Raw genomic sequence first — 72,089 nt, 5'->3', positions numbered from 1 at the left:
TTTACTCTTAAGAATTTTTTTTTAAATTTTCTTCCCTGATTTCTCCTCCTATCCATTCAATGCTCAAAAGTGTATTATTTAATCTTCAGGTATTGGAGTGGTTTCTTTTTTTTTTATCTTTCATTGATTTCTAATTTCATTTTGTATGATCTGATAAGATTTCTCTGTTTCTTTGAATTAGCCAATATTTGCTTTGTGAACTAAAATATGGTCACATGTACTGCTGAGAAAAAAACTGAATTCAGAAATTGATGGATAAGGGATTCCACCTCTTGGGTCCCCTTCTTCCTCCGGGAGAAGTCTTTTCTGCTGTCCTTTAATAAACTTCTAATTTCTACTCTGACCTTGCCTCGGCGTGCTTCTTTGGTGTTATTCTTCAACATTGGGGAAGCAAGGACTCGTCACCGGTCAACAGCGGTAACATATTGGAGGTCCCAGACCGAGATTCTACACCGAGGTAAGTGCACGCACCCCATGTCTGTTTGAGGTGCATCTTTCTCTCTCGTTCTTTCTGGAGGGTAAGGTGGGCACCCGACGGCTACTTAAACGCAATTAGTGCAGCCGCCACTCTTCAAGACTCAGGTGAGAGGTTTCCCGGCCTAGGCAGCTCTCAATCACCTGTTCAATACAGAGCAGGCATGTTGGGTTCTGCCAAAGCCGCTTCCAACTTTTCTGTCTGGGCCTGGAGAGCAATTGGCGTGAGTACACAGTGTCCCGAATCCCGATCTGCCTCGGATGCGTGGAGGTGGAGGAAGGAGTTTGGAACAACTGCGGAATTCCGGTCTGGGCTACACTCAGACGATTCCTAAGGTTCCTTTCTCTTGAGCCCCCTCCCGACAGCCCTCAGGGGTATCTAGGGTGATCGATAGATGAATGGCACTGAGGGAAAGCCCCAATCACATTTGCCTCTGTATGGGCCATGCAACACTCCCAACCTCGCATCCATTCCTCCTGGATGCTCCCCTTCCTTTGCAGGTCAGAAATGTTAGTAATTCAGGTTGTAGGACTGAGAGAAAGGCATGGGATAATTAGTAAAATCTGCCCAGGTTCCCTAAGATGCATAGGTAACTTTCACTAGTCTGTTTTATTGCCCCAATGTTTAAAATGTGTTGTGTTCCCTAAGCTGCTAGAGAGGCATTTTTAGAATCAACTCCTGGTAATCTGCTACCTTACAACCAGTAGATATCCCTTAACACTTAGGCGGCTCCTTTAGTCTACAGAGCAAAGGCAACAAAGAGCGCATGTTTCTCTTTTGCAATGGGTTTTTAGTGGCCGGGAGGATAAGCAGTAATGCCCTTAAGTCTGAATCCTCCCAGGGTCTCTGGCACAGGGCAAACTGAGACCCTAGCACTTTGCTAAAGGGGACCAGAAACCCCTTGGCAAAGCAAGGTGAGAGACGGGTTTTCTGGACCGTTTAGGAAGCTCAAGCTTAGGGAGACGTCCCTAATGAGAACAGTTTTCTCTGGCGCGGCGTGGGCGCCTGAGTCCTGTTTTCTTCTCACTGAGACGGGAGCTTCTCTCTCTCCAATATGCCAGGTGCACCACTAGCCTGCGTATTGAAAAATTGGGATAAATTTGAACCTCAGACGCTCAAGAAAAAGCGCCTCATTTTCTTGGCCTGGCCTCAATACAAACTCTCTGATGGAGAAACCTGGCCACCAGAGGGAAATATCAATTTTAATACAATTTTACAGTTTGATAAAGTTTACAAAAAAGGAAATGGTGTGAGGTGCTGTATGTTCAGATTTTCTTTGCTCTAAGGGAAAATCCTAAATTATGCCAACAGTGTAAATTAGACTTAGCTATGATATCTGCCATGAAGAGAAAAAATCTTGGACTCACTGAGGAAAAAGAATCAAGAGAAAAATTTGGGCCGATCAAAGTACATACCCCCTTCCCCCTTCAAGACCTAAGGCAGATAAAAACTGACTCTACTGGAAAGTTAGGAGATATGCCAGATTGCCTGGGATTGGATCTATCCAAAGGAGCTAATCCTGTAAGTAAAAGGGAAACTGAGGTACTCCCAGCAGCTGCCAGAGCCATTTTTGCTTTGGGGAATTTCCTCATCCTTCCCTGCACTGTAAGGATTGCTCCATCTCTGTCCACTTAAAAAGAAGGGACACTGAATGCAGTAAAGTCAGTCACAGTGAGACCCTTGATTTTACACCTATAGTTGCCCCTCTGTGAAAACATCTGGTCCACTCATGGGAAATCTATGGTGCCACTGATAGGAGTCATAATTAAATGGAAGTTAAAAACCTGGAGAGATTTTTCTCTTGTCTGGTCTCTCTATTTTAAAGGTTATTATAGATTGTTTCTTGGGGATGATCTTGGCTAAATGTGTGTCTAAAAGATGATTTTTTTATTGTAACATCTGGTATCTAAATGAGTTTGAAGCATTGCATAATCTTGCAGTTAAAAGTTGGGGTTAGGTAATTGTTTAGTTTGTGATTTCAGATAATTCATGCAGGAGAACTTAAATACTTAGGATAGAAAATTAAAAGAATTCTACTTCCAAGTTGGCAAGTAACTCCCAATCATTTAGTTTTATTTTGAACTGGGTAGCCTGAGAAGATTTCACTAAGTGTACCAGTGCATTAACTTGGGCAAGGATAGTAAATTATGATATGGTATCTGTTCCCCTCAGTGTGTAAGATTTAGGAAAAAAATGTTGAATTGGAACATTGGTCTGGCTTATTGAAATAACATTGAATAGCAACAGTCTTAAATTTTTAAAGCTTAATTTTGGATATACATGGTAGTGTGTGGTTCTCTTAAGATTTTTTCAGGTGATTTAATGTAACTTAATACTACTTTAGAAACTTCAGAACAAAGGAAGTGACTTAATGATCCTAAAGAAATTTCTTCTGATGGTAGAGATCCTATTTTCAGTTTTGTGTGAGCAAGTTTTTCTAGTGTAGGAAAATGTAAAGGTATGAAATTTTATAAATTATATCTTAAACTTGTATCATAATTTTCAACATCCAAACCTGAAAATTGTGACTTATGGTTAAAATGCCTTAGGCATGAGGTTTCTGCTCAGAATTCCAGTTTTCCCAGTTCCTTCCAGACCTCAGCCAGGACTTAAGTTGATATGCAAATAGAAGAAGCCTGGAGCACTCAGTATGAGACAGATCTGAGGCGCCCCCCCCAAAAAAAGAGTAAAAGTGTCTTTTTATGGGAACTCAAACTAGATTAAACCAAAGAGTAAATTGTATGGCATTTACTAATTACTGGCCGGTCAATTTTTTCTAGGACTTTTGCTTTTTCTTAGATTCTGTATTTTTTTGAGTTCATGATTTTGATCCTACAGACAAGTTAATGTTTTTCTGATAAGTTCTATTTTTGATCAACTGGAGTTTTTTTTTAAACATCGCAATGAGATTTCACCTGAGAAAGCTACAAGGCCTTTACTATTGTGTTGTGTTACACTTGTGTTACGTGTTGTATGTCGGTATGTCTGTATGTGTGTATGTCCATATATCATGCAGTGATATGACAATTGATAGATGAGGAGCACTCATGGAAAATTTAAAAAAAAATGGATCCAAATATCTTTGATTCACGTGATTCAAATGGTTCAATTTAAATTGGGTAAACAGATGAAAGTAAAGATGTCTTTAAAATTAAGCTTATAAGTTTTTCTAGATGTTCAAAAAGGCCCTAATAAAATGTTAAATCTGCTTAAATTCAAAAATTTACAAGTATTGTTTCAAAATGTGAACAGAAGGAGGTTAACAGATAAAAAAAGAGAAACTAGAAGGTTCTAGATATGGATTTAATAGAGGGAAAATGTGTTTCTGGATAAGAGTCTATATGATTAAGAGGGTTTAAGTAAATGATATAAAAAAGGTCTGTGTAAGTTGCTTATAAGTGTAAGTTTTTGAGCAAGTAATCTTAAAGAAATTAAACAGCTGGTTAAACAAGTACTGTTTTTAGAGAATTGTGCCATGTTATTTCTTTAAAAAGCTAAACTTGATTAATATAAAAACATCAATGTAATTGTGGTGTTAATGTGTCCATATCTTCCAGGTATACAAGTTTGTAAGGTAGAAGTTTTAAAAGAGCATTATATCAAGCTGGTGTTCTAAAGTTGTATGGTAATTTTAGGCTTAAAAAGAAAAACATGTTGGAGATTTATTTATATCATTTGTGTTCTATAACTGGACTTGTTATCAATAAGATATGTAAAGTTCTATGTTACTTTTTACACTGAGATACAATTTAAATGTATTTTTAAGTTAATGAGAGCCTAATCTGTGTGAAGGTTTTATTGCAAAACACAAAAGTACATTACTACTTTTCTACAAAAGGTTAAAAGCTTTCAGCTTTTCTTTAATTCATGTTTTAGGTGTGATATTATATTGTGTTAGCTAATATTCATGTGAACTTGAGCAACAATTTATGTAGGCTTTGTAAAATGATGTTTGAAAAGCAAAGATCAGTTTCAGAACTACAGTACTTAAGATTTATGAAGAGCCCTGCCTTACTTGAGATAAGGCTCTGTCCCATCTCACTACATTTGAAAGTGACTATGGAAGAAGTAGGCCAGATTTCAGTACATTTAAAGTTGTGTCCAAAAGTAGTTTTTTGCCAAGATTACTAGGATCTCAAACAGGGAATTATGATGTATAACCCTGCCAGAATTCAAGGTAGCTATTACATGAACTAAATATGTTTTTACTCTTGATAATTTTATTTTGTAGTTTTCTTATAAATGATTTAAGATTGCCTGTTAATGTTTTGCAGAGGTACTGCTTTAAGAACACACAACCTGGGTTAATTTAAGATAAGGAGTTATCACCTACAGGATAGAGAGATAGACATTAAAGCCCAGTACTCTTAGTATAAGGCTGTTGAAACTTATTTGCTGGATGTTTAAGATTAAGTTTTTAAATTAGTTAAATTAAAAGGGCCAAGAAAACCAATATTTGGCTCTTGCCCTCTAAGTCAGTCTGAATCAGGGAATAGGGGACTTCTCCAAAGGGCTCTGCAACTCTAGGCCACATAATCTCCTGAGTAGGGAGATTAATGAGACCAATGGAGGACAGAAAGCCAATCAGTGCATTTGCTGTGAAGAGGAGGGTCATCAGAAAAGGGAGACATCCCTGATGCTTCCAAGGGAAGCCACATGGTCAAGCAAGGCCTGGACCCATCCTAGCGCAAATGGCACTAGCGGAACTGAGAAGCTGCTGTGAAGTTCCCCGAGGACTCCCAGGGAAGCTCAGCTGACTGTTAACAATAGATAAAAACAAAAGTCAGTTTGACTTGCTTCATCTTAAACACTTAGCAAAGACAGTCAAAGCCAAAGCACAGCTGTTCCTGGACATTTTAAATAATAATAATAGTTAAATGTAACTTCCAAAAATAAGTAAACTGGAGGCTACAAAAGAGATTCTCAGACAGGAATGCCTGATAACTATCAAAAGGAACTGCCAGAGTAGTTTTTAGTTTAAGGCCTTTATTTCTAACTTACACAGGTAGGCTTAGTGTTTGCAAGTATGGTTATCCAGCCCTAAGTAACAGAATTAAAGATTTCTCTATTAGACACAGAGGTCATACTAGTAAAAGGATTTTGCAAGATCAGATGACATTAGATTGTTAAACTATATCTTAAGGGAAAGGACATCTGTAACCCTAAAAGTTAAATGTTGTGTTTATATTCCTGACAATTCTGGCAATGTGACAAATATCCTTAAAGATTTACATGCTCAGATAGAAGCCATGTCCTCAGCAACTTTGTTATGGAAACAATATCTTAGCTCCTGGTTCTTGGTACTTCCTGGTGGAAAACATTGTTAGTCTTTGTCTTTGCCATCATACTCATTGGCATATTCCTGTGCTATGGCATTTATTGCTGCATCAATATGGTTCCAGTACTAATGAATTCTTGTTTCTCTTATAGACCATCCATCACTCAAATGGCCCTCCAGCCTATTACTTCTCAATCAGACTTCTATCATGGACCACTCAATAGACCCGATTTTTAAAGGGGGACTCCAAACTGCTTGCCCTACATCGTCCCTTTTCAGCCTGAAGAAGCCAGAAAGATCTTCTTCACCCCGCTTCCTTACAGCAGTAAGGAGTTCCCAACTTAGAGGGGGGAATGAAGCCAGATTTAAAGTTAGGTAGTCAGTGTAGTTAGATAAATACGGGTCTAATGCCAAGTGAAATCTAAAATGGAGACCATGCTGGCAATGATTCCGGGAAACAGGACAACTAATGGAATGTTAATGAAGTCCCGAAAAGGCCCTAGGCCAAAGTCCACCTCAAAGAAATGTTAATGAACAGCCCCCAGCAAAAAGGTGCTGACTCAGAAGTCCTTCCTGACCAGATTACTTCTTTGGCCCACCTGTGTCCCACCCCTCGGTCCTTCCCACCTACATTCCATCACTGAAAGAACTATAAAAAGGGGAGACAACATCCCTTCCACGGATTCCACCTCTTGGGTCCCCTTCTTCCTCCGGGAGAAGTCTTTTCTGCTGTCCTTTAATAAACTTCTAATTTCTACTCAAAAAAAAAAAAAAGAAATTGATGGATAAAAGATTCTATAGATGTCTGATAGGTTCATGTTACTAATTTATTGTTTAATTCTATGGAAACTTGGTTTTTATTTCTGGATGATCAATCCAGTTGTGGGAGATGTGTGTTAAAGTCAAACTAGTCTGTTTGATTCTTAATATTGAAAAGGATTTTTCTATGTATTTAAATACATGCACCATTGTTTGAGGCATAAATATTGATGATCTTTATGTCTTCATGATGGATGATCCCATAAGAACTATGAAGTGACTTTCTTTGTCTCTTCCACTTAATCTTGGCTTGAAGTCCATTTTGTGATATGAGAATAGCTATCTTTGCTTGTTTTTGAGTCCCATGTGTTGGTATATGTTTTTCCCATCTTTTTACCTTCAGTGTGGATGTCTTTGCCTGTGAGGTGAGTCTCTTGCAGAAAGTATATTATTGGGGCTTGTTTTTTTAATCCACTCAGAGAGCCTAAGTCTTCAGGGCTAGGGATATAGCTCAGTTGGTAGAGTGTGGGGAGCTGCTCTGAATGACCACACCTTCCAGTCCTGAAGCAGGAGGCTCTGGCCAATCACTACATTCATGGTGACTTGGGCGTTGATCCAGCTCAGACAGCAAGGCGGGTCTTCAGGTGTAGGCATACCCCTGGGGTATGGGTGTCCTCCACTCTATTGCACTTGTATTCATGCTTATTTTTGGTGCCAATATCATGCTGTTCTTCTAAATGGAGCTCTGTAGTATAATTTGAGGTGATATTGACATGTTTTACCTTTGCTTTTCTCATGAAAGGTGGCTTTGGCTATTCAGAATCTCTTATTGTTCTCAATGAATTTCATAATGGCTTTTTCTTGTTCTGTGAAAAATGTCATTGGACTTTTGATGGAAATTCCATTGAGTCTGTATAGCACTTTGTGCTATATGGACAGTCTGATAATATTTATTCTGCTTCCCAAGAACATGAGAAGCCTTTCCATGTTCAAACATCTGCTTCAATTTCTTTCTTTAGTGCACTGTTTTGTTTTTTCCATTGTTGAAGTCCTTAATTAGTTTTGAGAGAGTGATTCCCATTTATTTGGGGGGGGGGCACTGTGATTTGGGTATTTTGCTTTTTAGCAGATGGATCATTTGAGTATAGGAAAACATTTAATTTACAAGTGTTGATCTCATATGCTACTACATAGCTAATCTACAACGATCTCTAAAAGTCTTCTGGTGGAGTTCTTTGCTTCTTCTAAATAGAGGATCATATCTTCAATTGAGAGAATTTGAGCTCTTCCTCTCCTATTCATATTTCTTTAATTTCCTTCTATTGACTGATTACTTTGACTAGAGTTTCAAGAATGATGTAGAATGTAAATTGTGAAAGTGGACATCCTTGCCTTATTCCTGTTTTTATATAAAGTGCTTTTCATTTTTCTCTGTTTAGTGTGATGTTTGTCTTGGGCTTGCCATATAGAGTCTTGACAATGTTGAGGTAATTTCTTTCTAGCCTTAGTTATTTTTGTGTGTGTGTGTTTTAAACATGAGTGTGTGCTGTATTTTCTCCAATTATTTTTCTGCATATTTTGAGATAATTGTGTGATTCTCATTCTTAAGACCATTGTGTGGGGTTACATTTACTGATTCCCATATTTTGAACCAAACTAGTATCTCTGGGATGAAACCCACTTTACCATAGAACATTGTCTTTTAATATGTTTTTGGATGTCCACTAATGTTTTATTCTAGAAGCATCAAGGATATTGGCCCAAAGTGTTCTTTCCTTAGTGAATCTTTCTCTGATTGTTGCCCAGGGTGATAGTGGCTTCATGGAATGAGTTTGGCAGTGTTCCCTCCTTTTCTATTTCAGGGAATAGTATGATAAGGATTTGGATTAGTTCTTCTTAAAAAAGTGTGGTAGAAATTGCCAGAAGTTGGTGGAATTCTGGTAAAAATTCTGTTAAAAATTGTCCATTCCTGGGCTTTAATTGGAAGGGTTTGATTATTTTTTCGAATTCATTTCTTGAGTTAATCTATTTAAGTTTTAGATATCTTCATGGTTCAATTTGGGTAGATCATATGCTCCTAGGAATATGTCCATATCTTTAAAATTTTCTAGCAGATTGAAGTATCAATTTCCAAAAAAGTATTTGATGATCCTCTGGATTTCAATAGTGTCTGTGGTGATCTTTACTTTTTCATCTCAAATTTTGTGAATATGCTCATTTCTCTCTTTATTTTCAATTAGTTTCATTGGAGTTTATCAGTCTTGTTGAATCATTCCAAAACAACCTGCTTGCTTCATTGATGTTTTGCATTTAAAAAAAATTCAATTTCATCGATTTAGGCTCTAATTTGGTGTTGATTCGTTTTTTGTTTTTCTAGGGCTATGAGATATTAGATTATATATTTGATATCTCTCTTTGCTTTTGATACATAAACTCAATGCTATAAGATTCCTTTTAGAATTGGCTTCATACTGTCCCAGAGATATTCATATATTGTATTCTTATTCTCATTTACTTCTAAGAATTTTTAAAATTTGTCACCTGATTTCTGCTCCTATCTGTTCATCATTCACAAGTATATTATTTAATCTCCAGGTGTTAGAGTGATCTGTTTTTTACATCATCTTTGGTTCCTAATTTCATTTCATTATGATCTGATAGGAAGCTAGGTATTTTCAATAATACTTTGAATTGGCTAAGATTTGCTTTGTGACCTAGAACATGGTTTATTTTAGAAAATGGTCCATATGCCACTGAGAAAAAAGTGAAGTCAGACATTGATGGATGAAATATTCTAGAGATATCTATTAGGTCCAGGTTACTAATTATATTGTTTAGTTCTGTGGAATCTTTACTAAGTCTTTTTCTGGATGATATATCCAGTCTTGAGAGAGGTATGTAAAAGTCAATCAGTATTATTGTATCATCATCTCTGTGATTCTTAATACTGAGAAGGATTGGTTATGTATTTGGATGTTCCATTATTTTAGGCTTAGTATTAATGCTCATTATCTCTTGTTGGATGATACCTGAAAGCACTATGGAGAGTTCTTTATTGTGTCTTCCATTTAATCTTGGCTTGAAGTCCATTTTTTTTTCTGATATGAGAATAGCTACCATTGCTTGTTTATGGGGCCCACATGAATGGTGTATGTTTTCCCTGTTCTTTTACCTTCAGTCTGTGGATACTTTGCCTGTGAGGTGAGTCTATTGCAGACAACATATTGCTGGGTCTTGTGTTTGTACTTCAGGCTGCCACCCTCATGTCTTCAATTGAGGACTTCAGACCATTTGTATTCAGGGTTATTATAGAGAGATGATTTTATTTCCTGCCATATTCAATGATTTTTAATGTTTCAGTTGGTCTTGATTGTTCCTTACTCAAGTCTTTTTATAGTGTAATTCCTTCATATAATGATTTTGGTTTTTATTTTTCAATTCATCTTCATAAAATGTTTTATTTAGTATGCATTTGAATTACAGGCATTGTGGTTCTGAATTAATTTAGTGTCTGTTTATCATATAAGGTTTGCTTTCATCTTTGATTCTGAAGCTTAAGTTTGATGGCTGTAGCTTTCTTGGTTGGCATCTATTTTCTTTCAGAGGTAGGAATATACTATTCCAATCCCAGCAGTCTTTCAGGATCTTGGTTGAGAAATCAGGTGAAATCCTATTGTTTTAACTCTACCTTTGACTGGTAATTTTTCTCTTGCAGCTGAAATGTTTTCTGAAATATATGGAAATGAGTTTAGATAGTAATGTATAATGACATTGTAAGAACAGATACAAATACAATCTATGGCAATGACACATTTCTATCACTCTACATATTTCTCTGATTACCTATATTGCTTCAAATAAAAACTCACAATATTTATTATTATAATATATAATATTATATATATATTTCATTCCTCAATATTTAAATGAGCTATGAGTTTAACTGGGAAATAAATTGTTTGAATAGAAACTATGTAGAATTTCCTATCAATTAGACATGAGTATTTTGTCTCTATTTGGATGATATGTTATACTAAGACTTGTGAATTCAGATAATTCTAGTACATATTAACTATGGACACAATATGTTACAAATATTTACTTTAAAAAGATTGTGCAATAATGAAATGTGACACCTGAGAGGAAATGTGCCTTTTTCATGCCTTTGTTTCAAAGATATATTAATGCCATGAGTCCATGCTACTCACATACATAACCCAATTCCTGGAAAGTGTTAGTTGTGTCTACCATCATGTGTTCTTTATCGTACCATTCAATACAGGAAAGGAAAACCTACTGAGAACAAACATTCTACACTGTCTCTAAAACTCCAAATCATAAAAAAGGTGAGTTTGTAGACCTCAGATAATTCATCCATATGGACCAGAAGTGAATTCTCCATTCTATTTCCCTAGACCATGAGTAAAATTTAGGAAGGAGTGCATAGAGTTATGTCTCTTCTGTATTCAGTTTCCTCCATCAGAATCCAGTGTGTGGTTGACAGTGATATTCCATGATCTTCATGGTTCCTCCTCAACAATAGGATTCTTTGCTGTGGAAAAACGATTCTGCGAAACTCCCTAAATGTTTGTAGAAAACTTTCTGATAGTAATCAAAATTTTTGAATATGTTTCATTTTTCCTCTGCCATGCCTGCACACCAATCCAGTGAATTATCTCCCCACTCAAACATTGTAGTATTTAAACACGTCTTATTCTCCTGTCTCAGCAAACAAACCCTTAATATAAGAACACCTGAATCAGACGTTTCCTAAGCAAGATAATAGGATGGAAATATTAAAAGGGTTTATTCTTTAAAGAGCCTAACTAAAATTTGATAAAAACAATGAAGATTGCCACCACAGAGAAACCAAATACTCTCTTCCTTCCTGTTTGTTACATGCAGAAGACTACCTACTGGACTGGCAGCATCCCTCCTTTTGAGCAAAAGAAGTCAAAGGCTTTTAGCAGTGGAATTTGGTGACCTTAGAGCTTTGACTTCATCCTCACTATGGATATATGTCACTGATATGCATTGTCGAGATAACTGTTTTCAGTTTGCCTCTGATTTTCATTTGGTTGTTTGATTTGTTAGATTATAAAACCTAAATGGTGAAACCAGATCAATAACCACAACAAAGAAAAAAGAGAACGCTTGATATATCCAAAGCCTAGTCATCACGGCAGGTGGGAGTGAAATGAAAAAGGAGGAACCTCAGAGGTTGTCAAGAGAGTGCTGGACACAGAGGATGAGTCAATATGGCCTGTAAGGACCACAGAGTCAGGGAAGCCAAAACAGAGAAAAGCACTTCTCCACCAAGAAGAGGGTGGCAGGACCTCAAGGTCGTGGTGTAGCTGATCTCAACAGCCAACTTCCCTCAGGAGACCCTGAAGTTCCTTTTAGATATTGGTGCAGGGGAGAGAAAAACATGGAATATCATGACCTAGGTTCCCCCCTGACAAATGTTCTGTGTATTCCATTAAATGACTAAAATGCACAAGATTGAGAGTGGGAATGGGGAATATGTCCTAGTGTCCTCGCTGCTCTGGTGCATGGTCTGTGATGCACATTCCAAACTTCTTACCCCAGATGACCCTTAGGGAAAGAGCCATGAGATGACAAAGCCAATGCTTAATTTTGTGGCCCCGGGAAATAAGTATGGGATGCTAAAGTCAATCTTTCCCAAGACACACATGATGTACTCTGACATTGACACTGAAGCCCAGCAGAAAGAGGCAGAATGTCATGTGACACGTCTCTTTGAGGAAGGAGAACTAGAAAGACACTTGAGAGATGATCCAGGAAGAACTGACAAATGAATCCTAATACATCAGGGAAAGGAAATCCTGTTCTCCATTCCACCTGAAATTGGACCAAAAATGAGGGAGCCTAATTGAATAATAGCCTGTTTACTAATACAAACAATAACAAGGAAAGGATGTTGCATATGAAGACAGCAGCCCCTTAGCAGGGTATAAAAGGGGACGTGGATCAGAGAGACCTCCAAACCTTTGAAACCCACCTTCCTGGAAATACCCCCAGAACCTCCAGTCTCTGACACCATGTGCAACTCCTGTTGTGGCTCCTGCTTCTCTGGCCAGGGGTGTGGCTGCTGCCATCCCAGGTGCTGCCAGACCACCTGCTGCAGGACCACCTGCTGCCGCCCCAGCTGCTGTGTCTCCAGCTGCTGCAGCCCCTGCTGTGGAGGTTCCAGTGGCTGTGGCTCCTGCTGCTGCCAGCCCATCTGCTGTAGGACCACCTACTGCCGCCCCAGCTGCTGTGGCTCCAGCTGCTGCAGCTGTGGTGGGTCCAATGGCTGTGGAGGTTCCAGTGGCTGTGGCTCCTGCTGCTGCCAGCCCATCTGCTGTAAGACTACCTGCTGCAGGACCACTTGCTGCTGCCCCACCTGCTGTGGGTCCTGCTGTGGTGGCTCCAGTGGCTGTGGCTCCAGTGGCTGTGGCTCCTGCTGCTGCCGCCCCATCTGCTGTAGGACCACCTGCTGCCGCCCCAGCTGCTGTGGCTCCAGCTGCTGCAGCCCCTGCTGTGGTAGTTCCAGTGGCTGTGGAGGTTCCAGTGGCTGTGGCTCCTGCTGCTCTCGCCCCTGCTGCCTCCAGACCACCTGCTGCAGGACCACCTGCTGCCGACCCTGCTGCTGTGTGGCCAGCTGCTGTCGCCCAAGCTGCTGCTACTAGTCTCTGTGCCACCAGCCCAACTGCTGCTAGCTGCCCCACCAATTCATTCCTCTCCTCCTGCTCCACTGCTTCTTGTGCTCAGCACCCGCACCTGCCCCCCCCCCAGCCCCCCACCCCCACCCCACTGCTCTTCAACCAACAGATTGATGGAGTCCATCTCTGGGCACAGTCAGCACAGGCCACTTACAAACCTTCATTCCAGTGGGTGGTTTGATAGCGTTTGGCCTCCACATGGGTAGCCCCTCCTCCACCACGTTATCAGCTGTCTCCCAAATCAAAAGGAGTCTCTTTTCCCTGAATCTGTCTGCTCTCGTGTTACCCCATGGAACCAACTGCCCTGTGTTATATTTCCTTGTGTCAATAGAATCTTATATCTTCAATAAATGTAACTTAGACCTGCATACAAACATAAAGCTATGGTGTCTCTTTGTTTTTCCTTTTTGAATTTTTGTCCTTCTTTGTCACCCTTTTTGGTAGTTCATCACTAAACATTGAGAAATCATAGCATACAATTTGAGGTGAACATTTCACAACCTAATACAGGAAGATAGTTTGGAAAGCAAGCACCTGGTCCTCCCTGCCCGAGGACCTTCTCTGGATACAAACCAAGCTCTGTTCACAGGGTTCATTAAACAGGGATGAGAGGTGGGAGGGAAAGGGAGAGAGAAGGGAAATTGCATGGAAATGGAAGGAGACCCTCAGGGTTATACAAAATTACATACAAGAGGAAGTGAGGGGAAAGGGAAAAATAATACAAGGGGGAGAAATGAATTACAGTAGAGGGGGTAGAGAGAGAAGAGGGGAGAGGAGGGGAGGGGAGGGGGGATAGTAGAGGATAGGAAAGGCAGCAGAATACAACAGACACTAGTATGGCAATATGTAAATCAATGGAAGTGTAACTGATGTGATTCTGCAATCTGTATACGGGGTAAAAATGGGAGTTCATAACCCACTTGAATCAAAGTGTGAAATATGATATATCAAGAACTATGTAGTGTTTTGAACAACCAACAATAAAAATTAAAAAAAAAAAAAGAAAAAAAAGGAAAAAAAAAAAAAGCCCCCAGAACAGTGTTCAACCAGTGAATAGGGATAGGTGCACAGATTCCACCTGGGTGAGCCTTCTGGTCGACCAGAGATCTTCACTGAGGTTGGAGCTCAGATACCTTCAGGAATGATCTCTTCATTATGTCACTCTCTGCTATCTTCCCTCTCCACGTTGGAACATTTTCCATCATCCCTATAATGTTTCCTGGGATCAATTTGCAAATAAATTCTTGGATCCCAAACCCCAAATGAGGATCTGTCTGAACATTTATCCAGACGAGTTATCTTGTTTTCTTACTCTCAGTGTGCCTGCTCCTTAACAACGTTTCATGCAACGTGGATGGTTGCCTTATCATAAAGTCAATTCTTGGTTTGACGGTCCATTAAACTCGTAAGTCCTCTGAACAAGTGCTGTTTCTTACCAATTTTCAGTGTCTTTCAGAGTAGTCGTTGTGAATGCTTTCTTTCACTGCATCTGAGGTATATACAAAAGACCACTTTTCTGAAGAAGCTACCACCCTAGGCCTCACTAAAAACAACCTGAATTGGAGGTTTCCTTATTTTGTTTTCTTCTGTTTTGTTTTAGGAAAGGTGAATGAAGAAAAGCTTTCATGAGATATTTAAAAGAAACTGTGGGAGACAAGTCAGACTCCCTCATGGAACACATTCTGTGATTGCTACCCACTCTGATTTTCCAGGAAGTCCAGATACTGAGAGGTAGAATATCTCTGCTTCTTGTGAGGTGACGAGGCTGGACCTTAGCCCTTCTACTCAGTTGTCATAATCTGTGGATGATCCCATGGAAGGAGGTTTGGTTCAGATAGGGCAGAAATTTCCAGAAGAAGTGGCTTCTGGAGAACAGAGCCAGAAAGCAGCATGAGCCCAGTCTACTGTGTACACAACCAGCTTGAGGGTGGGAGCACATTAGGGTGAAAGCTCTATGGGTAGGAAAGCATATGGTCCATTCCATCCACCCATTGGTCTTCCAATGTCTTCCCAACTAATTAGATAACATTTCTAGAGAAAGTGATCTTATGAGTGTTACTTGGCAGGATTTCGGCTGATCTAGTGGACTTGCCTGAAAAAGGCACCGAGGACTCACCCTCTGTGTTCTGAGCCTTCATGGCCTGTATTCTTCTATTTGCCCATTTGCAGTTAAAACTGGAACAATATTTCCAGGGATAACACCTTCGCTCTCATATGTGCTAAATAGGTTTCTCTTCACCCCATCATGTAGCATTCCGGCTAATTTCTCCTGATTGTGAGGTCAGTTACGAGTGGGAATAGCTTCTTTTGTAGTCTGAGCGTCCATTGGCATGAAAGGCATCAAGTGATAAGGTGACATTACAATAAGTAACATGGACCCTAACAAACATCTCTAGAATATTTCATACATCAGTGTCTGATTTCACTTTTTTCTCAGCAGCATATGGAACATTTTCTAAAATAACCATGTTTGAGGTCACAAAGCAAATCTTAGTCTCTGCCATGCAACCAGCATGCTAGCTTCATACTAGAGGTTCGAAGCATAGAAGTTAACTAGTGAGATCAAAATAAACACACATAAACTCAATTTACCTTTTTCTTTGACCAGGTCTGAGATGGCTCTCCCCTCTGGCTCCTGCCTCGAGCCACCCGGTGGGGTAGCGAAGTTTAAACAAGAGACTAGCAGGAGAGAGAGAGGTAGGGCATGCCAGAGAGTGGCCTTTTATTGGGAAACAAGAAATTCAGGGGAAAATTCCATCCAATGAAGGTCGAGGGGGACAGCATTCCAAGGTCAGGGTCAGTGATTGGTCTCAGGGTCAATGGTCAGTCACACCCCTACACGGACAGGCTCTCGCACCTAAAAAGGGTGGGGATTAGTTCTGACACAGCTTGGCCAGAACACCTCACACCCAGTCAGGGAGATGCCCAATCACGTGCGAGAACGGCTTCCCACATTAGTCTATTAAAAAAAAAAAAAAAAAAACTATTGAAAATACCTTGCCTCCTATCAGATTCTAATGAAATGAAATTAGCCATCAATGATGAGATAAAAAACAGAAACCACTCTAATACCTGGAGATTAAATAATACACTTGTGAATGATGAATGGATAGGAGCAGAAATCAGGGGATAAGTTTAAAGAATGCCTAGAAGTAATTCACCTAGGGCCTGGAGAGGCCCAAAGTGATAAAGTGACTATCATAGCTTTCATTCCATTAGGGCTTTTAGTATAAGTCGTGTGCAGTGTCCCTGCCTCTGGAGCCAAGACATCTATTTCCACAGAAACTCAAGTTATGCAGGAAGGAAGCACAGATATCCTACAGAGGATCACTGGGAGTATAGGTTAGTCAGGCAGATTGAATTTCCATGTCTTGATTTTCTATATTAGTGTCTTCTCACAACCGGGATCACAACCCACATGTTGGTCATTGGTTTCATGTGCCTCCTGCTTCCTGAAGGTTAGTGCTCCATCCTCACAAGGGGTCATGACCACATGGCACCATGCCATGGCTTCAAGTGTCACATGACCATATCGGTTCAGTTACTTTGGGGTAAAGAATGAAGTTGTGACCTTGGATCCCGTGGTCATGTCTCCATTGTCCCACCTGCTTTGCTGCATATTGGTGTCTGTTGACATTATACTAGGATTCCATGGAACTGGATCAAATGCTTGGATCCCCCACATTGTGGTGCTCACTGAGGCAACCCAAGCTGAAAAGGCAGGTACCTCTCCAGAATACATACAAAACCCTAGTTTGAATCAAGAAACTGGCTGAAGTGCTCAAGGGGTGGTACCTTCCTAGAGCCTCCATGTTGGAGTATTGACAAATGCTCAGATATACAGCAGAGGATGCCCTTGAATTCTCCAGCTGGGACTCTTGGGCAAGGTACAAATGTAGCCAGCTCTTTGTTGGGCTTCTTGACCATCATGGGGGATATAGGTATCTTACTGAGGTATCCTTGAAAGACCTCTTTCTTGCTCATCAGACCTGGTATTCTGTGCAGTGTTCAGAATGTCCACTTCATTTTGGACTTCATTTTAGTGACAAAGAGCAGGAGAATTCACATAGCCCACAGAGAGTGGATGTGGTGAGCCGTTCCTATAGACCGTGGCCGCCATTAGAAGATGGCGCCGGCTTCCACTGTGGCCTGTGATAAACAACTCCTTTTATGGAGAATTGGCACGCAATCCCTTACCACCCTATGAGAAAGATCCATGTGGCAGCTTGGGATTGGTATGCGGGAGGCTTTATTAGGCTATGCTTGGGTGCTCGGCGGGGGGGTCGCTAGAAGATGATACTTGAATCAAGCCCTGAATAAACTGCTGAAAGAAGAATCCTGTGTCGTGTTTTCCCTTGCCGGCGAGGGGTCGCGACAGTTGGTGGCCCGTACGGGGACTTATATTCCTCGAACCCAGGATCCAGAACTTTCAGCAGTCAGGGTGGTGCACCGGTAAGTTCCCAGGTAAAGTGGGAATCCGCAAGCTAATAGCGGGACGCTCCTCGGTAAAGAAAGAGAGAGCGGGAAAAGGGACGCTCCCCTGTAAAAGGAAGAGAGCGGGGATTTTTGTACTTTCATTTTCTTTATAGCTCTAAAAACATTATGGGCGCTACTTCTTCAAGCCCAATTTTGTTGGCCCTAGATGGGTTGTTATGTTCAAAAGGACTTAAGGTAAAGCAAAGCACTTTGCAGATGTTTTTGAAAGAAGTTGACATGGCAGCTCCTTGGTTTGCCTTTTCAGGGAGTCTTAAGATTCCTAGCTGGGACAAATTAGGGAAAGATCTAGATTTCGCTCATGAGCAAGGCACCTTAGAGGGTGATGTTATACCGCTTTGGAAGTTAGTTAGAGGATGTATAGCAGATAGTAAATGCCAAGAAGCTATGAGTGAGGGTCAAGCTGTTCTTGAGCAACTACATGAGGAAAAATCTGAAGGATCACATAGTGAAGTGGCAGAGAGTATCAAAAGTAACAGTAGTGAGAAAGCAAAAAAGCCTGAAGATAAAAATAGGAGAAGGCTCTACCCAGACTTGACCGAATTAAAAACGCCTGAGAACACAAGCGACTCAGAGAGTTCTGAGGACCTTGATATATTGTTACAACAACTATGTAAGATAAAAATGAAAAAGAAGAAAAAGGAGACACAAAGCACGCAAGCCTACTGTAAGAAGGGGGAGGGATCTAATATTGGTCAACAAAATTCTGAGGAGGAGGAGGTTAAAAATTTAGAAGAAGATATGGTGCCTGTTGCCCCACCCCCGTATGTGGGGGGGAGCCAAGGTTCCGGGAGATCTTTTCATGCGCAAGTTTGGAGGACAGTTAATACAGATATGGGACTTACATACCCTGTATTTCAGGACAATAACAGGGGAAGATATCATGAGCCTTTAGACTTTAAGATAGTTAAAACCTTGGCAGAATCTGTCCGCACTTATGGTGTGGATGCCGCTTTCACTCTCACTCAGGTGGAGGGACTTACTAGATTTTGTATGACTCCTTCAGATTGGGCTAGTCTAGTCCATGCTTGTGTTTCCCCAGGGAAATATTTGGATTGGAGAGCATTTATGCTAGAGGGTGCAGTAGAGCAAGATGCCCAAAATCATGCAGCGGGACGCCCTACCTAAGATAAGGATATGCTTTTGGGGCAAGGCAGGTTTGCTAATCAACAAACAGGATACCCCCCCAACATTCACGCCTTGCCAAGATCATTCTTGGGAGAAACATCAGGTCGCTAAAGGTTTCTCTCTTTCCCCCTCTCTTAAAAGATACTTGTATAATTCTTCCAACAATAATTCCTCTATAGGAGCAGGTTGGTCTTGGTTTCAATGGTTGATTTCCAATGAAAAGGGGGCCACAGCTGATATTTCCGCTTTGGCTCAATTACGAGGAGTCCAAAGTTGGCTGTTTAATGTTTCTGGCGTACCCAAGACTCGGAACGAGGTAGGAGACTCAAAAATTTTTCACGTAGTTCACAATTAAGTAGTGCTACGTTACCCTCCACAGCAGTCTGTCTCCAATCTCCGTTCCTGTTTCTTTTGGCTAATGTTACATTACAGGGGATGCTTAATTGTTCTAATGTTACTTGCTACTTGTCTGAGTGTTGGAATGGCTCCTGGACTACGGCAGTGGTTATGAAAATTCCAACCTTTGTCCCGATCCCAGTTACTGCAGATCCAGAATCCTTTCCTATTGTTGAATTGATTAGAGCCCGTAGAGATTTTGGAATTACGGCAGCTATAGTGACAGCTGTGGCAGTATCTGCTGCTGCAGCAGTTACAGCTGGAGTAGCCATGGCCAGCCAAGTACAAACTGCTGCCACTATTAATCAGGTTATTCAACAAACATCCACCGTACTTGAATCCCAAAGTAAAATTAATCAACACATTTTATCTGGGATTTTGGCTGCTAATCAAAGGATAGATCTGCTTCAAGCTCAAGTTGAGGAATTGTCTGACCTAGTACATTTGGGTTGTATTGATCAACGTGCACATTTATGTATAACCTCTGTCAGATTTAATGATTCCAGAAATGCCTCCCGCATCATCGGGGAATATCTATCCGAAACCTGGTCCATGGAAGCAGAAAACTTAATCCAGTCTCAACTAACTCAGATTGCTGTTTTGAATAGTACCCGTGTCGAACCAGTGACTTTGGGTCAATTCACCAGTTGGCTATCCTCTGCTTTTTCCTTCTTTAAGGAATGGGTGGGAATAGGCATTTTTGGTGCTATGTGTTGCTTCGGTGTTGTGCTTTGTTTGTGGCTTCTCTGTCGCCTTAAAACTCACCATACGCAAGAGAAGGCTATGATTGTACAAGCTCTTGCGACCTTAGAAAATGGCATTTCTCCACAAATCTGGCTTGCACATCTTAAACAGTGATTTCTGGGCATGGCCATTGCACCCCAAGTTAATTTCACATTGCACTGGGATTGACGTGCCCTCTTTCCTATGCTTTCTCAGTGCTGAATAGCCCTTGCACTCTGCAGGTCTTGTTACCATTGCACGCAGATGGGTTTCAGGACTGGTCTTTCTTCTCGGCTACAGACTCTTTACCTTCCTCTGGGGCTTAGGGATTATGTTGCCAACTTAAATTTTGTCATCATTACCAGGCTACCTGTGTTATCCTACTTCTCACTGTCATCACGATGCAGGATGCGAGGCAAGGCACTGCACTTGAGTGATCCCTCAATGGACCTCAAGGAAAGCATGTCCTATTGCATGCGGGTTTGACGTCCACGCCCCGCCCTACAAAAAAAGGCGTCAGCTGATATGGGACCAGGTCTAGGGAAGGGCCCTCCTTAGGACTGAACCATACATTGCAGCCATTTCTGCACAGTGGGATAGGACCTCTACTTTCACCTGCATTGTTTTATAAAACAGAAGGGGGAACTGTGGTGAGCCGTTCCTATAGACCGTGGCCGCCATTAGAAGATGGCGCCGGCTTCCACTGTGGCCTGTGATAAACAACTCCTTTTATGGAGAATTGGCTCGCAATCCCTTACCACCCTATGAGAAAGATCCACATGGCAGCTTGGGATTGGTATGCGGGAGGCTTTATTAGGCTATGCTTGGGCGCTCGGCGGGGGGGGGGGGGTCGCTAGAAGATGATACTTGAATCAAGGCCTGAATAAACTGCTGAAAGAAGAATCCTGTGTCGTGTTTTCCCTTGCCGGCGAGGGGTCGCGACAAGTGGAGACTGTACTTGGTTCCTTATGAACTGGATCCACGTATGTCTCTTCTTCCTTGGGAATTTCAAAGGTTTGGCTTCCACTTGGGTCTCCATGCATGCCCTAGCAGAGTGTCTCTCAGTCTAGCCTGGCCAAGGTTTGTCGTCCATCAGATCAGCTACAATTGGATCTTTGATTTGATAGGTCATCTTCTGGTATCAGTTAGGGTCCATCTGTGCTGATGGAAGGTAAAAGAGAATTCCTTGTCACACACATCATATTGAACTCTCCTTCCTTCCTGTACATAATTGTTGATTTCTCTAAGGTTTATTTAAACATGCATATCATGTAATTTTTTCAAATTCATTCTGCATTTCCTCTTTTTTTCCCATCCCTCCTCCCTCTCACTCATTATGCCTCTTTTATTCTACCTATCTTTCCTCTATCCTCCTGATATTCACCATTTTTTCCCTTAATTTGCTGCAGTTTTCCCTTAAGATAGAAAATATTAGACCTTTGATATTCTGAGTCTGCCTTATTTTATATTCCATAATATTTTCCAGTTCTATCCACTTACCAGAAAATATCATAAGAATGAAATTATTTATTGCTGAGTAAAATTCCATTGTGTGTGTGTGTGTGTGTGTGTGTGTGTATATATATATATATATATATATATATATATATATATACATATATATATATATATAATTTTCTTACACCATTCACCTGTTGACCAATGCTTGGGCTTATTTCATAACTTGACTGTTGTGAATTGCACTGTTATATGTATTTATTTGCCTGCATCACTATAGTATACTGGTTTTAGGGGGGTTTTTTTAGAATAAATATTAGTGAGTGGGATAGCTGGGTCATGTGGTTGTTCTATTCCTGTAATTTCAAGGACTCTGCATAATGCTTTTCAGGGTGGTTGTAATAATTTTTAGGCCCATAAACAATGTATGAGTGCATATTTTCCCCCACATCCTTGCCAGCGTGTATTACTATTTGTCTTTTCATGTTTTTCATTATAACTGAAATGATTTGGAGCATAAATTTAGGTTTGATTTGCATTTCCCTGATTGTTAAGAATGTTGAACATTGTTTAATATATTTGTTGGTATTTGTATTTCCTTTTTTGTGAATAGTCTGTTTAGTTCTTTTTGTCCATTTATTCATTGGGTTATTTGGATTCTATCTTTCTTTTTTGCTGTTAAGCTTTTTGAGTTTTTATATATTCTGCATATTAATCCCCTTTCAGAGAAATAACTGGCAAAAATTTTTTCGCACTTTAGGCTTTCTCTACATATTCTGAATCATTTCCTTTACTGCACAGAAGCTTTTAAATTTGATTTTGTCTCACTTATTCATTTTACTTCTCTTCATTTAGTGGTCTTGTTAAAGAAGTCAGTGCCTATGCCAATATGTTTTAGTGTTGACGCCATGTTTTCTTCCTGCAGTTGCAATTCTTTGGGTTTCACTCCTAAAACTATGATCCACTTTGATTTGACTTTTGCGCAGGGTGAGAGAGAGTACTCTGCTTTCATTCTTCTACATTTGGATATCCAGTTTCACAGCACCATTTGTTAAAAAGGCTATCTTTTCTCCAACATATATTTTTGGATCTTTTGTTAAGTATCAGATGGCTGTAAGTATGTGGGTTTGTCTCTGTGTCCTCTATTCTATTCCATAGGTTTTCATGTCTATTTTGATGCCAATACCATGCTGTTTTTTATTACTTCAGACCTGTAGTATAATTTGAGATCTGGTGCCACCAGCATCTTCTTGTCTATTCTGTGTCTTTGTCTATTCTGTGTCTCTTATCCTTCCAAATGAATTTTAACACTGCTTTTTCTAATTCTGTGAAAAATGATATTGGTATTTTGATGATATTGGTATATTTGATTGAATCCACATGGTGCTTTTGACCTTATGGCCATTTTAACAATATTAATTCTGTCTACCCAAGAACATGGAAGTCTTTCCATCACCTAAGGTCTCCAATAATTTCTTTTTTTAGTGTTCTATACTTTCCATTGTAGAGGTCTTTCACCTCTTTGGTTAGATTTTTCTCCCAAGTATTTTATTTTTTTGAGGTTATTATGATTGGCATAATTTTCCTGATTTCTTTCTCAACAAATTCACAATGGGAATATAAAAACTATTGATTTATATATGTATCTTGCTACTTAGTTAGATTTATTTTCCAGTTCTAGAAGTCTATTGGTGATAGGAGTGCACAGAAATTATCCAGTATTATTGTGTTTATGTCTTTCTGTGATTTAATGACAAGAAGTTGTTTATTTAAATCCAATTAGTTGCACTGTTATTTGGGGCATGAATTTTTACTATCATTAAATCTTCTTGTTGGATTGTTCCCTTTACCAGTACTCAGTGACCTTGTTTGTCTCTTGTGATTAGTTTTTGCTTGAAATCTGCTTCCCCATTTATGAGACTAACTACTCCTGGTTGTTTGGGGGCTCCATCTACATGAAATATTTCATCCATCCTTTTACTTTCAGTCTATGGGTAGCTTAGCCTATGAGATGAGTCTCTTACAAACAGCACAGAGTTGGATCTTGATTTTTAATCCATTCTGTCAATCTAACTCTTTTAACTGGAGAATTGAGATTATTTACATTCAGCATTGTTATAGATAAAAGTTTATTATTTCTTGCCATTTGGTTTGTTTGCTAGATTTAATTGAGTCTTAATTTTTTATTGGGTTAGTTGCTCTTCAAAAGAATTTTGTCTATTTGGGAGGTGTGGGAAGCCGTTCTCGCACGTGATTGGGCACCTCCCTGACTGGGTGTGAGGCGTTCTGGCTAAACTGTGTCAGAACTAATCCCCACCCTTTCTAGGTGCGAGAGCCCATCCGTGTGGGGGTGCAAATGACCATTGACCCTGAGACCAATCACTGACCCTGACCTTGGAATGCTGTCCCCCTCAACCTTCATTGGATGGAATTTTCCCCTGAATTTCTTGTTCCCCAATAAAAGGCCATTCTCTGGCATTCTCTCTCTCTCTCTCTCTCTCTCTCTCTCTCTCTCTCTCTCTCTCTCTCTCTCTCTCTCTCCTGCTAGTCTCTTGTGTAAACCTTGCTGCCCCACTGGGTGGCTCGAGGCAGGAGCCAGAGGGGGAGCTGTCTCAGACCTGGTCAAAGAAAAAGGTAATTTGAGTTTATGTGTGTTTATTTTGATCTCACTAGTTAACTTCTATGCTTTGAGCCTCTAGTATAAAGCTAGCATGCTGGTCACGCAGCAGAGGGAGGCTTAAGGTTTGTTTTGAGTTCTTCTGTTTGTAGTGTATCTTTAAGTATTTTTTAAAGTACTGCCTTAGTGGTCATGACTTCTTTTAGTTTATCCTTATTATACAATTTATTTTTCTCCATCAATATTGAAATTTAGCTACCCTGGATGTAACAATCTTGTCTTGCAATTCTTTTATTTTGGAGGTTGGAATATCTCTTTCCCAAGCTCTCTTTGAATTTGGGGTCTCATTTGAGAAATCAGATGTGAGTCTTATTGGTTTGTCTCTAAATGTGACCTGATTTTTTTTCACGCAAATTTTAATACCCTTTCCTTACTAGTTTAGGCATTTTTTAATTATGATGTGTCTTAGAGAGTTTTTTTTTAATCTTATCTATTTGTGGTTTTTATACTTGTCCTGTATGTGGACCTCACTTTTAACATTATGAAAAATTTTCTGCTATTATTTCACTGAAGTGGTTCTTAACACCTTCAGCCTTTATCTCAATGTCTCAAGACTCTATAGTTTGGTGATTTGGTTGTCCCAGAAACCTTGTACATTCTGATCATTGCCTTCAATATTTTACCTGTATTTCATTCTGGTTATTGAAGTTTATATGCCCTGTCTTCAAGGGATGAAATTCTTTTTTTTTAAATTTTATTTTTTAATTCTAATTCGTTATATATGACAGCAGAAAGCATTACAATTCATATTACACATATAGAGCACATTTTTTCATATCTCTGGTTGTATAAAAAGTATATTCACACCATTAGTGTCTTCATACATGTACTTAGGATAATGATGTCCATCTCATTCCACCATATTTTTTACACCCTTTGCCCCCTCCTTCCCCTCCCACCCCTCTGCCTTATCTAGAGTTCATCTAATCTTCACATGCTTCCCCTCCCAACCCCACTATGAATCAGCCTCCTTATATCAGAGAAAACATTTGGCATTTGGTTTTTTGGCATTGGCTAACTTCTCTTAGCATTATATTCTACAACTCCATCCATTTGCCTAAAAATACCATGATTTTATTCTCTTTTATTACTGAGTAATATTCCATTGTATATAAATGCCACATTTTAAAAATCCATTCATCTACTGAAGGGCTTCTAGGTTGGTTCCACCATTTAGCTATTGTGTTGAGCTACTGTAAACATTGATGTAGCTGTGTCCCTGTAATATGCTGTTTTTTAAGTCCTTTGGGTATAAACCAAAGAGTGGGATAGCTAGGTCAAATGGTGGTTCCATTCCCAGTTTTCCAAGGAATCTCCATAGTGCTTTCCATATTGGCTGCACCAATTTGCAGTCCTACCAGCAATGTATGAGCATGCCTTTCCCCCCACATTCCCACTAACACTTATTATTGTTTGTATTCTTAATAGCTGCCATTCTGACTGGAGTGAGATGAAATCTTAAGAGTAGTTTTGATTTGCATTTCTCTAATTTCTAGAGATGAACATTTTTTCATATATTTGTTGACTGATTGTATCACATGAAGGGATGCTATATTTTGTTGAATGCTTTTTCTGCGTCTATTGAGATGATCATATGGTTCTTATCTTTAAGTCTTTTGATTTGATGAATTACATTTATTGATTCCCATATGTTGAACCAACCTTGCATCCCTGAGATAAACCCCACTTGATTGTGGTGCACAATCTTTTTGATATGCTTTTGTATTTTGATTTGCCAGAATTTTATTGAGAATTTTTGCATCTATTTAATTAGAGATATGGGTCTGAGGTTTTCTTTCTTTGATGTGTCTTTGCCTGGTTTTGGAATCAGGGTGATATTGGCCTCATAGAATGAGTTTCTATTTCATGAAATAAATTGAAGAGTATTGGTATTAGTTCTTCTTTAAAGGTCTTGTAGAACTTGGCTGTGTACCCCTCTGGTCCTGTGTTGGGGTTTTTAGCCCCCGTCTCCTCCTGACCAGCAGGAGAAGTGGGGAAAGCATGCCCCAACCAAGACGAACCAAGAGAGGTCAAGGTCGACTGGCCACCCACACCCAGCCCTCCCTCCTGGGAGGACAATCAGACACGCCAGGGAGAACAGTCAAAGCAGGATCTCATTTAATGAGGAAGTACACACAGCTTATATACTGCACAGGAGCCAATCAGAATAAAGGTCAGAGAGGTGAAGCAAGTTCATGTGTATACCCATCCCATAGTCTGTAAGGGAAGGCATGAGGTGTCCACGAGGGCGGAAGAGTCCTGGACCTATCCTGGAGGTGGTCCGCCTCCTCCATCACCGCCTCCTCCATCACCACCCTGGCTGATCACCAGGAGCTGTCCCAGCCACATGTGCAGCCTCAGACCAGGAAGCAGGCAGCCATGCCCTACATCTCCCCCTTTTCATTTTATTAGTAGGTGTTTGCCTTACTCAAGAGTGTGCCTCTCTTAGGTTGTCCCCCTCTGGGGATCTTACCCATCACTGACTACCACTCTAGCTCTTCGGGCAATCCTACCTGCAGGGCCTGCAGGCCCAATGGGAAGCCTCAAGGAAGGGAGATGGCTCTGCTCCCGGCTTACATCCGTACATCCCGGTAGGGACCCTGGCCAACCTCATAGGGTTCACAGTCAGTATCTTGTAAGACGGCGTATTGCTGCCGGACCACTATCAGTTGAACAGCTCTGGCTGGATCCTTGAGAAACTGAAGGAGCCCAATAGAAACAGCACTCCTCCTGTAGGAACAGACATAGTCCTCCTTCCCTCGGGAGGTAAGCAAGTTTGGAGGACTACCGCAGCCAAGGAATCGAGTTGAGATTGGAGGTAGTGCTGACAACATGGTGCACTGAGGCCAGCAAGTCCAGTTCCCATCCCCATGGTCACAACAAATGCCATGAGGGAGACAATGAGGAGTCCAGCCACAACCAGGCAAAGCGTCCAGAATGGTCTTTCATTCTTACAATTAAAGAATCATACCTCAGTGCAGAAAGCAACACAAAACCCCACGTATCCCATCGACAACAGGTCCAGCCATAGAACATCAAATGATACAAACAAATCTCCAACATGCTTTTCTTTTAAGCCTAAAATCACCATACAACTTTAGAACACCAGATTGATATAATGCTCTTTTAAAGCTTCTACCTTACACACTTGTAGACCTGGAAGATATGAACACATTAATAGCATCACAATTACATTGATGTTTTTATGTTAACTAAGTTTATCTTTTAAAGAAATAACCTAGCACAATTCTCTAGAATGACAGTTCTTGTGTAGCCAGCTGTTTAATTTCTTTAAGATTACTTGCTCTAGAAACAAGAAACAAAACTTAATAAAGCACAATGTTATGGGTAAACTACTGTTTTAAGGAATCTTTGTCCTTTTAACATATGACTGATGAGCTTAATTTTAAAGACATCTTTACTTTCATCTGTTTACCCAATTTAAATTGAACTGTTTAAATCATGTGAATAAAAGATATTTGGATCCATTTTTTTAAATTTTTCATGAGCACTCCTCATATATCTGCCAATCTTCATGACATATGGACATACGCACACACAGACATACAACACATAACACAAGTGTGCACACATAACACAATAGTAAAGGCCTTGTAGCTTTTCACAGGTGAAATCTCCATTGAAATGTTTAAAAACTCCACAGTTGATAAAAAATAGAGCTGATCAGAAAAAACATTAACCTAGGTCTGTAAGATCAAAATCATGAGCTCAAAAAATGCAGAATCTGCACAACAGTCACTAGTATGGCAATATGTAAATCAATGGATGTGTAACTGATGTGATTCTGCAATCTGTGTATGGGGTGAAGGTGGGAGTTCATAACCCACTTGAATCAAAGTGTGGAATATGATATGTCAAGAAATTTGTAATGTTTTGAACAACCCACAATAAAAAATTAAAAAAAAAAAAAAAAAAAACAAAGACAAAAAAAAATGCAGAATCTAAGAAAAAGCAAGGGTCCTAGAAAAAATGATTGGCCAGTAATTAGTAAATACCATACAATTTACTTTTTGGTTTAGTCTAGTTTTGAGTTCAGGTAAAAGACACCTTTACCCCCTCCCCACCCCCCCCTTTTTTTTTTTGATCCCCAGATCAGTCTCCTACTGAGCTTGCAGGATACCTCCATTTGCATATCAACTTAAGTCCTGGCTGAGATGTGGAAGGAGCAGAGAAAACTGCTATTCTGAGCAGAAGCCTCATGCCCAAGGCATTTTAACCTTAAGTCATAATTCCCAGGTTTGGATGTTGAAAACAATTATATAAGTTTAAGATACAATTCACAAAATTTCATATCTTTACATCTTGTTTTGCCAAAGAAAAAAATTTTCCTATACTAGAATAACTTGCTCACACAAAACTGAAAATAGGATCTTTCTTCATAATATAAAAGCTACCATCAGAAGAAATCCCTTCAGGATCATTAAGCCATTCCTTTGTTCTAAAGTAGTAAAGTAGTATTAAGTTACATTAATCACCTGAAAAATTCCAAAAGAGAACCACACACTAACATCTATATCCAAAATAAATTTTTAAAATTTCCAAGACTGCTGCTATTCAATGTCATTTCAATAAGCCAGACCAACGTCCCAATCCAACACTTTCCTAAATCCTACACACTGAGGGGAACAGATTACTATCCTTGACCAAATTAATAATGCACTGGTACACCTAATGAAATCTTCCCAGGATACCTAATTCAAAAATTGATGAAAAAACTGAATGATTGGGAGTTACTTGCCAATTTGGAAGTACAGTTCTTTAGTTTTCCATCCTAAGTATTTAAGTTCTCTGGCATGAATTATCTGAAGTCATAAACTAAACCATTACCTAAACCCAACTTTTAACTGCAAGATTGTGCAAAGTTTCAAAAACCCATTCAGATACCAGATTGTTACAATTAAACGTCATCTTTTAGACACACATTCAGCCAAGATTATTCCCAAGAAACAATCTATAATATCAAAACATTACTACATTCAATGTCCCCCCTTTTTCCCCCTTTTTTAAGTAGACAGAGGTGGAGTAATCCTTACAGTGCAGGGAAGGAAGGAGGGAGTTCCCCGAAGCAAAAGGGCTTCGGCAGCTGCTGGGAGTCCCTCAGTCCCTCCTCCCATTTACAGGATTAGTTCCTCTGGTTTTATCCCACCCCAGGCACCAGTCACACTCCATATCTCCCAACTTTTCAGTAGTAGGTTTCCCCAAGAAAGTGGAGTTGGGAGCTCCTGGGATGTCAAAATTTGTAAAAAAGAAAAAGGGAGACATCAAAGTTAAAGCTTTCTCCACACATCTAAGGCAAATTGGAACTTGGGTGGTACACTGTTGGTGGGCTAGACCCTGGAGGATGGTTTTGGCCCAGGTTGAATTAGGTCCATCCTCGGAGACGACCTTTTTGAGTTCTTTCAAATCTTGGGCCTCCCAGGGATACCATAAGGCCAGTCTATTGCCCCCAGGGTTAGCATTTACCAGGAAAGCCATAAAGATGGCAGCTTACCCGGCTTTTCTGGGTTTTTTTTTGAGAGGGCAGAGAATTTCCGTGGGGGGAGGGGTGATCATATGGCAGACACCGCTTCCCATCCTGACTCTCTGCCACATGTTCTGGGACAAGGGCACTTGGTGTGGAACCCAGAGGACCAGGGATCAAAAGGATCTAGGAGGCCATTGTCAGAGTGAGGTTTTAAATCCTTCTCTTCCTGGGCAGCTAGAGGACTGACTCGCTGACCCAAGAGGCTCCTTAACAATGGCTTCACAATCTGGGTCATCGTACTTAGTATAAGACTGCCCCATCTTTCCAGGGATACTCCAGTGGCTTGGCTTGCCGATACTTCCTTCGTGTCCCTGTTCCATGTCCGGGTTCAGCGTCCCTGTTCCGGGCACCAGATGTCGGGGTTTTTAGCCCCCCATCTCCTCCTGACCAGTGGGAGAAGCCGGGAACGCACACCCCAACCAAGATGAGCCAAGAGAGGTCAAGGTCGACTGGCCGCCCACACCCAGCCCTCCCTTGCCGGAGGACAATCAGACGTGCAAGGGAGAACAGTCAAAGCAGGATCTCATTTAATGAGGAAGTACACACAGATTATATACTGCACAGGAGCCAATCAGAATAAAGGTCAGAGGGGTGGAGCAAGTTCACGTGTTACACCCATCCCATAGTCTGTAAGGGAAGGCACGAGGTGTCCATCCTGGACCTATCCTGGAGGTGGTCCGCCTCTTCCATCACTGCCCACAGCACCGCCTCCTGGCTGATCGCCAGGAGCCGTCCCAGCCACATGTGCGGCCTGAAGACCAGGAAGCCGGCAGCCATGCCCTACAGTCCTAGGCTTTTCTTGGTTGGTAGGCTTCTGATGGTGTCTTTTATTTCATCACTTGAAATTGATCTGTTTAAATTGTGTATATCATCCTGATTCAATTTGGGCAAGGACTCTAGAAACCTGTCAATGCTTTTGATATTTTCTATTTTATTGGAGTGCAAGTTTTCAAAATAATTTCTAATTACCTTCTGTATTTCTGCAGTGTCTGTTGTGATATTTTCTTTTTCTTCACATGTGTTAATAATTTGAGTTTTCTCTCTCTTCTTCATTAGAATGGCTAAGGGTCTGTCAATTTTATTTATGTTTTCAAAGAACTGACTTTTTGTTTTGTCAATTTTTTTTCAGTTGTTTATTTTGTTTCAATTTTTCGATTGTATATCACCTTCTGAGAAGTGTCTGTTCTGGTTCTTGGTCCATTGATTGACTGGGTCATTTGTTATTTTGGTTTTTAGCTTTTTGAGTTCTTTATATACCCTAGAGATTAGTGCTCTATGTGCAAGTGAAAAGCATCTGCTCCCAAGCTGTAGGCTCTCTGTTCACTTCACTAATTGTTTCTTTTGCTGAGAAGAAGCTTTTTAGTTTGAATCCATCCCGTTCAAAAAAAAAAAAAAAAAAGAAAAGAAAAGAAGACTGAAAAGAATGTAAAACACAACATAATATACTATTCAGACATCACAGACCTCAATATCCTAATTCATGCAAAGTCCTTGGTTTCACATATGTTGGGGATGTGAGGGTTGGAGAAAGGAGAGGGAGAGGGAAAAAAATAGAGAGAGAGAAAGAGAAAAACAAATTTTTGAAGGAAGACACAAGGCTTTTTTTTTTTTTTTAAATATACTAGTTATCAGTATCTTTCCTGCTTCCCTTCTCGTTCAGTAGGTGGGGTTGGCTGTTGTTAGCTGGTATCTCCACCCTCAGGATAGTGAAGGTAACCAGGGTGTCCCTATGCTGGGTTGGCGGCTACTGGGGAGAGTGGGGAGTTAGAAACTGGGTACCTGGAAGATGTTGATGAAGGTGACCCAAGATGGAGGCTCCTGCTTTCAGTGGTGGGGTGTCTGCTCTGGTGGAGGGAGCCTGGTGATGGTGTTAAATGGTGAATTCAGTGGCAAGCTCTGTGGTTTGCAGTGTCAGCTGACTTCAGAGCCTGTGTGAAGTTCCTGGGTGCGGGCAGGATATGGTGCATTGGGGATAAGTCTGCTGCTGCAGAGTCCCAAGATGGTGGCAACCAAGGGATTCCCCACGTTGGCAAATGGGGGTCCACACAGGGTGGTGGCTGGAGCTCCTACTTGTGGGAAGCTGCCAGGGGTCCTCCGTAAGAGCAGCATCCATGATTTCTGCTCCAGTTCTTTGCAGGTGCTGCTGCCCCCTCTGATGGTCTCACTTGGGTATCCAATAGTCCTGCATAGGCAAGTAGTTTAGTTGGGAGACCTACTCTGATGCTGAGGGCTGGAGTCCTGGACGGGCATGGTGCTTCCTGCATAGGGGGCAGGAATATTGCTCACAGAGAAGCCATATTCTCACAACTTGAACCCCAGGTCACAGAGCAACACAGAGTGCTGCCTCCCTCTGGCCTGCCATCTTGGAACCCAAGGCCTGAAATTCTGTCTTCCAAGCATGAATTTTTGTTTTCTATTTAGTCTATTGATGATACTTTCAAGTGAATTTTTAATTTAATTCAATATGTCTTTCGTTTTTGGGATTTATGATTGTTTTCTTTTTTTCAGGATATATTGATACATGAAGTGATCTTTCACCTCCTGTATTTGCTCCCTAAATTCATTATTTAGCTCTTCTTTTAGTTCATTAAACATTTTAATAATTAGTTTTTTTTTATACTCTTTCTCTGGAATTTCATCCACATACATATCTGTGAGTTTTTTAATTGGGTAATTGTGAATTTGGTGGGTGGGGATTTATTTGCCTGTTTCATCATGATATCAGATGTTTTGAATTTGTGCATTTGTTTAATGGATTCCTCTTCCCCTTTTATGTATGTGTCATTTGGTGTGTAGTTGGTTTTCTTCTAGGGACTTCTCGGGGTTATGCTACATGAGCATATGTACAGAAGATGTCCTCTAGTTGTTCTACTTGGTTGGCTGGGGGTTTTGTCTCTCCAATTTGATGTATTAAAGTATGATTGGAGCTCAAGAAAGGGTAGTTTATGTGTGTGAAGTAATGTTCTCTGTTATTTGGCTGAGTTGTGAGTGTTGCTCAGAACCCGGATCTCTACCCTGTGAACTTGTAGTATTCCAGTCAATTTCCAGCCCCTATTAGAAAAAGAAGGGTTAAGCATAGCAATAATGTTAGCAACCAATGTGCAGACTTAAAATAAATGTCTGTTCTACTTTGACACCTGTAACACTAATTACCACCTAAAGAAGAATGGTGAGGTCAGCATTTAACATCATTGCTCCAATTCCGTCTTAATTCTTATCCTTAAACTATAGTCTATGCTATATCTAAATCAGTTTAAATCAATTCAGAATAATTTGGTGGGGGGATTTGGGGGGGGCATCAATTTCAATTCATACCTCTTATGTTACATGTGTTAGCATAAAACTTTATGTCATTAAAAACTTTATGTCATCATTTCTACTGTCAGACTGAATTCTGGTTTAGATAAAAATCTCATGGGTGAATGCCAGTTTAATTTTTCAATTTTAAGTCCCTCTGATAACATGTATTTCTCTGACATGAAGAAAAGGAGACAGAAATATGAACAGACCACTTCATTATCAGAAATAATGAGATATGCTCTTTTAAGGTCTTCAGGGAATAGTCCGAGAAGGGCAATAGCTGGGTCAAATGGTGGTTCCATTCCCAGCTTTCCCAGGAATCTCCATACTGCTTTCCAAATTGGCCGCACCAGTTTGCAGTCCCACCAGCAATGTACAAGAGTACCCTTTTCCCCACATCCTCTCCAGCACTTGTTGTTGTTTGACTTCATAATGGCTGCCAATCTTACTGGAGTGAGATGGTATCTTAGGGTGGAACCAATAAAAAAAAAAAGAAACAAACCAAAAAAAAAAGAAATAATGAGATATGAACACTTTCAGTGCATCTGAATGCTAAAAAATTTTATTGAAAAACATCAATTTGACATGAAAATGGATCCCACGGAAAAATACTGAAAATTAAAAACAAAAAATCTAAAAGTGGAACATTTGAGGAGTTTTATATTTTGAATCAGAATTAGGAATTCTAGAACAAATTGATGCAGAATTTGACAGCAAATTCTAAATTACTACTAATGGAATGTTTCTATAAAATGAATAAGTAATAGCATATAGATGAGGGTTTTCCAAAGCACTCCATGGATCTATTCGTAAGTTCATGATTTCAGGAGGTCCACATGTTCTGTTGAATAGATGCCTTCTGCCTGGACTGAGATGATGAAGGCAAGCAGCTTCATAGATCCAGATCAGGACATTCAATAACAAGAACTGCCACAGCAGCTGGGGCGGCAGCAAGTGGTTCTACAGCAGGTGGTCTGGCAGCAGGTGGGGCGGCAACAGCTGGACACACAGCAGGGCCTGCAGCAGCTGGACACACAGCAGCTGGGGCGGCAGCAAGTGGTCCTACAGCAGGTGGTCTGGCAGCAGGTAGGGCGGCAGCAGCTGGACCCACAGCAGCTGGGGCGGCAGCAGCTGGACACACAGCAGGGCCTGCAGCAGCTGGGCCTACAGCAGCTGGGCCTGCAGCAGCTGGGCCTACAGCAGCTGGGCCTACAGCAGCTGGGGCGGCAGCAAGTGGTCCTGCAGCAGGTGGTCTGGCAGCAGGTAGGGCGGCAGCAGCTGGACCCACAGCAGCTGGGGCGGCAGCAAGTGGTCTGGCAGCAGCTGGGCTGGCAACAGGTCTCCTGGCAGAGGCCTTGGTCACCACCCTGATCAGAGCAGACAGAGCCAGAACAAGAGTTAACCATGGTGTTAGAGGTTGGAGGTTCTGTGTGGGTTTTCAAATGAGTGTATTTCTTGAATCTGGAGATCTCCTTGCCCAGGGTTGCCTTTTATACCCTCCTCGAGGAGCTCTTTCCTTGTTATTGTTTGTCCAAATAAGTAAGCAATTGTTAAATTAGGCAATTATGTTTTCTGAGTTGGATGGAAAACATTGTTTCCTTTATTGAAGAATTGGGCTCCATCCCATTGACTCTTCCTGATGTGTAACTGTGTCTTCCTTTACCTTAAAGAATCATCTTGGTTTAGATGCTGGCTAATGATTCTCAGCTTAATGTGGATTCTCACTCCATCTGCTCTGTCCTGCTGAATCATCTCATGCTTCCTTCCTTCTGGACATCACCTATGTTGCAGATTCCAGCTTCTTCTACAGAGCAGAGGTCATGTGAAGGTGACATGTCATTCAGGTGTCATTCTTTCCCATCTATGGGTCATACCATGCTCAAAATTTTGGAAGTTTTCTTTTATGGAAAAAAAAAAGATTTGGCCTAATGAAATATAATGGAATCTCAGAAATATACGATCTTAGCATTGGAAGATAAGGTAAGATCTATCCGTGTGGCCAGGTGCAACCAAAAAATGGTCACTGGGCAAAGATAGGAGAATCCCCAGAATACTCAGACTATTCCTGTCCCATTTCCTGGACTTAAATTTATTGATGGATTTCCTCTTTTTAAGAGGCAAATAAGAGAGCTGGGGTGTAACTCATTGGAGAGCTCTTATCCTAGTCCAATGCAAGGCCCTGAGTTCAACCCCTACCTTCACCAAAACAACACAAAATAAGACAAATATCTATCTAGAATGGATATAGACCTTCAGGATTCACTACTGGAATTGGTAACAATGCTTATGTTACTAAAAACATTTATATCTATATAAAAATAGAATTCATATTATTACTTCAATTATCTTTAAAGTGTAAAGGAAAATATTGATATAATTATTACTAGCTGTTAATTAATAGTTAATAGTACTTATCTCTGGTTGATGGGATCATGGAACATTTTATTTTCTTCTGAATGAGTTTGTCTTTGTGTAATGATGACTTGCTTTTCTTTTTTTAGCAGAAAAAAAATTGAAAGAAAACTTTGTCTTATTTCATAACCTTCACCATGACTTCCTAGGTGTTGGGATTGGGGCATCCCTGGTGTTCAGCCAGTAGCACCTGTTCCACTGTACTGGTTGAAATATTGGCATTCAATTGGAAAATAGCCATTTTCTTGAGTTCCCTGAGTACCCTGCTCAATGCCATATTCCTGTGATCCAGCAAGAAAGGGTCAAGGCCAAGAAACACAGAGTGGGCATCAGGACCCTGCTTTAGGGTTCAGCCTGATGTCTGTACTGATTATCTGATGACCTCAAATTACTGGCTGTTAATTAAGTACTTCAAATCTTGCTCCTGCCATAGAAAGATGATTCAGAAACCCAAGTTTTCCCACCAGTACATTACACAAGAAATCATTCTCTAAAGACACATACCATGAAACTGCTTAGTTGACGAAAAGTGATAACTTGGCAAGAGAGAAGGAGCTTGCTGTGAATTGGAAGAGGATACCAGGAAGTCTTAGGAGGGCTGACACTTAGAAGGTGTGGGGAGGAATCTAGACCTTCTCTTTCTGTTGTTTTTTGTTTTTGTGGCAATCCTGGTGCACAGTGAGATTCAGCTCCCACACAAGTTCAGTCTGAGTAACTGGGGGGCGGGAGGGGGTGCTGTACTTCATGTGCAAAACAAGCACAAAAAGCAATAAAAATGAAGCAACATGAAAAATGTGTTCCAAATAAAAGAACGAGAGCTTCAAGATCCCAGAATGAGAGACCCACGTTGGGCACGGAGCTGCAGCCACTGGAAAACTTAAAGATGGAAGCAGAGACATATATGTATTGGCAAAAAAGGAGAAGGTTAATCTGGGTGTGGATGGGGCAGGGATTTAGGAAGGTCTTAGGGAGCTAGAATGCGAATGTGGGCATTTCCCCAGACCTCCCTTCCCAGATTATTCCAGCTATAAAACCAAGTCTCCAACCTCTGCCCAGAAGTTGGGCCACATTTTAAGCTTCCCAACTCTTTCAGCTTCCACCAGAAGGACTGTCTTCTAAATCACCTAGCTCTGGGAATGGCTGGGACTCTGTATTTACCAGTCCTCTGGGACAAAGAAGTAGCTTTAAACAAACAGGTGAGCACTCACCAACCCCCATCCCCACCCCATCCCAACTCCAGACTTAGCTCAGAACAAGCAGGCAATAATAGTTTCTCCCCTGGGGGATGTGGGGTGGGGTGGGGGCATTGACAACAAACACACTTTCCCAGCGGCTTTACCAGGATCAGGCCTCTTAATTAGTCTGTATCTTGGAACTGGCAGGGAAGGCAGTTAAGGCAGTTCATTAATAAAACTTCCTGCCAAATCCCCAAGACTCAATTCTCTCTCTGAGAGCAGTTTGTCTACACATCAAGCGCTCCAACTTTTATAGCTCCCATCAAACGGACTGACTCTTAAATTAACCCAGCTTTGGGAGCTGATGGGGCTCTCCATTTGCCATTCCAGAGTTCCAGGGACCACAGAGATCAAAGAGGTGATTTTAAACAGGAGTGGCTATTTCCTCTAGCTCAAAGCAGAGCTAGCAGACAGCAATACCCAGCTCCCAGTTTTGCACTGAAAAGGGATTGACTGCATATCTTCTTGACTTCTCCAATTGCTGCCCATGTCATCAGGCTTTTAATTAGCCTTCACCTTGGAACTGATGTGACAGTAATTAGTTAGTACTGTGAGAGCTTAATTAACAACAGTGGGTGAGTGGGTACTTCTACAGCTCCTCCCCTCGGGCTCTATGGGGATAGATCCAAACCTCCAGTTAACCTGCCTGTCCCTGAGGGCTGATAGCTTGCGTTTGGCATGGCATTTGGTAGTTCCCTGGCAGTTACGAAGAGCAAAGCAGACAGTTCTAAGAGTGTGCAGTCTGAGTGCAGGTATTTGCCGCAAATCCTTTACACCGCGAGCACAAAGCAAGAGGGAGATAAAACCAGTTCCAAGTTTGTCCCTGAAGAAAGAAGAAAGTGATGACACATATCCAGTACACCAGCTCTCCAGCTGCTTCTTGAGGGACTGGTTTTATCTCCTGTCTTGGGATGCTGACAGACCTAACACAGTCAAATCTTCTCTATTGGACCCCTAAGAACTAAGATAGTGGTTTAGACAAACACAGAATTTGAGAGGCACCCAGAGTCTATGGCTTAGCCTGCTCAGTGAGGTTCAGCTCTCACACAAGGTCAGTCTGAAAAAACTGGGAGAGGGGTTTGCTTTACCTCCTGTGCAAAGATAAACACAAAGAGTCAACAAAAATGAAGAAACAGGAAATTATGTTCCAAACAAAAGAGCAAGATAACTCCAGAAACTGATAAAAATTTAAAGATCAAAGCATTAAAATGACTATAAGTCATAACTGTATTTTCCCCCATGGGAAGTTTTTAGTGCCTTTCCCATACCCCCGATGCTCTGCAATTTCACAGAGCTGTATACTTTGATGTGAGACTTTTATATCCAGTGTGATCACCACTGTCAGCCTTTCAATCTAGAGTATGCAGTCCCATGGTTGGCCTTTGCCCTCTCCAGTGTCTCCAAATGGAGAGTGTCTCTCATAAAATATCCCAAAGGAAAACCTTTTGTTTCTTCTGGTGAGTAGTAGGGGTGGGCTAAGGGCCTGACTCTATAGGGTAAACAGGGATCCTGGGGCTCTAGCAGGGCTATTGTCTTACCCTGCACCCAGTGTTATCTGGTGCCTCCAGGTTCTGAGCCTTTCCAAGGATTTAAGGCAAATCAACTCCACATTCCATGATATTCTGTCCATATGCAATCATGTTGTAGCCCCTTTTGCTACGTTAAGTTAGCTGCTGCTGCTGCTGCTGCTATCTCCAAAAATTTGTTGCCATTTCATATTTTCTATTTTCTCCTGCCTCAGTGAAATAGAATTAGTGTTTCTGTTTGTTCATTCTCCTTTGTTGGTTTATAATGATGGATTAAAAGAGAAACAGGAGGCATTAATCATTTATTTTCTGATATCTGAAAAACCTACAATTTCTAAACTTTAAAAATTAACCTTAGCATTTTATAAGTGTACCCCACTTACAGCATTCTAGGCCCCACATGTTGGTGAGACTTTTCTTTCTCTGTGTTTCCATAGGATCTTAGATGAGCTCAAATTTTATTTTTAAATATTTTATTTACATCTAAGACATTGGGGGCGGGAGAGATTGTGTCTAATAATTTTAAATCCAGGTAAACTAAAAGTCGTTTATGAGAGCAATGAAAAGATTTTCTCATAGGTTCAATTGACTCATGATCTCCCTCTAAATTGTTTTAGTGCCCCCAACAACTAAAAAAAAAAGTCATAATTTAAAATCCCATTACAGTGTAGACAAAGCATACAAAAAAGTGATTCCAGGAGATGAAACTGGTTTGAAGAGATTCAAATGTTTCTAAAGTTGGTAGAGAATAAGAAATAACAAAGAAAACCCAAGCATAAACATGAGAAAAGTCCATAAATGGTAGGCCAATGCAAAAACAAAAACAAAAACAAAAAAATAGAATAACAATATCTATATTTTTGGTGATAGAGGAAAAATCCAAAAGTTAATGTAAAGTATTTACAAATGTTTATGTGCCTTGTAAAAGAGAATAAAAATGAACAAAACATATTACTTTTTCAATATTCAGAGATGGCACAGCAGGCATAATAGTTTGAGCCTCTCACACATTTCCCCTGCCTGGTCCCTCAAGGAATGCTCTCGTGGGAAACATCTTGGAAAGAGCAGGTACAGTCTTGGAATAATAAGAGTGACTCCTAAGCCCAAGGACATGTTCTTGCATTGCGTCACCATATTAATACGATATGTTTTAGTTTGGAGCTGACTTTGTTTTCTTTTTTGTTTTTCTTTCCAAATAAACCATTTGCCCAGAGCTAAAATGTTCAGCTCTTGTATTGATAACAATACTCTCAATTTAGAAGGCAATTTCTGCTGCAGTCTGGCTGGGCACAAAATAACCGAGCTGCCACGAGGGACTTACAGGTTCAAACAGGAACTCCTTTATTGCCGGAACTCCACCAACACTCCACGCGCACTCCCCGGGAACCCTGCAAGAACTCAACGGCAAACTCAGGAGAACTCAAAAGTAGCAGGAGCCGACCTATTGCCGGTCAGCAGGGGTCCATATACCCAGCCTGCCCCAATCCAGCATCATCCAGTCACAGCAATTATACACAGCTTAACTTAATTATCATCATCTTAATGGCCCGCTGGCATCACCTCTCAACTACTCCTTCTGGCAATGCCAGGCGCCATCCCGACTTGGCTGTGGCTCTCAACAAATTTCAACATAGAGAGGAAACACAGGTAGCTGGGTAACTTCATCCAGGTCATATTGGGCGAGTAGAACAACTTAGCATGTGTCATAGACGTGCATACAAACCCTGCAATTGGAGCCTTAATGGAGCATGTATGGATGAATGTCATTAATGTGTCAATAAACCATGCAAAAATAGCAGCTCCGGCAACCTTCCATTGCTTTCTTTCCTATAAACCATATGTTTCATCCATCATGCTCCCTGACCTTCCCACAGCATGAAGTCCCTGGCTCTTTTCTTCCCAGAGGACTCGCCATTATCAGTTGACTTCATAAATTAATCTTGACATATCTCTTCGAAAAGGACTGTACTGTCATAGGAATATAAACATTTAGCAATCAATCAATGCTCTTTCACTTTGTCTTGGCTTATGTATTTGTTAAGTTGTGCATATGCCCCTGTATTTTAAACTTGACATATTTTACCTCTGTAAGTTAAACATTATATATTACTTTTCTCTCGTAGAATGCATTTCTCTCTCTCACCAATATTACTAACATTTGCTACCTGGCATACATCTTCCTATTGAATCCAAGATTGATTGCACAGTAAATGCCCTGAGGGATAGAAACTGGATCTCATTTATCTTAGGTGCCTCTCTGAGGCCAGTAGCTTGCTGGGTATTCCAAGCCACACTGGCTGACAACTTGGTGAGAAAAGCCAAGGGGTCACATTAACAAATCGAGCCCTTGATCCAAGTGGTACATGACCCAAAACAAAATGCAAAGAATGGCATAAACAATGAACATCCATCCTTGCCAACAGTTTGGACCATTGAAACAGAAACAAAACGTATTACTTTTTCAATATTCATTAATATTTTAATATTAATATTCATTAATATTTCATTATTTTTTTCCTTTTGTAAAAAATTATTTCTTTTACTTTTTCCATTTTTTTCTTTTGTTTGTTCCTACTTTTGTTTTTGTTTCTTCTTTGTTTCTTCCCCCTCTAATAACCAAATTCGGTTTGTGTCTCTTTCTCTCTTTATTATTTTTAGTTATTTTTTAAATTCCTTCTCTAGCCATCACCTGCTACCTCTCTCCTGTGTCCCCTCTGTTCACTTTCTAAACATTGCAAACATAAAATCTTGTCTTCCTGCCTCATTTTTTCTTTGTTTAAAGAAATGAAATTTTACTGTTAGAACTATTTAGCTTATATAATTCCTACTCTCCACCGCCACATTGCTGTGGTGGTTAATACGGTAGATGATGAGGTTAACACCTGCTGTTATATCTAGTTCAACAGCTATTTGTTGGTGGTGCACATGTTAAAGGCTGACCCCTCCATTCCTCTTTAGGTGGCATTTAGTGTAAAAGATGCCATAGTAGGCACCCGGCGTTTATTTTAAGGCTGTACATTGGTTACTCCCATTATTGCTGTTTCTTGCTCCCCCTTTTTCTGAGAGGGGCTGGGAAGTGATTGGAACACGACAGGTTCACAGGATAGAAATCCTTCTGCTGAGCAACACTAACAGCAAACCTCACTCTAAACACAAACTAGCCGCACCCAAGTTCCAGCAGTATTTGAACACAGAAGAGGGGAAACAAAACCCAAACCAACAAAGAGGCCCCAAGTAGGAACAGCAGGAGGGGGATCTCAGATCGCCCTTCTGGACATCTACTCAAACAGCAAAAACAGAGATGAGTCTCTAGAACAGAAAAGATACCTACATGCCAAAGGACCCATGAATAAAAGAGGAAGAGGAATCCATCTCAACAGATGCCCAAGATCAAGATCACTGAAAATATGAGAAAACAGATGAATTCCCTCTAAAATTTATAATCTCTCAATGAAGAAACCCACAGATATGGAAGTGGATGAAATTCCAGAGAAAGGCTATAAAACACTGATTATTAAAATGTTCAGTGAGCTAAAAGAATATCTAAGGAATTAATTAGGAGAGCAAATATAGGTGAGGAAAGATCATTTTAACTAAAAAAAGGAGGAAGATCAGTAAAATAGAGAAAGGAGAAAGAAGGAGGAAGAAGGGGAGGAAAGAAGAACTGGGGACGGAAATGGAGCAAATGATATCCCATGCATATATGCTTATGTTAAAATCAACCCCACTACTGTTTATAACTATCGTGCACTAATAAAATATTTCTCAAAAGATGTTGATAGTTCAGGCCTACAGAAATATGCCCAACTGATAGTTTTAGCTTTTATTTTTATTTTTGATTAACATGCATTAATTATACATATTAACAAAGTTCAGTGGGCTATTTCCATTCATATATGTAGCTTGCACTGATCAAAACCAACCTCACTTTATCCACCCTTTCCCTGCCCACACACCATTCTCAACCTCTTTCAATGGGTGAATGGTTAAGCAAACTGGGTTATATTCATACCATAACCTCAACCTCTACTAATCACTACTCTACTGGGAGGTCAACTTACTTTTAGTTTTCACATATGAGAGAGAACAGGTGGCCTTTGCCTTTCTGTGTCTGGCCTATTTCACTTAACACAATGTCTTCTAGTTGCACCCATTTTTCTCCAAATGATGGGATTTCATTCTTCTTTATAGCTGAATAATATTCTGTTGTGTACACATACCACATTCTCTTTATTCATTCACTTGTCCATGGGCTCCAACTAATTTTTTTGCAAGAGTAAAAAGCATTTTGATAGAGGAATGCAGCCTTTTAAACATGGTGCTGGAGCAACTGAACATCTGTACACTAAAATAAAGTGGGGAGGGAGATCTTTACCTAAGTCTCATACCTTATCTAAAATATAGCTAAATATACCATGGGCTTAAATATAAGATGTAAAACTATAAAACTTTCAGAAGTAAACGTGTAGGAGAAAGCCTTGTGGAACTAGAGCTAGGAAAAGTTCTTACTCTTCACAAAGTAAAATTCATAGGAGAAAAATTGATAAATTGGGCTTCATCAGAATTCAAATTTTTTCTCTATAAAAGATGCTGTTGAGACAATAATAACAAGCCATAGAGTCAGAGAAAATATTTATAATTTATACATCTGACAAAGGACTAGTTTCTAGAATACATAAAAACTCTCAGCCTCAACAAGAAAAAAGCAAATGGTCCAATTAGAGCAGGAACCATCCTACTGAGCTTGCTTTGACTGATTTCACAATCATTGTCTCTTAAACAGACAGCAAGTGCATTTATTTCCATGTGTACTGAGAGAAATGTTGCAGTGAAATATTTTTTTCAGAATCTGTCATAATATCACCTCCTGTTATTTACATGTTTAATGATTTTATTTGATTTTATTTTTTTTTAATCTTAAACGAGACAGAACTTGTTTCTTCATATATATGACCTAATAATAAAATATTGATACACTTAGTTGAAGAAAATGTACAAATGGCAAACATGAAAGATTTTCCTAAAAGATTAGGGAAATGCAAATTAAAACCATGATGAGTTGCCACTAAACACCTATGGTAAAATGAAAGAAAAAAAAAAGCTGAAAAGAAAAAACACCAAATTCTGGCAAGGATGCAACAAAAATGCATTACTAAGATATTGCTGATGGGAATGAGAAATGGTACAGCCATGCTGGAAAACAGGCTGACAGGTTCTTTAAAATTGTGCAATTACCATAAAACCCAATGGTTGCACTCCTCAATATTTATACCACTGAAATGAAGACTTATGTTCAAACAATAACCTGTGCATGAATGTTTATAAAAATTTGGTTCATCACAGCCAAAGGATGGGAACAAATGAGACGTCTTTCAATGGGTGAATGGTTAAGCAAATTGGGATACATTCATACCATAGAATACCTCTGAGCAATAAAAGGACTACTGATGCACTCAACAGGCTGGATGAATCAACAGAGAATTATGTTGTATAGAAAAAGGCAATCTGAAAACCCTGTATACAGTATGTCTCCATGTGTATGCAATTCTGGAAATGGCTTAAGTGTAGAAATGACAAGGAGATCAGTGGTTGGTGGGAGTTAATAAGAAGTTAAGTGTAGGAGGGAAGTGGTGTGGTTATAAAAGACAACACAAGAGAATCTCACGATGATGGAAATGTTCTGTTTTGATGGATGCAATTGGCATAAGGAGTAATAGAACTAAAATAAAGATTAAACAGGGGCTGGGGATGTGGCTCAAGCGGTAGCGCGCTCGCCTGGCATGCGTGCGGCCCGGGTTCAATCCTCAGCACCACATACAAACAAAGATGTGTGTCTGCCGAAAACTAAAAAATAAATATTAAAAATTCTCTCTCTCTCTCTTTCTCTCTCTCTCTAAAAAAAAGATTAAACAAAATAATGGATTATTACAAAACTGTTAGCAATAATACCCTTTGCTTTGACAGATTCCTCAACCCTTGCCTCAGACAGCAATGTGTATGTGCCTTTGGACTAGTGAGAGAAATGTTGCAATAAGATCTCAAAGAGATGGATCTTGTTTCTTAATCTGATGGGAGGGGACGGGAGGGGAAGGAGGGATAGGAAGGACAGCAGAATAAAATAGACACTATTATTGCTGTATGTATATACATGACTGTATGACCAATGTGATTCTGCAACATGTACACTCAGAAAAATGAGCAATTATACCCCATTTGATTCAAATGTGTGATCTGTCAAGATCATTGTACTGTCATGTGTAACTAATTAAATAAAAATAAAAAATAAAAAAAATGACTGATAATAAAATGTTGAGTTTAAAGGTGTGATGTTTTAATTATATTCATGCCATATTGTTTTATTGATGTCTGATAGTGTTCATTTTCACTGTTTCTTTTTATTTTTATTTTTCAACTAAATTTTGTTTCTAACTAAAGTTCTTTTCTTGGCCATATTGATATTATTTGATTATGGAATGGAAAATCTTTCAAAGACATGGGAAGCTATGAATCATCAGTATTCTCAAAAGAAATTTGTTAAAGAATAGGAATGGAAGACCCCAGGCTCCTCCATACACTTCACAGAAGAAGAAATACAATTGATCAACAAATATGTGAAAAAAGTGTTCAACATCTCTAGCAATTAGAGAAAGGCAAATCAAAACTACTCTAAGATTTCATCTCACTCCTGTCAGAAAGACAATCATCAAGGATACAGGTAACAATAAATGTTGGTCAGGATGTGGGGAAAATGGTACACTCATACACTGCTGGTGGAACAGCAAATTGGTACAACCACTATGGAAAGCAGTATGGAGATTCCTCAGAAAACGAGGAATGGACCCAGCTATCCCACTCTTTGGTTTATACCAAAGGACTTAAAATCAGCATACAATAGTGACACAGCCACATCAATGTTTATAGCAGCTCAATTCACAATAGCTAGACTATGGAACAAACCCAGGTGTCACTTAATAGATGAAAGGATAAAGAAGATGTGATATATGTACTCAATGGACTATTATTCAGCTTTAAAGAACAGTGAAATTATGGCATTTGCCAGTAAATGGTTGGAGTTGGAGAATATCATGCTAAGTGAGATAAGCCAATCCCATAAAACCAAAGGCCGAATGTTTTCTTTAAAATGTGGATGCTAATTCACAATAAGACAGAAGGCACTAGGGAAGAATAGCATCACCTTATATTAGATAGAGGGAAGTAACGGGAGGAGAGAGGAGGGGATGTGGAGGTAGGAAAGATAGTAAAAGGAAACAGACATTATTACTGTTTGTATATATGTGACTGCATGACCAATATGATTCTGCAACATACACTCAGAAAAATGAGAAAACATATAACATTTATGTATGATATATCAAGGTGCATAAATGCATTCTACTGTCATGTATAATTAAAATAAATAATAAAATTTTTTAAAAAAGAACAGGAATGGTACAGTCAGAAAACTGCCTTGGTGCCAAGCTTCACTGGGTGAGATCATGAATCTGAAATTCATTTGTCATGGTGAGAGGCCCATCTAAACACCACAGTACGAGTGCAGTATAGCTACTGGTACTTCTAGACTTCCTACTGCCCTTCTGGGGTGTGGCCCTGCACTCATTCTCAGTGGTTTTCCATTGCATCTGAACTTCAACTTGAAATGCCTGGTATCACTGACTTAATGCATTCTTATCCATATCTTTTTTTTTTTTTTTTTTTTTTTTAACCAGGCATGATGCTTTAATTTTTCAGAAAAGCTATTCAATCACATAAGGGCAGTCCACATCTCATCCACAATTTACATTACTTCATAAGTATTATCATTACCTAAAAGGCTATGATTTCCCCAGATTATAATGTTTATAATATTTTCTTGGTCTTTCCCTTGGGATGATTTTCTTGTTCTGTTGATTATTTTGTTGAAGTACCTTTTCTTTTCCTTGTTGAAGTGGCATGAAGAGGACAAGTGAAGCAATGTGGTCGCAGGAGACATTTGATTTACTTATCTGAATATGACCAAATTGGCCTGAGATGCAACATGTCTGCAGGATCTAAGACTGTGCCAAGAGTGCAGGCTTGGGGTACAGGTCTCAAGCTAGTCCAAGTCCTCCCCACTTGCAACCTCATCCTTTCCTGCCATTCTCACCCTTTCCTACTCCTCCAGGCTTTCCCCAAAGGGAGTGTTTACTTGTAACTCCACCTCTGACTAGGAGCTTCCTCATTTGCTTATGATATATTTTTTAAGTGCAGTATTATTAACATGAAGGGAACTGGGGTGAGGCTAGCAGAGTTTAGTCTCTGCCATGTCTGGTCAACAGCAACTGATTTCACAGCCAATCTCCCTCTTGACATTATAAGAATGTAAACATTTCCCTGTCTCCTCCTCTGCCTTCTCTTTATCTCATGAATTTGTGATCTGCACATTTTCACTGAATTTACTGATTTTGTGTGTGTGTGTGTGTGTTTGTAACTTCCACACCCACATTACTATTCTCCGAGACTGAAAGTTCCCCTTCTGATCAATACTACCCAAGATAGTAGTATTGGGCCTCCTTGGGTCCTTCCTCTTATTTCCAACTTTAGGTTGTGAGCTCTTTGTAGGAAGTTCCTGCGCCACACGTATCTTGATATGATCCTCAGAGCCCAACAGTGGGGATCACTCATATCATTGTTATCAAATTGTTATCTTCTTGTAATTGAATTATTGTTGGTTAAATGAGGTAGATTATCTTATTTTGAAAAATAGGTAAAGTCCTTTCTATAAATATAGGCATTATATTTTATTTGCAAAATCAGTGCTCTTTTATTTTTGAATTGACATGTAAAAGTTGTATGTATTTATGGGGCATCATGTGACATTTCTTGATATTTGTATATATTTCTGTAACATTCAAATCAGGGTAAGCATATCTATCTCCTCAAATATTTATCATTTCTTTGCAGTAAATACACTCAATATCCTTTCTTCTAGCTTTGTTATTTTAAATATACAGTATATTGTTGTTCCCTGTACTGACCTTATGATGCAATTGAATATCAGCACATCTTTCTCTTATCTAATTAACCTTGGCACTTGATGACCAACCTTTTCCCTATTTCTCACCTCCTTGTTTTCTCCAGTCCCTGGTAACCACTTTTCTATTCCCAACTCCTATTAGATCAACAATTTTAGATTGCACATTTGAGTGATAGGGTATGGTATTTTTCTATCTGTGCCTGGCTGATCTCACAACATAATGTCTTCCAGTTGCATCTATGTTGTCACAAATGACTGGATTTCATCCTTTATATAGATAAATAGTATTCCAAATCTTATATATGCCACATTTTGTTTGTCCAGTCATCAGTTGATGGACAATTAGGTTGATTCTGTTTCCTGACTACTGTGAATGTTTCTTTTGGCCACAGAAACCCAAACTTTTCTTCTCCTTGAGAGAAATAATACCAGAAAATAAACTGAAAATCATGGAAGGAAGGCACAAGAATTTATGATCTTGAAGTTATTTTTATTGAAGAATAGTTAACACATGATTATGAATGCCAAGAATAACTGGGGCTTCATCTAATTGCATCATATATCTGAGGTTGGGATATAGTGAAGGGATCTATGAGAGATATTAGTGGTTTTTAATGTAGAAGGATGTCCTTATGCCAGTTTCTTACTGGACAGGGGGATGATAAAGCTGGTGGCCAGGCTCTGTGATGATGGCTAGCTCATGGCTGGTAGTCAGAAACAAGGTTCAACAAGAGGATCCACAGCAGCTGGGGCGGCAACAGGTAGTCCTGCAGCAGGTGGTCTGGCAACACTGGGGTCTGCAGCAGTGGGGGCGGCAGCAGCTGGACACACAGCAGGTGGGGCGGCAGCAGGTGGTCTGGCAACACTGGGGCCTGCAGCAGCTGGACCCACAGCTGCTGGGGCGGCAGCAAGTGGTCCTACAGCAGGTGGTCTGGCAACACTGGGGCCTGCAGCAGCTGGATCCACAGCTGCTGGGGCGGCAACAGGTGGTCTGGCAACACTGGGGCCTGCAGCAGCTGGACCCACAGCTGCTGGGGCGGCAGCAAGTGGTCCTACAGCAGGTGGTCTGACAACACTGGGGCCTGCAGCAGCTGGACACACAGCTGCTGGGGCGGCAGCAAGTGGTCCTACAGCAGGTGGTCTGGCAACACTGGGGCCTGCAGCAGCTGGATCCACAGCTGCTGGGGCAGCAGCAACTGGACACACAGCAGCTGGGGCGGCAACAGGTGGTCTGGCAACACTGGGGCCTGCAGCAGGTGGTCTGGCAGCAGCTGGGCTGGCAGCAGGTCTCCTGGCAGAGGCCTTCGCCACAGCCCTGATCAGAGCAGACAGAGCCAGAACAGGAGTTGACCATGGTGTCAGAGGGTGGATGTTCTGGGTGGGTTTCTAAGAGAATGAGTTTCCCAAAAGTGTTAGTCTCCTAATTCCATGTCCACTTTTATACCCACCTGCTGACACCATGTTAAAGATTAGTTCCTTGTTATTGTTTATGTTCATAGAGAAGTGATTACAAGATTAGCTAATTGTGGGAGAATCTACATAAAAGTTAGATAGAGTGCATGTTTTCCTTTCTCTGACTATGTATGGTTTATCCAGTATCTTCCCGAGTCACCTCTTGTCTCTTGCCTACTTCCTTATGTGTATCATCTACTTTCAAAGACTCTTGATCTTACTCATCAGATTGGTTGTCACGTGACAGATTCCATGAAATCCAGCATTCTGTGTGTCATCCTGAAGTCTGTGTCTCATACCAATCCTCTAGTGGAAGAGTTTCTCATTTTCTAAAGGTTCTTTTAAGAAAATAAAATAAACTATGAAAGTACTAGAAGAAAAATTGGGGAAAAATTAAGATGTTTAAAATAGAATGGCTTTTCTACTACAGAAAAAAAAAGTTAATAGCAATGAAGAAAAATATTGGAAAATTTTAAAACAGAAAAGTTTTAAATACCTGTTTTTACAAAGTAAACAAAATGTAAAACATCTAAAACATAAACAGGGAATAAATAACAAGTACAGTAACTAATTTAACAGAAAATGGGTGAATGCCTGGTATAACCCAATATGGAAAAAAACAAATAAAAACCCAAATAGAAAATTGAATAAAGAACATTCAGTCATTTCATTAAAGAGAGAGAGAGAAAGAGAGAGAGAGAGATATTTAAATGTCTTTTGAACTTTTGAAAGCTATCCAGTCTATCACAATGTTTAAAATGTTTAATTGAACACTTTATTCATTATAAACCATCTTCTGCCTACATACAGTTTGCGCAGGTCCTGCCTTAAGCTCTGGAGATACCTCAGTGAATTGCTGTTATTTGTAATGAAAAATATAAAATATTTAAGTTTTAAAACTTTAATGAATTCATGATGTTATAAGGAAATACATTTTCACTGAGATGGCAAGGGTCTAAACAGGGGCAACTTCTTCAGATGATAATTTAGCTTAAATTCCATAGCATCTGAAGAGTATCTTATATTAAATTCAATGATATCTTGATTTATTAGAGTTTCAAATGTGCATAACTTTTGATTGAGCAACTTCCCTTCTAGAAATGTGTTGAACAGCATACATGTGTACTAATCCATGAGTTCTCGTAGCATTGTTTATGAGAGCAAAAGCTTGATTTTAAGTTCCACTTTGCTTATGGAAGAGACTGTTCTTAATGAAAGAAATACAGTGTGTGGAAGTTACGGAGCATCATTTTTTTCAAAGGAAACAAAAGCTCTTTGAACTAGTCTTGAAATTTTTTAAAAAGTTAAAATTAATTTAATTTTTTTTAAAAAATGAAGTGACCTTACTTTATATCCTCCCTATTCCCAGGCAGGCACCAACTTTCCATTTAGATTATTGGAATACCTGAGTGTTTTTAAAAACCTGACTGTTTTTACATGGATTATTTATGGGAGAGGGGAGAAGGGAAATAAAGAAAATGTTCAATTGTGCTGTTTTCTTGTTATTCACATTTGATTTCATTGCATTTTGGTAACAGAAAAAGCCTTTCATTATTCCTGCTGTTGTGATTTTCTCTGTAGCCTGATATATTTTGTAAATATTCTGAGGGTCTATGATAATTATGGAAACTCAATTTGTTAGGCATAAGGTGGTATATAAATATCCACTGCATCGATATTGATAATATCCTTGTTTATTTTTCTTCTTAACATGACCAGTTTTTTGCAATAGTGTGTTAGGGTTTCTGTTATGATTGTGGTTTTCCCATTTTCTCCTGTGTTGAAAAGTCCAGGTGGGGGGCATTGCGGGTGTGTGTTTGATTTCTCACATTTAGTTTGAATATAGTTCAAGTGCTTATAACAGGAAAGTTCCTAGGCAGACATGGTGAAGATTTGGGCCTACTGTTTCTTCTATTAGGTGCAGGGTCCACAAACTTATTTCTTTCTACAAAGCTTTTTTCAAATACTCTTCACACCTCTGACCAATAAGGACCTCCTTCAAGGGTTTATCAATGAAAGGAAACTAACATCTTCTCTTTTCTGATCAAATCAACCACAATTAGTCACCAGCAAATAATATGAACACTGTTCATGTTTCTGGCACGGCCCTTCCCTAGAGGAATCTGTTCTTTGATGTCATGGAATTGGCCTCTCGGTACAATTTCATTCATTTTAGCAGAATTGGGTATTAAGAATCACCCTTGTAAAACACATCAGGTTGAGCCATATTTCCTGGGCTCCCCATCTATTATGGTTTAGGCATGACGTATCAGCTAAAAAATACTGTGTGAGACAATATAGGACAGTTTGGAGGTGATATGGTTAGGTTATGAGAGTCTTGATCTAACCAGTGCATTAATCCCCGATAGGGATGAACAGGTGGTAACAGTAGGCAGATAGAGAGTGAATGGAGGAGGAAGTTCCCAGATGTGCCCTTGGTGCATTCATTTTGTCCTTGTTAAGCAAAGCGCCTCCCACCCATGTCCCCTTCCTGCTGCCATGTTCCCAGTTGGTTTCCCCCACCATGCACTTCTGCCATGATGCTCTGCCTCATCTCAGGCATGAAGAATGGAGCTAGCTGTCTATGCACTGACCCCTCTGAAACCGTGAGCCCCAAATAAACTTTTCCTCCTCTGAAAATCCATGTCAGGTTTTTTTGGTCATAGCAGCACAAACGCTAACTAAAACACGATCTTTGAGGCAATTTAGTTTCCTGACATGAATATTGTAAGAGTAAGATAAATTTGTACACTGTCTTGAGAATTAAGGCAACCTTGCAATGGGCGTATACATTTTTGATCCCATCATATTCTCTGGGTCAAAAGGAAATAAAACAAATCCTGGTGTCCTGTGAGATTAAGACAAACAAGCTAAAGGAAAATCAAACACAGAGTTTACATGGAAAGGAGGGAAATGGCAGGAAGAAGAAAATGAGAAGGAAGGACACACTATTCAAAGGGAACCTGGGTGTTAGGTTGGTTCCCAGGTAGAAGAACCTAGATCTTCTGATGAAAAGCTGAATCATGAAGAGACCCAGTGCCAGGGCTCATATAGCTGTAGGGGAAAATTAAGGGGTTCTAACTGTGGTCACCTCCTGCCTGCACGGGCAGTGAGAATGGGGTCCTCATGGTGGAATGGGCTGACTGAGAAATAAAAGCTGGGAAAAATAGAATGGTGGAAAAAAAACCCACAGAACACAGTAGTTTCAAAATAAGGGGCAGGACGGGCAAGCTGATCAGACAGATCAAGCTTCCAGACAAAATGGCCCTGTGCCTGCTTTATTTATATTGGGAAACATCAAAGAGATTCTATAGAATGTTCTTCCCCAAAAGGTTAAAGGTGGGCTGCTCAGTTCCTAATGGTTTACGCCCGTCTCTGGAGCTACTACGAGGAACCTTCCTAGTAGAGCCAAAGAAAAGTTCACGTGCATTGGGCAATCTATTTCCGTGGGAGACTCACAGAAAGTTCCCAATGCCAGGCCTATTTCTCCCTGGCCATGCTGAGAAGATCCTCATGTATTTCACAGATGGTTTCCCACAGTTACCTTCTTAAGAGATGCACAGGTGTTTTGCATGAGTTAACCACTCAACGTTTCCTACAGGATGTATTTGGAATTTTAAACTTTTCCATAAGGGAATGGATGGGTGAATTACTAGTTAGGTCTTACTTCATGTAGTTATGTGCTTCAAGGGTCACAGCATAAAGCTGATTACTGTTCAAAACCTGCTAACATTCATTTTATATACTTACCCAGGTTACATTATCATTTAGAGCAAGAGGATAAATCTTTTATACTAGTTTCTACATTACAGATAGTATCTGCAGTCTCCCTAAACTTGGTTTTTACTCATCTCTGTGACTCATCAACACCACCTTCTCTACAGAACTGCTTCTCAAAGTTGCACCCAGGGAAAACAGATGGAGAATGGAAATGGTTCTGACCTCTCACCAAGCTAAGCTGGAACTGTTAGGTGACCAAATACTACATTTGATTTTAAAACTGAGGCTTAGGGCTGGGAGTGTAGCTTCGTGGTACAGTGCTTACCTAGCACGTGTGATTCCCAGCACTGCAAAATCATTTATTAATTAAAATATATAAATAAATAAAGTGAGAATTAGTGTTTAACTGATGCAGAAAATGATGACCAATTTCTCATTTCAGGAAAATAGTTTTGACTGGCTATTTACCCATTAGAAAAGCAAACATCACTTACTCAAATAAAATTCATTATACTTAAGGAACACCTTCCTCTTTGGAGCATTTCCCAATAGATTAGTATAATTGGCATAAACAATAACAAAGACAAGTTCTGCTCATTGGTTCCAAGTTTGGGGTACCATGTATAAAAGGTGCAAAAGCAAAGAAAACATCAGATTCTAGGAAAGTCTCCTGTGAACAGGATCCACCCTCCACACCTGCCACCATGAGTGACTGCTGCTGCTCCCCTTGCTGCCAGCCCACCTGCTGCCAGCCCACCGGCTGCAGGACCACCTGCTGCAGGACCACCTGCTGGAAACCAGCCTGTGTGACCTGCTCCTGCACACCCTGCTGCCAGCCCAGCTGCTGTGGCTCCAGCTGTGGCTCCAGCTGCTGCCAGCCCTGCTGCCAAACCACCTGCTGCAGGACCACCTTCAAGCCCACCTGTGTGACCAGCTGCTGCCGCACACCCTGCTGCCAGCCCTGCTGCTGTGTGTCCAGCTGCTGCCAGCCTTGCTGCCAGCCCAGCTGCTGTGGGTCTAGCGGCTGTGGGTCCAGTGGCTGTGGGTCCAGCTGCTGCCAGCCAGTTTGCTCTGGACCCGTGTACTGCACAAGGAGATGCTACCACCCCACCTGTGTCTGCCTGCCTGGTTGCCTAGGCCAGGGCTACGGATCCAGCTGCTGCCAGTCTTGCAGTTGTTGATCAATTTATCACAGACCCTGCTTGCCTGCCCCACTTTGCATTATCAGATCTGCCATATACCATAATATGGCAAACCCACTCCCCTTTCTCTACTAGTAATGCCCATACTGTCATCAAACCGTCATCATCCTGCTAACAGATTCTGAGCTTCCTCAGCAAGTACAGTCTTATCTACTTTTGATATTCTCTTCATTTAGTTTGCTGCTTGTCAATGTCATCTCTTCTTGATCTGGATCCATGGTCTCAGTCTTTACTTACACATCCATTGATTTACATATTGCCATACTAGTGTCTGTTGTGCTCCGCTGCCTTTCCCATCCTCCACCATCCCCCCTCCCCACCTCTCCCCTCCCCTCCTCTCCTCTCTCTCTACCCCCTCCACTGTATAACCCTGAGGGTCTCCTTCCATTTCCAAGCAATTTCCCTTCTCTCTCCCTTTCCCTCCCACCTCTCATCCCTGTTAAATGTTAATCTTCTCCTGCTCTTCGTCCCTACTCTGTTCTTAGTTACTCTCCTTATATCAAAGAAGACATTTGGCATTTGTTTTTTAGGGATTGGCTAGCTTCACTTAGCATAATCTGCTCTAATGCCATCCATTTCCCTGCAAATTCTATGATTTTGTCATTTTTTAATGCAGAGTAATACTCCATTGTGTATAAATGCCACATTTTTTCATCCATTCGTCTATTGAAGGGCATCTAGGTTGGTTCCACAGTCTTGCTATTGTGAATTGTGCTGCTATGAACATCGATGTGATTATTGACTTTTTAAGCTAAGAAAAAATTTTAAATTATAAAGAAAACACTCAGAACTAACTTTCTCATTAGGTCTTTGTGATGATACATACCAATCATTTTGTTTTGATGACTCATTTTGCAATGCTTTCATGACAACTCTGTTTTGTCATGTTAGTTGACAATTGGCTTCTTAATAAAATCTTCATTGTTTTACTTCCTATATTTTGTTTTGTTTCTGTGATTGTTTTGCATTTCACGTGTGTTACCTTATCTAAGTCACACAATGGTCCCAAACTTGGGCAGAACCAAGATGAGTAAAATGACTTGGCAAAATGTCATATACCTAAAGCTGGACAGAATCAGGTCCAGGATCCGGGCTTTCTGATTCCAGTTCTGGTGCAGTCATATGTACAGCTTAGTATAAGCAGAAATGACACTGGGGACTGAGCACTAGGAAGATGTGAAATTTAAGTTGTTCCCTGACAATGAAAACACCATTTTCTTGCATTTGCAGATCACTTTCTATTAACTAATCTCTTCTCAAATTCATTCCCTACAGTATGGCAACCAGTATCCACATCTTACAAGCAACAGCTGGTTTTAAGTACCCTAGTAAATCTAGTAAATGATGTGAATCTTTTATTGCTTTGGGCTCTGTGCAGCCTCTGGTGAACTCCTTTAACTAATTTTGATTACATACTGTGTTCCTGTCACTGTCCTGGGACTCTGATGTGAGAAGCTCACTTAGAATTAGTTTACTGATGTCATGAAAATGGAATTCTTGTAAGTCCTCATTCTTCTGCTCACCTATGGGAGTAAGTCATGACTGTGAAACACTGGACACATTTCATTTGCACTCAGACTTTGAGAGACCATTTGTTTCCAGGTAAAAACATTTTAAAGGAAATTAAGTAATGGGGACAAATCTGGGGACTCAAGGTAAAAGTGTAGTAGGCATATCAGCCTTTGAGTTTTCACAAAAAAAAAAGCTCCCTGAGCTTGGGGAGGGAAGGACCAATCAACGGAGGGAAATGAAAGCCTGAGTTTCAGGGGTAAGAAAGATTGTGAGGAGAGAGAGAAAGGAAAAGGTACTATTAGGAGCCTCATAGGTTTGAGAGCCCTGATAAAAGAGGAAACACCAGACTTTGTAAGAGAGAAAATGAAAAACAGGGAACTGAAGCATTTAGTGATGTGAAGGCTAATACTCCTACAGGAAAGGAAAAATAAGAAAAAGATAGAAACAAGTAAATGACTAGGGCCACATCTTTGAGAAGAGCAGAGTTTCTTCCACACACTTAATAGATCAGGGTACAGCAGTTCTGTGGATTTCTCAGATAGTGCTCTAGGGGGTTCCTGTAGGCAGTGTCCAAACATCTAACCATAACAGACCTGCATCACAACCCAGAAGTTTGTTCTGTGTGGTTTCTGTTAAAGGAGGCAGATCAGGGAATTTAAAGGACTGAATATAGAAGAGTTTCAGTCACAGACATCTTGCAATCTATCTCATCCGTGGGAAGAGAAGACACAGAGTGCAGCACATCATCCCAGGAAGTTCTGCTCAACACTATCGGCATTTATTTTGGTGCTTTTCCTTATACCAAGTTCACAAACTTGACCTTTCTATGGTGTTCCTTCCCATTAAAAACCTACATGTGCTTAAACAATATCTGCAATAAAGTTTTAGTAAATTGCATAACCTTTGAATGTGGTTTTGCATTCATTGTTTCTGATTCCTTCAACCTCATTTTAAAAAGGCAAATATTATTGACTTTACCTTCAGTCTTGTGAAAAACACCAGACACAGACCCCAACTTGTAACCCACCTCACTTATGCCATTGCTTCGTGAGGACCCAGAAGCAAATTTTATATTTTACTTTGGCTAATTTATGTCAAAAATATCTATTGAGTTTATGATGTTTTAAATTATATTTTGAATAACTCAGTTGTCCTATCTCCTACATGTCTTGTGTCCAGAAACTAACTATAAAATTCAGTGACAGATTTCTCCAGAAAGTTGCACTGATCATTATTACTTTTGTTCACCAGATGACAGTCTTGACATTACCAGCTTGTCAAGTATTCCCCCACTTTCTTTTTCTTTTCTATATATTTTTTAGTTGTAGATGGACATGATAATTTTATTTTATTTATATATTTTTATGTGGTGCTGAGGATCAAACCAGGTGCCTCACACATGCAAGACAAGTGCTCTACTGTTATGCTCGGATTCGGGACCCTCAAAAGACCACCAGAGACCCAAGATCGATGTAAGCAGCAAAGAGGTGTTTATTGCGAGCTAGCTCGGTCCTCCGCGCGCATACACAGCAACTGGTGACGCTGAGAGGCCCCGAGCCCAGGGTTTGCAGCAGTTTTATACATTTTTTGGAGAGGGCAGGGACTTCACATACATCATAGCATCTCTTAGCAAATCATCACACACCGCAAGAAAATCAAATAACAACTCTAAAACATGATTAGCACATTCACTGGCGGGAACAAGTTGGCTAGGGGTGATTGGTCAGTACAAAAGGGGTATTCATTTGAACTGATTGGTTTAAGCCAAGAGGGGTGTACGTGCTGAACTACATGGTTTCCCAATATGTTATCAACCACCACAAACTACTGGGAGGGTAATCTGGCATCCCAGGTATTTCCCTGTCTCATGCTGATTGGTGGCTTCTAGGGGGTTGCTATGGATCCCCACCTAGCCTGACTGAGTCTGGGACACCTGGCGCAGCAGATCTCTCCTGTTATTTGTAGATAAACAACTTAGCAGGGTGGGAACGTGCCTAGGAGTACTCTGTGGGTTTTTCCAAGGACAAAGGTGATGTCCCTTCCTTGGACAGGCTTTGCTCTGAGGTAGAGGCTGGTTTTTCACTACCACTGAGCCACAACCCCAGCCCTACTACTCTCTTTTTCACAATTCTCCCTCAGAGAGTTGAGCAGTTAAATTTTTTCCTGTGATTTGAACTGAATGTAAAGCAAAACCTAAAATATACTGTGGGAAATGCCTGGGTTAATTGCAGATAATTTTCCTTATTTTTTCAACTCTTTTCAAAGTAGAGAAAATACAGGGTTTTTTGTTTTTGTTTTTGTTTAAATCAGGAGAATTGGTCCTTGGAATTCTCCCCTCAACATGGATTCTGAAAAGAGCCCTTTGGGATTTGGTTATACATTTTCAGAGGGTAGGTATATTTGACTCCAAACTCAAACTCTGTAACTGCCTAGATAGTTTAACTTCTGGAAACATAAGAGAGCCCTTAGAAAGGCATGATGGAAAGTCACATCAAGGTCAAGTTCAGGCATAGGATTAAAAAAAGGGTATTTGTTTCCTATTACTGCTGTAACAAATGACCACAGTAAAATTTGGCATCCTAAACAACATAAATTTATTATCTTAAAGTCCTGGAAGTCAAAATCCAACATGAGTCTCACTTGGCTCAAATTCAAGTGTGGGCAGGAATGTATGTCTTCTCTAGGTACACAGGGAAAATTCATGCCCTTGCCACTTCTAACTTAGAAACTGAACTGCTCCCATTCCTTGGCAAATGACCCTGTATTATTTTGATTTCTGTTTCCATCACCATATCACTCACTCTTCCTATTTCCCTCTTTTCCTAATAAGGACTCTTACATTTACATTGGGTGTGCCCATACAGTTCATAACAACCATTCCCTTTAAGATACTTACTCTCCTTTGGGTATAAACCGAGGAGTGGGATAACTGGGTCAAATAGTGGTTCCATTTCTATTTTTTTTGGTAATTTTATTTATTTATTGGTATGTGGTGCTGAGGATCGAACCCAGTACCTCACAAGTGTCAGGCAAGCACCCTACCACTGAGCCACAACCCAGCCCCTATTTCTTTTTTTTTTTTTTTTCAGGAAACTCTATACTGCTTTCCAGAGTGGTTGCAGCAATTTGCAGTCCTAGCAACAATGTGTGAGTGTACTATTTTCCCTACATCCTCGCCAACATTTATTGTTACTTGTATTCTTGATAAATGCCATTCTGACTGGAGATAAAATCTCAGTGTAGTTTTCATTTTCATTTGCTAATGGCTAGACATGTTGAACATTTTTTCATGTATTTGTTGTCTGTTCTATTTCTTTTTTTGAAAAGTATCCATTTAGTTCCTTTTCCCATTTATTGATTGGGTTATTTGAGGGGAGGGTTGGTGTTATGTTTTTTGAGTTCTTTGTCTATCCTGAATATTAATGCCCTATTACACAATGGGTATTACTCAGTCATAAAGAAGAATGACTTCATGACATTTGCTGGTAAATGGCTGGATCTGGAGATTATCATGCTGTGTGAAATAAGCCAATCCCCCAAAACCAAAGGTTGAATGTTTTCTCTGATATGTGAAAGTTAACCCGCAATAAGGTGGGGAGAGGGGAATAAAAAAAATGATACTTAATCTCATCTGCAAAGCCCCCAGACTTTCAGAGGACACATTCACAGGAGATGAGGACCTGCACATCATAGAGGGATCATTATTCTGCTTACAAGAACTTTGACATATTCAGAACTAACCTATTTGGAAATTTCAAGAGGAAATTCATAAATGGAAAGTATGCTTAGTTCTACAAAATGAACATTTTTATAAAGATTCCCAGACATGAAGAACATTCTGAAATTAAAGAAATTAAAACATTTAAGGGTTCTAAGACTATTTATGGAGTTTCATTTTCTTTGTTTTCTGGTTCAGTATCTTCTCATAGCTCAGCTCAGGCTATTGGAGTGCTTTACGTGTAGATTTCCAGCTTTGACTAACCTCATCACTTCCTGATATAACTTCTCTGAAGGCTTAAAAATCAAAATCCCTCCAACATGCACCACAGAAAACTGGGTCCATCTGGAAGCTGTTTTGTTGTTGTTGTTGTTGTTTCATTTGAGAGACACTTTTTATTTCCTTCCAACACTTAAACTTCCTGGATGTAGAGGCAGTGGCTGGCTGGCTTGATTTCCACATTTCATATTTCTTTCACATCATAAAATAGCTGTTATTCAATTCTTTCTTAAAAAGATTTAAAAAATCATAAAAACAACCAAATGGAGTGTTTGGTGTAAATAAAAAAGTAAATCATAGCCAGGTGCAGTGGTGCATGCCTGTAATCCCAGCAGCTAGGGAGGCTGAGGCAAGAGGATTGTGAGTTCAAAGCCAGCCTCAGCAAAAGCAAGGCACTAAGCAACTCAGTGAGACCGTGAATTGCTTAAATACAATACAAAATAGGGCTGGGGATGTGGCTCAGTAGTCAAGAGTCCCTGAGTTCAATCCTCTGTGCCCTCCCCACAAAAACAAAAAGTAAATCAGAAGCTAGATAGAGTTAAGGAAAGAACTACTGACTTGGAATACCAAAATTAAGGATTTTATAATGAAAATAAAAACACCTGAGAAAATGAATGGTAATGAAAGCACTGTGAATCAAAATGTAAAGGATACCGCAAACATGGCATGTTGAGGGAACCCTATAGCCTCTAAATATTTGCATTAGAAAAAAATTAAATGAAAATTAATTAACATAGCATTTCCTCTTATAAAGCTAGGGGAAAAAAATGAGTAACAAAGAAAAAATAAAAGCCCTAAACACAAAGAGTAAAGAGAGGTATAAATGAGAATGGAAATAAATGAACTAGAAAATATAAAGTGAAAAAAAGTCACAAAATCAAAAGTTGGCACCTCGAAAAATCTTTATCAAAAATATAAATTTCTGATAACACTGATCAAGAAAAAAAACTAGTTTAAATATTATTGTGAATTTATGATTTTCCAGAAAATGTTCAATAAACACAGCTCTAAACATGAAACTGGGTCACCGTTACACATGTATTAAAATATAGTCCAGATGGATTAAAGTCTTGAAACTGACTCAAAAACTTCAAAATTCGTAGGAAAAAAAAAGTATAGATAAATAAATTTTAAACCTTGAGATAGAAACAACTTCATCACCAAGAAAATAAAGTCAGTTATCTCTAGTAGAAATTATTGCTAAACTTGATTATGTTAACATATAAAATTTAGGTTAATTAAAAGACACTAATAAAAATAAAAACAAATTACAAATTGTGGAATAGTTTTAGTAATACACATATCAGCACAGGATTGCTATTAAGGGGGAAAAAAAAGTCCTACAAATCAGTTTCTTAGAAAATACATAAAACCCAATAGAAAAATAGCAAGTGAAAACCCCAACCTATTAGAAATTCCATATTGAGATAAGTATATATGGCAAATAAACCAATGAAGACATATACAACGTGGTTAGTATACAGGAAAATGCAAATCAAGAGTTGTTAAAGCTATAAGTTTAATAAGGGATAAAATAAGATACGCATCTGTCAGCTTCCCTGCAGTCTGAGCTCTGCATTGCTATAATATACCTTTGAAGGAAAATCACTAATTCCTGTTTAACATATTAGGTCTTGTGTTTCACTATTCATCCTCTTATTGGCACAAAATGATCACTTGATAAATATAGTTGGTTCTCCACATCCGTCTTCAGTTGCCATCCATGGATTCAAAAATGCTCAGAAAAGAATGCAACTCTACTGAACACATCTTTTTCTTGTGATTATTCCCTAAATAATATAGTAGAACAACTATTTACACAGTATTTACATTCTGTTAGATACTGGGGATGCTGAGGGTAGCTCAGCATTAGAACACTTGCCTAACATGTGTGAGGCCTGGGTTCTATGCCCAACATTGCAAAAACAAAACAAAAATACATTCTATCAGATATTCTATCTAAAGATGACTTAAAATATATGGGAGGATATGCATAGGCAATATGCAATTATGCTAGTTTTTTATAAAGGAACTGAGCATCCAAAGACTTTGGTATCCTTGAGGGGCTTTGGAACCAATCCTTCACAGATACAGAGGGATGAATGCATTTGCAAAAATGAATGAATGAATAATTAACCTGTGAGAAGTCATACAGCAAGAAACTCCAAGCTTATGCTATCTATCCCAGGGTACACTTCAGTTTGTGTGAAGGATTGCAAATGAGTTAGGGTTCATAATTGGGACAGAGGTATTTTCCTAAAAGGGTTGGCTTTGTCCTGGGTTGTTCTTAAGATGTTCTCCTTTCAGTTCTCTGTTCCCTTCCTTTTCACTTGCCTAATTTCCTGTCTGCTCAAAAAGAGCAGTAGTTAAATTCTAGAGGAGATACTATTAGGTGGTTCACTACAGAGATTCAATTGATAACTGTGGGAAGCCATTCTCGCACATGATTGGGCACCTCCCTGATTGGGTGTGAGGCGTTCTGGCTAAACTGTGTCAGAACTAATCCCCACCCTTTCTAGGTGCGAGAGCCCATCCGTGTGGGGGTGTGACGGACCATTGACCCTGAGACCAATCACTGACCCTGACCTTGGAATGCTGTCCCCCTCAAACTTCATTGGATGGAATTTTCCCCTGAATTTCTTGTTCCCCAATAAAAGGCCACTCTCTGGCGTGCCCTGCCTCTCTCTCTCCTGTTAGTCTTGTGTAACCTCGCTGCCCCACCGGGTGGCTCGAGGCAGGAGCCAGAGGGGAGGGGGTGGCTCGAGGCAGGAGCCAGAGGGGAGGGCTGTCTCAGACCTGGTCAAAGAAAAAGGGAAATTGAGTTTTGTGTGTTTATTTAGATCTCACTAGTTAACTTCTATGCTTTGAACCTCTAGTATGAAGCTAGCGTGCTGGTTGCGCGGTTGAGATAACAACCCTAAAATCTTTGAAATTTTAATTTTTTAAATCAATTAATTGGAAAGCTACAAAGACTATATGAAATTATGATGAAAGATCTGAGAAAGAAAGGATGTTAAAGGAGGTGAGTTTGGCTTTTGGTGCCTTTTTTCTCCCTAGTTTTAGTTTACCTACAACAGTGAGGTCAGAAAGGGAGTTACTCATGTGAAAAGAGTTGTTGGCAGCAAAGTTAGAGGCTGGTCTTTTCAATTGGTGCCAGAACAATAGGAAATCCATCTGGGTCAGTGGATAAAAGTTAACCCTTATCTCATATTAGCTGCAAACCAATGCCAGGGATACTGTACATGAAAATGTAAGTGGTGTAGCAATAGCATTTTTAGGATGTGTTATAGGCAATACCTATATCATCTTAGGATAGCCATCAGTGCATTTAACAAGAAACAGCACCATTAATGTCAGGGAAAAATGTAGGAGGCTCAGGGTAGATGAAATTTAAGTAAGAAAATAATCTTTAATATACCAAATATAATAGGTTACTCTGAGGTTATAGATTAACACCTGAAGGAAGCGAGACACTCACCTGGCACTCACGAGACACTCACCTAACTCTAGCTGAGTGATCTTTATTATTGGATGTGTAGGGTCTCTTCTGGTGGAGACAATTGTCCTTGAGTATCTCATGTTTCTGCAGTTCTTTAGAATAGTGTTGGTTGCTGGGAGCCATTAGCCAAGTAGGTATGACAATTTCCTTGCCAGCGTACCCCATGTTGCTTAGTGGAAGGACTCGTGGAAATAGGACATTTTGCAGTGACATTGCAAGTAGGTGACCTTGCTCAAGGACCAGGGCGGATTAGGGTGTTCCCGGTTTAGGATAATCGGGTTTAGGGCATTCCAGGTTTAAGATTATTCCTGCTGGGAATAGGGCGTATCCTGCTGCCTGAGTTCCCCTTGAGTTCTCACAGGATTCAGACAGTATTTTTTGGGAGACAGAAGCCCAGTGGAAGTGGATTTGGGCAGAGAACGTGGATTTCCCCAGAACGTGATTGTAGACGGCTGGTGTGAGTTTGGGAATAAAGAGTTGCTGTTTGAATCTACAAGCTGTGTGGTGGCTCGTGATTGTGTGCCCAGCCAGACTGCAGCATTTGTGCCCAGCCAGACTGTGGCAGTTGGTTCCATGAAAAATTTTTTTTAAAAAATCAGTAAGCCATGGCAATGCTATTCTAGAAAAATGGAGAGTAGAATTTGTAACTGATATCACAAATAATAATGGGACATAGTCTTATATTCCACAATAGTAAAAGAAACCAAGATTCCAAGAGATAAAGTGTAAAAAGCTGAGATGTTTCCTTAATAAAGCTATAAGCTATTTTTTAAAAAAAAAAAAAAAAAGCACATTTAACCATATTAAAAAAAAAACTTCATACCAAAATTTTTAATTGCCCTCAAGTTAGTAATTTCCTTGGGGGAAAAAATGTATTAAAACTGGCATGAGAAATAGAAAAATCTAAACATTTTTATACAAACACAAGAAATTTAATTAATGATGATAAATGCTAATCCTCTCCTTTTGCTGCCTCCTCATAAACAGACATATTTCACAAAGGCACCACCATTTCCACCAGTGCATTTTACTAAACATAAAAGTTTCAAGGAAGAAAGGATAAAATTCCCCTAGACACTCTACAAAGAGAAAATAATGTCCAATTTGTTTTAAGAGTCTAATATAATTTGAGGAAAAGACTCATGCAAGACACAGAGATGCAAAATTCCTAAACAAAATATGAACAAAAATAATCCTAGATATTCAAAGATCAATACAACAAAACCAAGTAGGTTTGTTTTCTATCAGTAATGCAAATCAACTGAAATTTATTCAATGAAATTGGACACCTTAACAAAAGGAAATAAGCATTTCCTAGGGACAACTTTGAACACACCTTGCGTGATTTAAAACAAAATACTTACAAGACTAGGATTAGGAGGGATTCTTCTGATACAAATATCTATAAAAATAGAGTGCATGAGTAAACTCAGCTGGTAAGGACTTGCAAAAATTTTCTCCTCCACGAAAACATTGAGAAAACTGGCAAAAATGATATAAAGCAATTTTTATTTATTTGTTTATTTTTTATTAATTTTTTCAATTTATATATGATAGCAGAACACATTACAATTCATAATACACATATAGAGCACAATTTTTCATATCTCTGGTTGTATACACCAATTCATATCTTCATACATGTACTTTAGATAATGATGACCATCACATTCCACCATTATTTCTAACCCCCTGCCCCCTCCCTTTCCCTCCCACCCCTCTGCCTTATCTAGAGTTTATCTATTCCTCCCAGGCTCCCCCTGACTATCCCACTATGAGTCAGCCTCCTTATATCAGAGAAAACATTTGTTTGGGGTGATTGGCTAACTTCACTTAGCATTATCTTCTCCAACGCCATCCATTTGCCTGCAAATACCATGATTTTATTCTCTTTTATTGCTGAGTGATATTCCATTGTGTATAAATGCCACATTTTTTTATCCATTCATCTACTGAAGGGCATCTAGGTTGATTCCATAGTTTAGCTATTGTGAATTGTGCTGCTGTAAACATTGAAGTGGCTGTGACCCTGTAGTATGCTGTTTTTAAGTCCTTTGGGTATAGACTGAGGAGAGGGATAGCTGGGTCAAATGGAGGTTCCATTCCCAGTTTTCCAAGGAATCTCCATACTGTTTTCCATATTGGCTGCACCATTTTGCAGTCCCACCAGCAATGTATGAGTATACTTTTTTCCCCACATCCTAGCTAACACTTACCGTTGTTTGTCTTCATAATAGCTGCCATTCTGACTGGAGTGAGATGATATCTTAGAGCAATTTTGATTTGCATTTCTCTAATTGATAGAGATGATGAACATTTTTTCATATATTTGTTGATTGATTGTATATCCTCTTCTGAGAAGTGTCTGTTCAGGTCCTTGGCCCATTTATTCATTGGGTCATTTGTTATTTTTGTTTATCTTTTAGAGTTCTTTATATAACCTAGAGATTAGTGCTCTATCTGATGTGTAAGGGGTAAAGATTTCCTCCCAAGGTATAGACTCTATTCACCTCACAGATTGTTTCTTTTGCTGAGAAGAAATTTTTTAGTTTGAATCCATCCCATATATTGATTATTGATTTTAATTCTTGTGCTATAGAAGTCTTACTAAGGAAGCTGGGGTCTAATCCCACATGATGAAGATAAGGGCCTATTTTTTCTTCTGTTAGATACAGGGTCTCTGGTTTTATTCCTAGGTCCTTGATCCATTTTGAGTTGAGTTTTGTGCATTGTGAGAGATAGGGGCTTAATTTCATTTTGTTGCATATGGACTTCCAGTTTTCCCAGCACCATAGTAGATTTTTTCTTTCTTTCTTTCTTTTATTTTTTGTAATCAGGATTGAACCCAGAGGTAATATACCAATAAACCACGTCCCCAGCCCATTTTACTTTTTATTTTGAGGCAGTGTCTCACTAAGTTTCTTAGGGCCTAATCTTCCTTAATAAGTTGAAGAAGCTATATTTTCTCCAATGTAGGTTTTTGGCATCTTGTCTAATATAAGATAACTATAATTTCAGTCCCTTGCAGGCTGTGGTAGTCTGCTGGTCAGAAGGGGTGGTCCTGTTACCAAAGCTGGGCTCCTGCGGTATCTGCAGGAGGTAGGATGCACCGGGGCCTAATGTGAGCCTGGGTCTCATGCAGGCCAGTGTGGGTGGATCTGGGCCACTAAAGTGCCACAGTCTGGCTGGGCACAAAATCACGAGCTACTCAAGCAGGAACAGACTTTATTTTCAAAACTCCCGCGAATGCCAAGCACACGGCCTTCCCCCGGGACACACCACACCAACAGCAAATCCCTCCTCAGGAAATCCCTCCTACCGCACTTCCCCAACCAATGGGAACTCTCCCCGGAGTCCCCATGAGAGCTCCAAAGTAGCAGGCGGAGTTGGACAGCAGGGGTCTAATATCCAATCAAACGCAGATCTTAACATAATCATTATCATCTCAATGGCTTGCTAGCTTCACCTTTCAACCAAAAATGCCATGCCTTGTTCCTACTTGGCTATGGCTCTTAGCACTAAAGTGCTCTGGAATTAACCAAGGTTTGAAATACTCTGGGAAGCAATTATGCAGGAAAAAATGTCTGCACCTTTGTAAGAACAGTGACTTTGTGACGTTTTAACTTGCCCTATTTTCATTCCCATCTCACCCAGCATACAGCTCCCTTGAAAACCAACAGTCTATCATCATGGCAAGAACTGGCAGTCTAACAGCCACCCAAAGGGACAAAACAGGGCTAAGTCCATTCGTAGAGAAGTGTCATTATTTGATCTGTCTGGTGGTTTTTCCAGAATATATTTTTGCAAGGCTATCTTTATTTGAGCTAATTTAGAGCTTGCTAAGTATGAAAATCTGGGATGCGTTTGCTCTAAACAAAGGGAGGCTATGGTTTAACAGCATATCTTCTCAAGGATGGTGGATAGAGATTAGGGAAAGAGTAAGATAACTAAAACCTTAAGAAGAAAAACTGAAGGTTGAGGTGTCCACAGAGACTTTGATGACATACCCCTGGGAATCTAGGAGGCTGTGCACAGGTGGCAAGGGATTGCATGCTCAAGTTAGATCTGAGGAAACTCTGAGCTCTCACCTCTGGCTGATGTGAAGCTCTGGAGAGCAAGTAGGAAGTAAAAGCTAAGGCAGAGACGTCAGCTGTCTGGCTGAGTGTTGGAAGCATACCCCAACAGGGGCTCAAGGCTCCTCAGCAAGGACTGGAACATGTGTTCATTTGAGATGTTGAAGGAAATCTCTGTCAAATTATTACCTGGCCAAGAAGAAATTTCAGTGACTACAAATGATAAAGATTATCAACTTAACAGAATTTGTTAAGAATAATCACAAAGAAACAGCAACAACCAACAAACCCTAGGGAAGAATCTGATTGCCACATGTTCTGCATAATACTATTTTACATGTTCAATTTTATATAATATTATTTTACGTTTTATATGACCCCCACACAAGGGAACATTAGAGTTTCAGTTAAACACAGAATGCACGCATCAGAATCCTGCCATGGCAAGGGTCAGAGCGGCACACGCCTGTAATCCCAGCAACTCTGGAGGCTGAGGAAAGAGGATCTCAAGTTCAAGGCCAGCCTCAACAACTTAGCAAGACCCTAAGCAACTTAGTCAGACCCTGGCTCAAAATAAAAAGTAAAATGGGCTGGGGATGTGGTTTCTTGGTAAATTACCTCTGGGTTCAATCCTGAGTACAAAAAAGAAAAAATCTACTATGGCACTTTCTCCCTCAGAAAAAAAAAGAAACTGCATAAAATTAATTAATGCTGTATTTTAGATGTAAGTATAAAAGGTAAAACAGTAAAGCTTTTAGAAGAGAAGTTTCATGATATTGAGCTACTGAAAGACCTGTTAAGCAAAACATTTAATGTGCCAAATTAAGGAAAAATTGATTAATCGTATCATTAAAATATTAAATATTAAAAGTAGTAACTTCTAATTATCCAAAGACAGCATTAAAAGAGTGAAAAGGGAAGATAATACAGAATGGGATAAAATATGTTAAATATATAAATAATCAACATACATAGATATTTATCTATCACCCATATACAATTTCTATACATAACTATCTCTCTGCATATACACTAAAAATACATATGTATATAGATATGTGCTACATATCCAAAGCACATGTCCAGAATCCATGAAATTAATAAGAAACTGACAACCAAGAAAAACATGGTGAAAAGACTTGAACAAGCACTCAGGAAACAGGAAAAAAGAAGTAACAAATGTTTACTATACATTAGTCATCAAAGAAATGTAAATTTAAAACATGAGTACATTCCAGTAAAATTCAGAAGGCTCACATCATCAAGGGTCAGCAGGAGATGCTACTGATAGTGCCATATTGAAATATTAATGTTATCTACCATCTAAATATTGGGGACACACTTTCTCTGTGGCAGGACAATCTCATGGGAATCTCATTCCCATGGGAAAGGAAAAATGTTTAAGAAATCATGGCAGAGAAGTCAACACATTTGTTAAAATGTATGAGTTACGGATTAAAAATATCTGGAGACTCATCACATGGAACCGGTTTCTCTCAGTGTATAAAGGCAAGGATGTGTATGTTGGGGTATCTCATCTGAGCTCACTGAGCAGGCCAGAAAAATCAAGATGAGCAGGTATGTACTGATGCTTTCTGAATCCCTGTGCAGGGAATCTGCCACTATCTTCTTGCTAAGGTGCTGATTTGCATATGAAAAAATTGTGCCCATCGCTTTCTACTCAAATCTCTCTGATGGAAATTCCATATACACGTTGCCATAGAGCAGATTGCCATAGATTAGGACCCTTGTGGTAGCCTTGAGTCAGACTTGCTTGGGTGATCAGTCTTGGACCCTACAAGATGGCAACACAGAAAAAAGACGTCAGAATCCTAAATCCTCATGGCACTTCCCAATCAACATGGAGCTAAAGGAAGCAGACCCAAGAGGAACAGCTAATCCAACCCTCCTCAAGACAGTGGGAAGATCACCTGACCAGATGATATGACATAAGTGGAAATTATGCTGATGATGAATCCTGCCTTTTTCATTTCTGGGAAACATTCATAAATAGCATTCCCAATTAGGAAAAAGATTAAAACTAATTTTCATGAAGTTCAAAACACAAAGAGAATAACTTCCTTAACAATTCACCAGGGACCAAAATAACAACAAGAAAACACAAGGAAAAGTTCTTCTTATTGGTCCCAACATTGGGAGTCTAGGGTATAAAAGCCTCAAGAAAACAGACTTTTTCATATCAGAAAAACTCACCTGTGAACAGGATCCCATCTTCCATACCTGCCATCATGAGTGACTGTTGCTGCTCCCCTTGCTGCCAGCCCACCTGCTGCCAGCCCACCGGCTGCAGGACCACCTGCTGCAGGACCACCTGCTGGAAACCAGCCTGTGTGACCTGCTCCTGCACACCCTGCTGCCAGCCCAGCTGCTGTGGCTCCAGCTGTGGCTCCAGCTGCTGCCAGCCCTGCTGCCAAACCACCTGCTGTAGGACCACCTTCAAGCCCACCTGTGTGACCAGCTGCTGCCGCACACCCTGCTGCCAGCCCTGCTGCTGTGTGTCCAGCTGCTGCCAGCCTTGCTGCCAGCCCAGCTGCTGCAGGTCTAGTGGCTGTGAGTCCAGCTGCTGCCAGCCCAGCTGCTGTGGGTCTAGTGGCAGTGGGTCCAACTCCTGCTGTGAGTCCAGTGGCTGTGGGTCCAGCTGCTGCCAGCCAGTTTGCTCTGGACCCGTGTACTGCACAAGGAGATGCTACCACCCCACCTGTGTCTGCCTGCCTGGTTGCCTAGGCCAGGGCTACGGATCCAGCTGCTGCCAGTCTTGCTGCTAATGCTCAAGTTCCCAAAAGACCAACATCTGCACAAACAAACTTCTATCAACTGAATTACCTCCTTAGGCAAAAATCTACTTCACAAGCCCAGCATGTTGTCACCAAAATGCCTGTTACTTCCCTGCTTGTGTAAGCCCTGTGAATCAGCTTGAGGATATACAGACTACTTTGTCCTGATTTGTGTCTGGGGCATCAAGCAGCATCTTCCTGTATCTCAATTTCAGACTTATGTTCTTGCCTTTGACTCTTAAGTCAAGATCTTCACTCTCTTCCCTCTATGTAACAAATCCTCACAGCTCTCCCCATACGTTTCTCTGGCTGATCAGTGATCTATGTGATCATGTTTTCTTTCTCAATGTACTCATGTTTCTTATGTCCAGATTTTTGTTTTCACAATCTTTCTAGTAGCCGGAATTCTTACCTAAATGGCTTTTAATAAATTCTGAACCATTCTCATCCCATGTTGTGCTGTGTTTTCTTGGTCAGCATTCCTTATATGACATGTACGAACACATGTACCAAGGGCATTATTCATTCTGAGCCTCAAAACAGCCCTCCATAAATTAGTATCTCCCTTTTTCAGATGAGAACATTTCATTGTGTGATGCTGTGTGCCTTTTCTTCCTGCTCCAGTGTATTTACACTGACATCTCAGATAAGTAGAAATGGCATCAGGACTTAACGGGAGCAAGATGTGCCCTTGACTTGATGCAACTGTGAAAGGAATAATCTCTTATATACACAGAATATCTGCTTACAATTTTCTTCCCAAATTAGTTTCCCACACCTCAGTGAGCACCAGCTACTTGCTGTGGCAGCTGGGGTTGCATTTAATGGTTTTCATGAATGCAGGGATCCTTTGAGGCCCTAGCCTCTTACCAGCCACTTGGAGGGATTCATCTACCTCAAAAAGCTTTGAGAATCTCTTGTGTCCTCCTTAGAGTCTCATCTAAAGGAATTTGTTCCATGATATCATGTGAACCAAACCCTTACATGCATTCTTCCCCTGAGTACCTACTTAGAGCAAAGGTAACCTAGATCTTCCTGCCTGATGGGTCTGCACCTCTAGTTACTATGCCATTGTCAAACTGTGGTTGCTGCTATTACCCATTTGTTGTTATTACTGAGGATAGATACCCCAGGAAATAATCCAGTGTTATGTGTCCCCCAGAATTCCTATTCAAATAATACCTTTGAAGATGCAATTAGCTAAGATAAGTTCCTACTGAAATAGTTTGGACCCTAATCTATTTGGCTGGTGTCTGTATTAGAAGGATAAATTTAGAGACATTCACACATAGAAAGAAGACAATGTATGACACACGGAGAAGGCATCTTTCTACAAGTCAAAGAAGCAACCTGGAATCAATACCTCCCTCACAATCCTCAGATAGAAGAAGAAGAAGAAGAAGAAGAAGAAGAAGAGGAGGAGGAGGAGGAGGAGGAGGAGGAGGAGGAGGAGGAGGAGGAGGAGGAGGAGGAGGAGGAGGAGGAGGAGGAGGAGGAGGAACACCTTAATTTCAGACTGCCAGGCTTCAGAAATAAATTAAAGCCATTCAGTTTCTGGTAGCTTATCATGGCAGTGCCAGTAAACCAATAAATCCAGTCAGTCTCTTGAGTTCCAGATATAATCCCCCTATATTCTAAAGTCTCATGATAATTGTCTCACAACTAATAGTAACTCCTCTCTCTGCTTGTTGGTCTACTGGCATGAAGAAAGCCAAGGTGATGTTTTTATTTTGAATTATGACCTGTGGCAGAAATGTTGCTCCCAAAGGAAGAAACCTTCAACAGAGTATGGTGAAAGCCATGGGGGTGGGGATGTAAACACTCACTCTTGTGACTAGAGGTTCACAATGGTTCACTGGAGGTTTAATGACATCTCCTGCACTCCTGTCAAAACACATGGTCTTGATACCCAAACAGATAGGCAAATCAAATGCAGTGCCAATGCTCATAATCATAGCCATTTGAATTCTTTTCAGAAATGCAAAGTTCTAAGATTTGAATATTTATGAATGTTTTAATCATATTTACTAAATAAAAAAAATGAAATAATCATAATGTCATCCCAAAAGCTTAAGAAAAGGCATGTTATAAATTTCAATAGTTTAGGAAATAGAAATAGAAAAAAAATCTCAGCTGATCTGATGAAAAGAAACAGTCATAAAGTACCATTATTGTGAAATATTAAGAGTGGCCTCTGCTAGAAGAAAAATGCACAACTATATTTTTATATACATTACAGCCAATACATGACTGTTGTGTGAGATTTTTAAAATACATTATTGATAAACTATTATAAATACTGAGGTATTTTGGATATCAGACCAACACACATTCATAAATTATTTTTCTATAATTCAGATAGTTAAAACTTAAAATTTAAACTACATGATGCATATTATTATGAACAGTAAAATGCCTAGTAATGAATTTATGCAAAGATGGGCAAGACATCTCGAATATAAATATTTTGACTAAGCAAATCTATGAGCTATTCTAATCTTAGGTATGCTATTTAACAGAAATATTTACATTTATTAACCAAAAAACCTTCAAGAATTTCCATTAGTTTTAATATTTTAATAGTCTCCAACTGCTAACAACTCACATGTATATCGACAGTACAGTAAACAAAGAAATTGTGACTTATACATTAAATGTAGGATAATAGAGGAACAAGATGAATGGATTACCTGGG

General features: G+C 39.9%; 5 protein-coding genes across 7 annotated transcripts; 3 read left to right on the top strand and 2 right to left on the bottom strand.

Annotated features, from left to right (window-relative positions):
- Positions 1-12,574: 12,574 nt before the first annotated feature.
- LOC114102003 (keratin-associated protein 4-2-like) lies at positions 12,575-13,204 on the top strand. The gene is made up of 2 exons (XM_071603855.1): positions 12,575-12,927; positions 13,003-13,204. Exons 1-2 carry the CDS (start codon positions 12,575-12,577, stop codon positions 13,202-13,204), a joined length of 555 nt encoding a protein of 184 aa, XP_071459956.1.
- A 20,668-nt stretch (positions 13,205-33,872) lies between these two features.
- Positions 33,873-34,364, bottom strand: LOC114102004 (keratin-associated protein 4-1-like). Its single transcript, XM_027947227.2, has one exon. It carries the CDS (start codon positions 34,362-34,364, stop codon positions 33,873-33,875), a length of 492 nt encoding a protein of 163 aa, XP_027803028.1.
- Positions 34,365-47,868: 13,504 nt separating this feature from the next.
- Positions 47,869-48,498, bottom strand: LOC114102006 (keratin-associated protein 4-4-like). 3 transcript variants are annotated; one of them, XM_071604079.1, is made up of 2 exons: positions 48,347-48,498; positions 47,869-48,151 (listed from the first exon to the last, which is right to left on the bottom strand). In XM_071604079.1, the coding sequence occupies exons 1-2, from the start codon at positions 48,496-48,498 to the stop codon at positions 47,869-47,871; spliced, it is 435 nt and encodes a 144-aa protein (XP_071460180.1). The 3 variants fall into 3 exon arrangements, with proteins under 3 accessions (XP_071460180.1, XP_071460179.1, XP_034491095.2); XM_071604078.1 differs by having other exon boundaries at positions 47,869-48,250; positions 48,386-48,498; XM_034635204.2 differs by having other exon boundaries at positions 47,869-48,498.
- A 4,522-nt stretch (positions 48,499-53,020) lies between these two features.
- On the top strand, positions 53,021-53,497 carry LOC114102023 (keratin-associated protein 9-2-like). Its single transcript, XM_027947264.2, has one exon. The coding sequence runs from the start codon at positions 53,021-53,023 to the stop codon at positions 53,495-53,497; it is 477 nt and encodes a 158-aa protein (XP_027803065.1).
- A 15,351-nt stretch (positions 53,498-68,848) lies between these two features.
- On the top strand, positions 68,849-69,385 carry LOC139702558 (keratin-associated protein 9-6-like). Its single transcript, XM_071604075.1, has one exon. The coding sequence runs from the start codon at positions 68,849-68,851 to the stop codon at positions 69,383-69,385; it is 537 nt and encodes a 178-aa protein (XP_071460176.1).
- Positions 69,386-72,089: the final 2,704 nt, after the last annotated feature.

This window comes from Marmota flaviventris, chromosome 17 (genome assembly GCF_047511675.1).
Source record: "Marmota flaviventris isolate mMarFla1 chromosome 17, mMarFla1.hap1, whole genome shotgun sequence".
In the NCBI taxonomy this organism is placed as follows: Eukaryota; Metazoa; Chordata; class Mammalia; order Rodentia; family Sciuridae; genus Marmota; species Marmota flaviventris.
The sequence above is the reverse complement of the archived record's forward strand: the minus strand, read 5'-3'. Positions and strand labels throughout refer to the sequence as shown.

Coding starts and splice junctions, on each gene's coding strand:
- LOC114102003 (XM_071603855.1), top strand. CDS start 12,575: ATGTGCAACTCCTGTTGTGGCTCCTGCTTCTCTGGCCAGGGGTGTGGC. Junction 12,928..13,002: donor TGCTGCCCCACCTGCTGTGG/GTCCTGCTGTGG, acceptor CATCTGCTGTAG/GACCACCTGCTGCCGCCCCA.
- LOC114102004 (XM_027947227.2), bottom strand. CDS start 34,364: ATGGTTAACTCTTGTTCTGGCTCTGTCTGCTCTGATCAGGGTGGTGAC.
- LOC114102006 (XM_034635204.2), bottom strand. CDS start 48,498: ATGGTCAACTCCTGTTCTGGCTCTGTCTGCTCTGATCAGGGCTGTGGC.
- LOC114102023 (XM_027947264.2), top strand. CDS start 53,021: ATGAGTGACTGCTGCTGCTCCCCTTGCTGCCAGCCCACCTGCTGCCAG.
- LOC139702558 (XM_071604075.1), top strand. CDS start 68,849: ATGAGTGACTGTTGCTGCTCCCCTTGCTGCCAGCCCACCTGCTGCCAG.